Genomic DNA, 72,089 nt, shown 5'->3' on the forward strand with positions numbered 1-72,089 from the left:
TGTGCAGTAAAGTTTAGTGCTCAGATATCCCTGTTTATGGTCCTGTGGCTGATGTCCCTGTCAAATACCGGTGGATACCATGTGTTCTTTCCCCAAGCAACTAAGTTAAAAAAAAAAAAAAAAAGGCTATATTCAGGACCTACCCCCAGAAAAAAAAGTTTATCACTATCAAAATCTTTTAGCAATTTAGCATTTAGCAATGTGAGGTGATGCCTAAGGTTGTGCAAAGTGACTCTCAGGTTGTATAAAGAAAACCTGTACAGGAAAAGACCCTAGTTATTGGAAAACTAACTGAGCCAGTAGATCTGTATTTTACACCCAGCTATGGATGAAGATGCCATGTGACTTCTTGCAAGTCACTCTCCTTTTTCAAATCTCAGTTTCTTCAACCATAAAATAAACAGGTTGGAAATAAGGATGCCAAAGTCCCTTCTAGGACTGGAAAGATATGTTAAATTATTTTCCTGATCTTTTTCTGCTCCCAAAAATGACTTCTTTCTTCCCCTACATATTAACATTCTCTTGCAATAATTCTCCCTTCTCTCTTCTAGGAAGATTCCCTTCCTCCCAACACATGGATATTATTGAACTATAAAATTGGTTAATACTATAGACCAGGGGCCAGCAAACTAGAGCCTACAGGCCAAAAACAGCAGCCATCTGTTTTTGTAAATAAACTTTTACTGGAACATAGCTACACGCATTAATTTATGTATTGAATATGGCTACTTTCATGCTACAATGACAGAGTTGAATAGCTGTGGCAGAAACTGTATGGTCCACAAAGCCTAAAATATTTGCTATCTGACTCATTACAGAAAATGATTGTGGATCCCTGGTATAGACCAGAGTTTGAGCATGGGGGGAAAGAATACTCTAACCCAATATGTTCCTTAGGGATGATGTCAGACCATTCATCAGTACTGGATGGGGGTAGCTGTCTTACCCTTTTTCTGGAATTACCATTAAAACTCATTATTTTCCATCTCTTCCATAAAGATGAATGATTGCCAAAGAGTTTTTTTGATGTCAACAGTCTCCCCTTGACCTTGTCCAACACCCCTTTCCTACAAAATGTAAGGTTACTTTGGCATTTTCAAAGAATTGCAGCTCAACTATATTTAGGCACAGTGACCACACCTTCCTTTTCTTAAACCTGAGGATTAACAGAAAGACAACTAGAAGTATATTAAGTGGCTTTCCCAGTTAAAGATACGTACAAGTCTGTGAATGAGCTATGATTTAGAAGCTGCCCATATTTGCCCAGGAAGGCAGTTTGGATGACACATTATTGCTTTGTGAGAGCAATACTGGGCCAGAGGCCCTGTCTGAGCGATGCATCTCCCTCGATCCTTGCCCGGTGACTGACACCCCCCCCCCCCCAGCTACACACCAGAGTGGTGTAGGCCATGGGGCAGTGTTCTCCCTCAGTGCTGCAGCCAACTGGGACAGGTATCAGTCTTCACTTCCGTGTCTCTCCCACATCACTGAGCACGTGACCTGTTCCTCTTCTCACTGTACCCTCTGGGATGCCAGAACATAAAGCAGACTGCTCTGCAAATCCTTTTAGGCAGCCATATCAGGTCTATAAATGCCTGGAGGCCATAGGCTTTACACTTCAAACAGGAGCGTCAAAGCAAGGGTTCTTTTTTAGAGGGTTCAGGGTCATGGATCACTAAAAGGCGCTAAATTACAGTTATTATGACTATTCAACATTAAGCAAGATTTCTTATGGGGTAACTATGCCTTAGGTATTCTTTGAAGCTTTATTAACTCAGGTTTCTAAGATAAATACCTATTTGTGAAGACCATGGGGGAGACCCTAAAGGCTTTAAAGAGTTCAGGCTCTTAGGGTGATTTACCCTTAGTTTACTCTGAATCTGGCTTTATGAATACACTAGTTAATGCTCATATACTTCCAGGGAGTGCAGGTCTTGACTAACTCTAGGCAGGTAGAGACCTATCTCTGGGAAATAAACAATGACTTCAACCATCTTCCTAGCTTGACTGTGAACACCGAGAGGGCAGGGACTACACCAGTCTTTGCTGTGAACTTTTCCTCAGTGCTTAGCACCATTTCTGAAACATAGTAGTTTGTTAATGAATATGCTCATCCCTCACATAGTTATTGACTTTAAATTGTACCTGAAAACCTGATTGCAAAGTGAAAAGTCTTTAAATGAAAAAGTGTTTGCATTAAGATTAATGGAAAAAATTATGCTGCACCCCATCCTAACCCCTAATTAATTTCTAATTAACCTCTAATTAACTTCTTACAGGTAGAAAAATATTTCAACTGAACAATGAAAATAGGGTTTTGTAAGTAATAAACAACTGGAAAGTAAATGAAAAATAATAAAAGCTCGTAACTCTTGAAACAGGCAGAAGTGCTGAGAGTGGGTAGGGGGGGCAAAAAAGGTGTATCGGAATCATTCTAAGGTTTATTTTTCTTTCGGCTCAGTTTGATCCACTAATTTTTTCAACCTTTTGGGAAATTATAGCTATTCTACACTCAAACTGGTGTTAAAAATATTATAGCACAGAAAACCACTTACAGGTCAAAATAAAGGCTAATTTATGAGAGGAATCTGATACATGTGGAAATACTTCATGCACCCAACAACTTGAATATTTATAAACAATTTCTGTTACTGGGTATATGAACTCAAAGCAAAGCATTTGCATTCATTCCAATATGTCACACAATTGACATATGTTCCATTTGATTTCCTCTGACTAGGAAACTGTTTTTTCAAGTAAATTGTGAAATGTGTCTTTTTCTGAAATGGTAATGTTGATATATTATTACTTTAATGTCTTTATTTAGTGTTTTCTGGAGTGAAAACAAAAAAGAATCAACTCACAAGTAGAATAACTTTCTAAGAACTCTTAGGAAGACAGCCATTAACTGACAATCACTATGTGAAATAAGTCTGTACTTGATGATTGATCGATGGAGTTAAGCCTGACTCTGAGCAAAGTATGGGCTCTAAATTGATGTGGGTGGTGATGAACATACATTGCTCTGTAAAAACTTACTAATTTTGCTTTTGTTGGAACAGAGCCTGAAACCAGTTGATCTGCTGCTTGAAAAGGGAAATGAGGGCACGGTAGGGAGAAGGGTTGGCTCCAAAGACCCCCACAGCCTAGTCTTTCCCCCCTCAGGGCCCATCTGTCTACCCAGATGCCTTTTCCTTACTTCCTCGCACCCTGTGATTCATAGCATTCTTAGTTTTGAAAGTCTCAAAAATGGTTTGAAAAGGTAACTTGAATTTCAAACCTCAGTCTAGAGATATGAAAAAAAAGTCTTACTAATGTTGGTAAAAAATGCACTCAACTCTTCAATTAGAATTTAAAGGTGGATAGATACTCTTGTAGGACTTTTAGTCTCTCTCTACTTTTACTTGACATAATAATTACTACTTTAAGTATTCTTCCCCCAGAGTAAATGTAACTCCCTGTGGGACAAATTTTATTATTTTTCATTGCATTATCTCCTATGCTTCACATATACAAGGCACTCGTGTCTCTTGAAAACATGAATGCAGTAGAAGACACTCGGAGAGACTGGAAGAAAGGCTATTTTAAAGATCTCCTACATATTCATTCATAAAGCCATTCACTTATGTGCACGCTGATCTCCCAAAGAAGAATCCCAAGTATGTGGTCAGTATCCTAGACTATCTGGTTGAGGCACATGCTAAAATTAATGTTAAGTTTCCAATTTAATCCTAGCCCATTGTCTAAAGTATCATGATGCTAAGATGCATTTCATAGCTGTGGTTGTCTATATTCTATCTAATGCAATGATTCTGCAATCTCTGCATTCATTTCTGTATATGTGTACTTTTGAAATCCTCGTGTAGATATATTTGATTTTAGGATCCCTTACTGTTGCTTTGGGTGGTTACAGCTCTTCCTGGGGTTCTGGGACATTTGTCATTTGGGATTAGTCTTTAACATAGATGCAATCAATCGATCTTTAGTTTTCAATTTTCTGTGGCACTGAGATTGACTCAATCATATCACTTGCTTTAATTCTTACCAACTTAGTTTTCATCCTGTAATATGGGACTGGATATACAATGTAATAACATGAAAATTTTAGGAATCTGAAATTGGCAATATGCCAACCCCAAGATATGCCTTCTTAAGTGTTACTTGAGTATTTGGAAGTTGTAGGACACATCCAACATTCATGTCTCTTTTATTTTTAATAAGAAAAAGTTATTTTTTTACACAAATAGTAATGGGTTATATGAACAGACACACCATGGAGAATCTGAATTTATAACAGTAGTCTTCAATAAACAGAAAGATATGCTGATAATAAGTAAATTAAACAAACTTTGGTATTTGGAAAGAAGATAGAATTCCAGAGATTGTTTTCCTCATCAAAGGAGAACTAATAAGAACTGATGACTGAGACAGGTGGTAGAATTAAATAGGCCAACCATCCAATCATACAAACTGACACAAATCACTTGAATGTACTTTTCAGGCTGAAAACATGGGCTCTGAAACCCATCAAAATAAATTTTACAGATGGTTTGACAAAATGTCATCATGTAGGATGCAAATCATTCTCTGCACTCTTTCAATACATACTTTTTAATTCCATTTTTTTAAACCTAGAGCTTTCTTTTAGCTCATAACTCTACTAACCAGAGTTATAAAAATAAATCTATCTTATGCATTGCATGATAGTACCTGAGAAACACACATGTACACACACCCACCCACTGTTTCCCCCTCATTAGAAAGCACGTATATTCATGAAGTTGCATTTGAACTTTGATATTGTGATGTTTTAATGACAGGCTTTAGGGATGCTCTCTCCCGGGGTGTGGAGGTAAATGACAGCAAATTGGTTATGCCTCTAACGTTGCTGATCTGACATAGGCCATCATCCCTCCCTGTAATTAGGATCTGATAACATTCCTGACTGTCTCATGCTACCAGGGAGCAGGTTAAGTGCTGACCCTAGAAAGATCAAATATCCCACCAAATCGCATAGCAGTTACAACCCAAATGTACCTGGGCTGCATTAGGCACAGCCTGGTCAACTGTCCCACCCAGACAAAGTGGGCAGGCTAATTCCCTAGACTAGAGATGGAGATGGATTCTCATGGGACTATGTGAATTTTCAACATATGAGTACATCAACCTGGGAAAAGGGTATCAATATACCCTTTCACAGGGACTCAAGAGACACTTAGTGACTTGTCCTATCAGCCAGGAATGGAACTGGGACTCCAACCTATGCCTCAACCCATGGTATTTTGCTTTTCCATGACATTACACATGCCTAACCTCACTGGTGTACTGGTAGATATTTAACAACTGGGTATCCAAGGGAAAATGAAAAAGTTCTGATTTGTAGTAAATTCTCCCATGATAGCTGATTTCAAGCTACCAATGTGATGTCATTGTACTTAGAATTGGGAAGTGGTGCACAGAAGCACACCATTGTATAGGATTTCTACCATACAGAAATAGACACAAATAACTTCAAGCACATAGATAATAGTAAAATAATTAGAATGTGATGAATTTGAGTATTACCTTTGTTTTGGATACTTTATTCCATTGCAAGTTTGTATAATTTAATTTTTAATAATAGCTATGTTTAACCACTGGCTTGCAAAATTTCTGAAAATTTAATAATCGGCTCTCATGAGCCAGTACACGTTGGCTCTAGCAAAGATGATATTTGCATGAAGACCAGAGATAATGAATATCAGCATTTTAATGTTTTCATGTTAAGTCTACAACCATTTATTACTTTTTATCTATTTCTGTGCCTACAATAGGAATACTTAGATGACAAAAAAAAAAAAGAGGAGAATGTGAGCTTCTTTTTGAAACTCTATGAAGGGGACAATTTGGAAAACTGAGCCAGACTTTGAAGCCAGGACTAGAGAGAGGAACTAGGCAGGAACTTGGAGCTACCCCCAAATTAGGAAGGAGGTTTAGAGCCTGAAGCAACAAGCAAGAAGGCCTTGTGCTCCTGGACAGATTCCCAGAAGAATTTTTCTCATTGCCGATCACCGATGTGTTTTTCCTAGACAACTCACAGATAGATCTGCTGTTTTTATTTTAGTGCTATAAATTGCTACAGGCCTATTAAAACTTCACTTCCCCTTTTCCCACTTCCCTAGATGACTCAGAATTTTTAATTTCTATGATGTAAGACCATTTGAGCTTCATTTCTGGATGGCACCCAACTCTTCTCTCCAGCATATAACTCTTTCCTGATGTAAATTCTGGATCCTCCACTGCCAGTAAGAACATCTCCACCAGGGCAACACTAAACCTCAATTTGGCCACAACAAACTCATCATACTCTCCCCAAACAAGCTGAGCCCGGCTGACTTTCTGGCTTCTGTTAGTGGCCCCAGTGTTCCCTTAGTCATCACACTTACAACTTCTGAGTCATATTTGACTTTTCTCTCTCACCTCAGTGGCCGAGTCTGGCCATTCTGTCATTAAAAGTCTTCCCAATATGTCCCTTCCTTTCTAAGGAAATTTTCCTTTCTTTTATTTAATATTTTCCAGCTTTATTGAGATATAACTGACATATAACATTGTGTAAGTGTAAGGTGTGCAACATGTTGATTCGATACATTTATATATTACAAAATGATTAGCTAACACCATAGCATTCCCTAACACCTCCCTCACGTCACATAACTGGTTTCGTGGTGAGAACATTTAAGGTCCACTCTCTTAGCAAATTTCAAGTCTACAATAGAGTATTGTTCACTATAGTCACCATGTTGTATGTTAGATTCCCCAGAACTTATAACTGGAAGTCTGTTTCCTTTGACCAACATCTTTTCATTTCCCCCATCACTCAGCCCCTAGCAACCACCGACCTACTCTGTTTCTATGAATTTGGCTTTTTTAAGATTCTACAAATAAGTGACATCATACAGTGTTTGTCTTTCTCTGTCTGACTCAGCTTGCTTAGCATAATGCCCTCTTTCTATGTAACTCTTCTTTTTTATGCAACTGCATCACATTAACCCTACTAACAAGGCTTTCCATGCCTTATAATTGGACACTGCAAAAATCTCCCCTCTGGCCTCTTTGCTCTGATTCCTTCAATCTGTTCATTCTTGTCTGGTTTATCTTCCTGAAGTATCTACCTAAAATCTGTCATTGCCTCCTGAGGTCTTCTCTAGGCTTCACAGTCTTACATTCCAGCTGTCCTTTCCATGACTCCAATCTCTACCCTACATGAGTCAACGTCATTGTTTCATGAGTATGCCTTTCCCTTTCCTAACTCCCATTTTTCACCCATTTTAGATTTCTGCCTGGCATTACCTTTTCACTAATTATATCACTTCTTTTTGTCCTGACCTCAGCTTTCCATCTAGATTCCACCCTTCCTTTCTGCGTATCTCCATGGAATCATTTGTCCTTCTTTGTGGCACCCAGCACCTTCTACTTTTATGAATCATTTGGGTAACTGCTTTATCCTTTCTAGTAGAAAAGACCATGTGCTACATTTATTTTGCATTTTTGCAGTGCTCTGAATAGAGAGGTATTTGATGACTTATTGAGATGGGCAGCCAAGTGCATTTTAGAGTTTCTTCCAGACTAACATTGTTAGGGCTGTGAGGGGAAAAAAAATGCCATGGAACGTCAATTATCAAGGTGGGATAAATCCACAATAACAATAATGCAACAATATTAATCGTTATAATTTATAAGTGTCTGCTCTGTTGTCAGACACTTGCTACGGGAGTGTCTGACATATATAGGCCTATATTAGGCTGGCGCAAAAGTAATTGTGGTTTTTACAATTATTTTTAACCTTTTAAACCGCAATTACTTTTACACCAATCTAATATATATTATATATAACATATATACAATATATATTATATATAATATGTATATTGTATATATTATATATATGGAGCCAAAAATGTATACACATTTTAAGAAAGGGAAAAACTGTATTAAAATTGTAATACTCAATATATACTGATAACAAAAGATGAATACAAGTCACGTTTGACTTCTGCAATTACAAGAGGTGCTCAAAGTGGTTCCCATCAACATCCAGACACTTCTGCTTGGTGCAACTACTGCTTGAGCAACATTGACCACAATGTCCACTTGTACACATTTTTTTGCACCCCTGGTATATATCCTGTCCTAACCACTCAGCAAGGGATGCATTATATGCGAGTAAACCTCACCACAAAGAAGCTAAGTTCTTAGAATTTTAACTCAGGGCTCCCTTTAACTGAAGCTCACATTTTTCTAGTATGTATTTGGAAGGAGGACACTGCTACACGGAAATACCTGGGAATGGGAGGATGACCCCATCGCCCTTTGTCAATCCTGTCAATTCTTCTGTACAAACATTTAAAATTTGCTTAAAGTTTACACCCACATATCACTTGATTTCAAGCATGGTCTGCTCCTGATCTCCCACTCTACGAGGCCTGAAACCCTAAGGTTTGTTGGTTGGGTGTGTCTAAGGTTGGTTTTTCCAGCTTGACTTTTCACATCCTCTCTCATATGCAAAAGGTATTGGTATAACCTCAGAGAAAGGTTTTTTTTTTACTCAGAAATGTGATAAAAGATTAATGCTAAAGGCCAAGAGGTATGTAAATATCAAGTATAATAAAATCAAGTCAACCTACATGTGAAAAATTCTACTAGAGAGAAGAGCATGTATAAATATCTATAAATCAAATTCCAAAGTGACACCAAGGAATGTCCTTCAGGGGATTTTTTTTACTAGATATTAGACCATTGGATAAGCAGCTTCTGGGCTACAAGAGGGAGCTGTGGCTCAAATGAAGCATTTGCCAATGTTAGCTACTGAGCAGTGTGATTGAACTTTTACTCAAGGAGTTTTGAGCTCAGATAGAAGTTGAGAACACTAACTTTTCTATTTATTTATGAGCTGTCTACGTAATAAACAGTATGATATAGAAGAGAAGGGGCTTTGGGACTCGGCAGAATTTGATTCCTCACACTACCCATTGCTGGCTGGGTATTCTGGGGCAAGTTCTGTAGCCTCCCTGAACCTGAGTTTCTTCACGAACAAAATGAAGTTAGCACTGCCTACCTCAAGGCACTGTTGCCAAAATAATGAAATATACAACCACTGTCCATGGACGTGTAACTTAGTGGCTTAAAGAAAACAATCACTACTGTTATTCACAAGTCTAAGGTTAGTTGAGTGTTACTATTGAAGTGGACTGATGATGACCAGCTCACTTGTCCATCTGCTATCAGCTGGCAGTTGGGGCAGGCTAGGCTAGGATGGCCTCACTCACATGTCTGCTGGCGGGCCAGCTGTTGGCTGACATGAGAGTTGACCTGGCCACATACTTCTTGCTATCTAGCATGCTAGCTTGCCTTATTTACATGTAGACTGAATAGGGTTCCTAGAGAGCTAGCCAGAGCAAGTTATGATGCCAGCCCAGATTCAAGGGTGAGGGAAATAGACTCCATCTTTTGATGGGAGGAGCTGCAAAGTCATATCATAAAGGGACATGAATATAGGAAGGAGTGGACATGGTGGACAGTTTTACAATTGATCACATGACCGCTTTGAGAAATTGTATTTTATAAAATTGACCACATGCATTCCTTTTGAGTTAATAATAGCATTCCTAGATATATACCTAAAAGATCCATTCAAATGAATCAAAATACATATACTGTAATGTGCATAGCAGCGTTGCTCATAACAGCCTCACACGGCACACTGCCCAAATGCCCATTAGCTTGCCTATTTAGAATAGATAAACACATTGTGTTATTTGCACACCATGGAATAGTATGTGCAATGCAAATCAACAAACTACAACTACGTGCAACAACATGGATGACTCTCATAAGCCGAAAGAAAAAAGCCAGACACAGCGAAGTACCTACTTTCTAGTTCCTTTTACATAAACTTTGTAAACAGTCAAAATCAATCTATTCTATTAGAAATCAGGGTAGTGGTTACCTTTGGGATAGAAGGGATTGGGAATGGTCACAAAGTGGGAAGGGGGTCCTCAAGGGCGCTGGTCGTGTTCTGTTTCTTGATCTGGGTGCTGTCTACACAGGTGTGTTCAGTTTGTGAAAATTCATTGAGCTGTGCTCTCATGAGTTAAGCACTCTTTTGTATGTATGTTTTACATCAATTAAAACGTTTATAAAAGATAGCATATTTGAAAGTACCTATTCATAGCAGGCTCTCAAACATTTATCTTTCTGTTTCACATTCCTAAAAGAAACTATATGTGTGTAACAGTTTCCACTGTTATATGTTTAGCACGAAACAATCATTTATGTGAATGTAAACAGGGCACCCCCAAATAATGAAAACAATGGGCATATTAAAATTTTGTGCTTTTAAAATACTCATCCTGCTTGAGATATGATGTTGGGATTCAAAGGGTTGAATCTGGTATAATGGCTGGGTTGTGCACTGTTTGCACAGAATATCTCAGCTATCTTCAATCTTTTTTATACCTATTCAGATCAGCGAATTCAGGGTTATATCCAATTTTCAGGTCAATAGCCTTATTTCCATTCCTTTTTTTCCCCACTCAAAAAAAAACAAAAGAAAAACAAACCCATATTGGAATGTAAGAAATCAAGCATATCTCTACTGCAGAGATAACTGTGCATTCTGTCTAATTTATAGCAGAGGGAAAAATCATTCCAAACTCTGGAGATACAATGGTGAACTAGACAGATTATATCCTTATTCTAAAATAACTTTAGATCACTCATAGTGATAAAAACATGTGCAATATATCTAATTAATTAATCAGGATAACCTGTGTATTATGATAGTAAATTAATAAGCACTAAATCAGAGCACGACACTAATATAGAATGTTAATCTGGATAGTGATTTGTTGTGGCAAAAATTGTCCCCCAAATTCAGAGGCATAAAACAATGAAGGTTTGTTTCTTACTTTTGCTACAGGTTCATCGAGAGTTGGCTGGGAATTTTGCTCCACTTTATCCTCAAACTGGGACCAATGTCGATCTGGAACATTGAATATCATCATGGTATAGGGATAGAAAACATGACAAAGCACACACTTGCTCTTAAAGTTTCCACTGAAAGTGACACATGTGATTGCTGTTCATATTTCACTGACCAAAGCTAGTCATGTGGCCACAGAAAACCTTAGCTGGGTAGTAAAGTTCAAAACTATCATGAACTCAGGAGAGAGAAGCAGACTGACTGTTGGGGAATAACCTTAATGATTACCACATATCATTTTGCAGGTCTTAAAATAGCCTCCTCTCATTCTTGGTCATCGCGTATATCTTGACCCACACCTTTCCTGCCCAAAATAGATCTCGATAATCACAGGAGGAATGACCGGTAACTGGAACATGAATTAGCATGAATCTCCCCTTATATTATTCATAAGATGATAGAGTGGGAAGAGGCCTCTTGTAGCATTCTAGTTCAACTCCCTAATGTTAACGTTGAAGAAATTGTAACTCAGAGGTGACCTGCTTCAACTCAAAGAGCTATTTATGGTAGAACCAGAACTCAAACCAAGTTTAATGTTTTTTTTTTTTTTTTTTTTTTTTTTTTTTTTTTAATTCAAGTGTCAGCTTTGTATGCAAAGGAAAGAAACTGCATATTGCAATAGTATTTTAAGAATTTATAATTTTGGCCAATATTCAGTCTTTGTTCACTCAATAAATATTTATTCAGCACTTATATAGGTAATGAACTAGATACTCTAGGAAATAAACGATGAATCTACACTCAAAGAGACAGAGTCTAGTAGAATCAAGTAAGTAATGAGATAAGTATAGTGCGAGTTACCAAGGAAATAGCAAAGATCATTTTTGCCCTCGACAAGATTAACTGTCAATGATCAAAAATTGATCAAAAATTGATATGCAGCAGTCATCTGATCCCTGACAAGGGAGCCAAAAATACACAATGAGAAAAGAACAGCCTCTTCAACAAATGGTACTGGGAAAACTGGATAACCACATGCAAAAGAATGAAGTTGGAACTTTATCTTACACCATATAGAACAATCAACTCAAAATGGATTAAAGGCTGAAACAAAAGTCCTGAAAGATAAAACTCCTACAAGAAAACATAGGGGAAAAGCTTCCTGACATTGGTCTTGGCAATGATTTCATGGATATGACACCAAAAGCATGGGCAACAAAAATAAACAAGTGGGACTACATCGAACTAAAAAGCTTCTGCACAGGAAAGGAAACATAGAGGCTACCTACAGAATAGAAGAAAATATTTGCAAATCATGTATCTGATAAGGGGTTAATCTTCAAAAAATATAAGGAATTCCTACTTTCTCCAAACAGACATACCAACAGCCAATAGGCATATTTTAAAAATGCTCAACATCACTAATCATCAGGGAAATGTAAATCAAAAGCACAATGAACTATCACCTCACACCTGTCAGGATGGCTATTATTATATAAAAAAGACAAGTGCTGGTGAGAATGTGGAGAAATTAGAACTCTTGAGTACTGTTGGTGGGAATGCAAAATAATGCAGCTGCTATGGAAAACAGTATGGAGGTTTCTCAAAAAATTAAAACTAGAACTCCCTTATGATCCAGCAATCTCACTTCCGGGTATTTATCCAAAAGAATTGAAATAAGAATCTCAAAGAGATATTAGCATTCATATGTTCATTGCAGCATTATTCACAGCAGCCAAAATGTAGAAACAAACTAAATGTCCATCACAGATTAATGGATTAAGAAAATGTGGTATATACATACAATGGAATATTATTCAGCCTTAAAAAAGAAGGAAATTCTGCAATATACAACAACATGGATGAACTCTGAGGGCATTCAGCTAAGTGAAATCAGCCAGTCACAGAAAAACAAATACTACATGATTCTACTTAAAAAAAGGTATTTAAAAAGGTCAAATGCATTGAATCAAATCAGTGAAATGGTGGTTGTCAGGGCCTGGGGGAGGGGGAAATGAGGAGTTACTAATCAATGGGCATAAAGTTTCAGTTAAGCAAGATGAATAAACTCTGGAGATCTGCTGTACAGCACTGTACCTATTGTCAGCAATAGTTGGGGGTGGACAAAGAGGATAAAGGAGGTAAAAAATATGGTGATGGAAGGAGAATAGACTTTGTTTTGGGTGGTAAGCACACAATGGAGTATACAGATGATGTATTATAAAGTTGTACAGCTGAAATTTACATCATGTTATTAACCAATATTACCCCAATACATTTACAAATTTGCAGCAGGGTAGATGTCGTGCTGTGTTCTTACCATAATAAAATAAAAATTTAAAAAAGAATTAATATGCAATTTAATTTAGAAATACTAACTTATATCAACTGATTCCTTCCTGAGCACGACACACTCTTTTGAGGGCTTCCTAGTTCCATTTATTCAGACTGATTTAGAAATAATTGGCATTTTTATTTATTGATCCTCTGTCCATTTATTCAGGTCTTCCTTTATGCTATTCTATGACATTTTGTAAATTTATTCAAAAGGACTTTCACATGAATTGATAAATTTATTCCTAGGCATCTTCTAGTATTTTCTTGTTATTGATCAAAACATTTATATACACTTTCTTTTTTATTTTCTTTTATTAAATTTATTGGGGTGACAATTGTTAGTAAAATTACATAGATTTCAGGTGTACAATTCTGTATTACATCATCTATGACTATTCGGCAGTAAGAAAAGATGATATAGGAACATTTATATACACTTTCTAATTGGATATCGTGGATATATAGCAAATATGTTGATTTTGGTACGGTGATCTTGTACCAGCAATCTTGCTGAATTCTCTTACTAGTTCTAATAACGGCTTGTTGATTATTCTGGTTTTTCAAGATGATCGTATTATCTACAAATTAGGATCAGTTATCTCTTCCTTTCTAATCCTCATATCTCCTTTCTTCCTGTTTTCTGGTAATGTTTCATTGGCTAGGACTCCAATTAAATGTTTAGTGATAATGAGAACAGGGTACCTAGTATTTTTCTTGATCTTAGTGGGTAATTCTTAAGGTTTTACCATTAAATATTATATAATATATAGGCTTTTAAAATGATATTATTTTTTATGTTAATGAAGGTCCTCTTTCATATTTTCTAAGAATTTTATCTTCAATGGATGTTGAATTTCATCAAGTGTTTTTGTTTCTAGTGATAGTCAAATGACTTTTATCTTGTAAGTTATTTATGTGATACATTACATCAGTGTATTTTTTGATGTTTTATCAATCTTGCATTCCTGAGTGTAACCAAACCACTAAATTTGATGTATTAATTTTAAAAATCACTGCTGGATTTTATTTACTAATATTTTATTTGGAATTCTTTTTTTTGGTTTTAAATCTATGTGCATCTGTAATTCATTTTCCTTGTACTGGTTTTGATATTAAGTTCACACTTACTTTTTAAAATGAGTTTGACAGTTTTCTCTTTTTACTGGTAACCAAAACAGTGTATGTACATATACACTAATGTTTGGAAAATTTTTATGGGCCATTCCATTCACCAGAACTCAATCACTGTCCACATGTAAGTAAATGCAAGGGAGTCTGGGAAACAGAGTCCAGCTGTGTGCTCAGTTTGACAACACAGATATTGATCAGCACTAGTCTGCTACAGTAATTTATATTGTTCTGGAAAATTTCCATTGCATCTACATTTTTATATTTATTGGCATAAACTTTTTCATTGGATTCTATATGATTTTTATAAATTTCTATTATATCTTTGGTTATGAGGTTGTAATAGTGTTTATTAGCATAGTCCCTCTTTATCCATTTATTAGTCTTACTAGAGGCTTGCTTATTTAGTAAATTTCTTTTATAAAGCTAGGTTTTTGTTTTGTTGAATCTTTTTGTTATTTATTTTCTATTTTCTGAATTTCTGTCCTTTGTTATGTTTTTCCTTTTATTTTCTTGAATTTACTCTATTCCTCGATGTCTCACAAAGTTCTTTTTTCTTTTCATAAATCCCACCACTCTCTTTTCCCCATTTACTACCAGTGGTGTTAAAAGCTCCCAAGCTTCCATAGCAGGGCTTTATCCCTGGCTAACACAAGGCATATACTAGCAGGTAATGTGTGGTAGCCACAATCGTTAGAGGCCTGTTGATCCTAGACCAACTTACTGCACACCAATCCAAGGAATTTATCAGTATAAATAGCTTAAACAGTAAACTTAAACTAGAAATTAAAAGTAACCCAAAGCACACAATCTTAATTCCTCACACAGCTCCTTTTACTATATTCAATAGAAACATTACCCAAGGCACTCAGTTCCAAGCTATTATTTCTTCTTATATCTCAATAGCACACCTGTATCTTAATTATATTGCAGTTCCTTTGTCTCCAACTAAGTTGTGCATTCAGTGTGTCCACATCCACAGACATTGAGAAGAAGCGTTTAAAATTGTTTTGCCAAAAGTACGAGATACAAAAACAACACATTCAAGAACAACTCTAGTTGTACAGAAATAGACAACAAATGTGCTAAATCATTACCTAGAGAAGAAGGTAGGGCAGTTGAAAGATGTAGCACAAATGTAGCATTAGTCTCGAAGGGACTCATGCAGGAGAGAAACTGGAATACAAGGATGTGTATGTTGGCGAAGAGTACATAGGAATGAATTCCTGGTTTGAAGCGATAGTAGAGACCGTGGTCTCGCTCACATTTGCATTTATCCGTAGCGGTCTTGGCTTGTACGAGGTTCCCTGAGTGTTATTTGTGGTTGATAAAAACAATCAGAACTCAGGAAAGGGAAGCATCCACGTGGTCAACTCTGAAATCGCTTGTAAGGTTAATATATGTGGTCAGAACTTTGGCATTATAGCATTGGACGTTGTTATACACGTTAGATTGGAAGAAAATCTAGGAGTGGTAGAGTCCAGTCCCTTATTTCACAAGTCAGGAAACTGAGGCTTATAAATATAAAGTGTGGTTCTCATGGTACCTGGAATATACTGATTAAAATGAATGATTGTAGGGCAATTCAGGCCTTTTGGACCATTTTGTGGTTATAATAACTTTGTATACATCCAGGTTTGATGTATTTTGGGGAAGCTTGCTCTAGGTCAGGGGTTGGCAAATGATGGTCTATGGGCCTAATCCAGGTGGACACTTGTTCTTATAAATAAAGTTTTATTGGAACACAGCCATGCCCATCCATGTTGTCTATGGCTGCTTTCACCTACAATGACAGTTTAATAGGGGCAGAGACTGTATGGCCCACAAAGACTAAAATGGTCCTTTACAGACAAGGTGTGCTGACCCTCCTTTAGGTAGTTGAATTATCTAAGATATCTTTTATTCCACAGCCGATCTAGGGGGCTTGTATTTTTTGCTTTTCTAGAGCTAAAATTCACTTGACAATCGATTATAATTTAAAGAGTGACACCATGTGTTAATTTTGAGACAGAAAGGCACTGATGTGAAACTTGAGACCCTGAAGTAACTCTTAGCAAGAAAACATTCTTTCATGGATTGGGGCTTGTGGGTTTTCCTCTGGGTGAGAGAGATGGATGTTGGGAAATGGGCTGAACCAGTAAAAGTCATTATGAAAGTAATTTCCAGCGATCCTGTAACATTTAGAATTATTTCCCCAAGAGCTGCCTTGCCTCCGTGCATCTTTAGCCGCTGCTCATTCAGCCAGATCGCCCTTTTGGAAGGCAATGAAATTTGCCCTTCTTAACTCAGCAGCTGGGGAAGTAGAGCTGGCTCTGGGTGAGGGCTCCCTGGAAGCTTACCATGTAACCCAGTGGCAGGAATGCTGCTTGGAGGAAAGAGGACAGAAAGCTCAAGACCATAGTCAGTTTAAAATGCCGCCTCATTAGTAGCAATTAGCACTCAGTCATGCCTGGGAGGTTGTCCCCATAAAGTAGGTCAAATCAATTACTGTCTGCCTCTTAAACAAAGAAGGAGGCCATTGTAGATTGCTATGGCTAGTTCTGGGCTTTTGTGTCTGAGGCCAGGAACAGATTTGATTACATTTTAAAACCTTCTCCCCAGAGGAGGGCATCCCTCTTTTCTCGTGCTCTGTGTGCACAAAGAAATACAGCTCCTGTCAAAAAAGGCCCCTTAGTGTCTTTGAGGTTTTGGTTGCTGGAGAATTGGGGCAAACTTCAAGGATGCTGGAAACTTTGTGACTTTGTGAATGAATGCAGGGACCTGGAGGGGTTGCTTATGGTGAGAGAGATTGAAAGAGAATGAAGTTCACACGTGACATGGATGCTAATTCCTCTCACTGCCATATATAAACCAGCTCTAAAGAAAATCAAAGAATTGATCGTGTCCCAGCTAATGGCTAAGCTGGTGACAGGGTTTTTGTCTTTTTAGGAGGTGATGGAGAAGGGTCAGCCAAGGTGCTTTATGAACTTCTGGGAAAAAAGACATGTAAGCACTGGACGGGGACCTGGTGTGGATTCTTAACAGCTGGTGAATGTGCCCAGAGGCACTTTCTGTCCTCCTGCACTGCTGGAGCCCAGAGAATAGCAAAGCAGATTCCCAGGGAAAGAGCTGCAGATTTCAGTTTTTTATGTAGCATTTTGTGTCAATAACAGTTTGGATAATTTTCACTTGGTGTTCATGATACGGTGCTCTCAATTAATATTGCTTTGCATTTATGTGGTTCATTTTATCTGATGCTAAACACACTTTACAAAGGCTAGGAGTTGCTTTTCTGGAGTGCGGCTATGTCCTGGATAATATAAAGCTTCTCTTCACCTTTCCTCTGTCATCAACGGAGAAAATTCCCAAGGCCCCTCCCCAAAAGTGCCCCTCAGAGGCGTCATCAGCTATAATCAGAGGGGTAGGTATCAGAGACACCGTAAGGTGTGACTGGGATTCTGTATCTGCTTCTTCAGTCTCATCACCCCAAACTGCCTCCAAAACAACATACCGTCCCAGAACAAACTCGGTGTTCTTGTCATACTAACTGAGCTTCATGACAAGTCCCTTCTTCTGGGCCTGATCACTGTCCCTAAGTCTCTTCAAAAGTGAAATCCATTGGCAAAAAGCTTAGCGTGGCATTTCTCACAATATCTGAAACTACCCGCATGGCAACCACTGAGGGTGCTTATTAATATGCAGATGAGCAGGCTCCTCCAAATCCTAATAAATTGGAGTCTGAGGTTGGGTATTCACATAATTCCTATATCCTCGAAACTCTGAGAAGTGCTTGTTTGATTTCCTAACGGCATGAAGTTTCACTTCTGGTTAGTAATGCTGGGGATATGAGACTTGGTATATATTATGCGGGTGCCCCTAATTCATGGTTTTCCAAATTCCCACTGTTACGTCTGAACTTTTCCCTCATTCAACCTTTTCTTTGTTTGGCCAGTGTTACCAGGATGGAGGAGTTGCCAACCTAGGACAGGTCTTAGGGCAGCTAAGAGACCAGAGGAGTTCTTAAGGCTCTAGGTTTGCCATAAGTCATGGAAATTTCCAAGGGAAGGAGAACAGAAATTGAGACAGCCAAGGTATGGAGAAATGGGCTAGAGCTATGGTCAGGAATCCAGTCAGTGAAGTCAAGACACCAGCATCTAGAATGCAGTGGCATGAAAATGACCGAGATTTTCAACAAGGCTCCCTAAAGGAAGACTTCACACCATGGATGGATGGATGCACTTTATCAGTCACATTGTCACACAGCCCTGCATTCACCTTCACCACCATCCTGTCGACGCCCCTGACAACTTTAATAGCTGCATTGTTACGTGGTTATCCATGCAGCCTTCATCCACTCACCCATCATATATTCTGAGAGTCCCATTCTGTGCCTGGTACAGAGCTCCAAACAAAGGATTCAAAGATGAAGAGACAGGGTTCCTGCACTTGAAAGGCATGGAAAGAGAATAGATGGGTGTATGAGGAACCAAAAAAATGTGTGAGATGCTCCTTTCAGTACCTTCCCTTTCCTTCCATTATAGCCATCCCCCAGGGTATATATCCAATTTGAATCTCACCATCAATCAGAACAGCCCATATTCATGAACTTGAATCTACACCTTGCCTCCTTAGACCCTTACATCTTTATCAGCCATATCTCTAACTCTCTCCCATTCATTCCCCAACTTCCTGCTGGTATTTGTTCTTTATTTTTCATGACTGATTTGGACTTTGCTTGTCCTTATACTCATCTTCACTCTGAGTGCACCCTTTCAATACTTCCTATTTGAGCTTTAGAATGTCTTTTCTCCTTGAACTTATGTGGACTTTTTCAGGCCAACTCAAGCCTGTGGGTTCCATTTTCATTTGCTTTCTCTACTCATGTGCAATGATCATTAGCGTGGAAAAAGTCATGAAAATGTATTGGCTGGGACTGCTCCAAATCCATCTTCTGTGGCCTCTGCTTGGCCCTTGCAGTGGCTCAACTGTTGACTTGTATTTCTTGATTTTGCAGACAATTCCACCTTTCAGTGCCTCAGTATCACTGCTGTCTCCCTCACTCTGAGCAGACGAGCTTCTCTCTTATGTTCTGTAGAATATCCAGAAGACTCAGCGAAACTTTCTAATTCCCTCTCTTGTCGATCATTATATCCTTCTCGCTGCTCCAAAATTATATTTCTAGTTCACTCACCTCCATTGTCTCAAGAACTTATCTCTTCCCTCAAGGCTAACTCTTGCATCTGGGTTTAATGAAAGAAAATTTCATAACCAAATAATTTTTTGAAGTCCAGTATATTATAGTTCTCCTTTTGGGGATTTACATGGTACATTAGCATATTAAAAGCTTTGAGAAGTTGTGCAGTAATAAAAAATGTTTAACTTTGTTTAACTAATGTTTCTCATTAACTGTAGAACCATTTCTTTGAGTAATACCTATTAATACTCTGGTTAACTAATTTTGGAAAATGTTACTTGAACATTTAGATGTTTGAGAACTTGATTTAATGATCTTTTCATCCTATCTCCCAGTATAAACCGCTTTCCCTATGGCCTGGTGTCTTTTTACAATTAATGGATCTTCAATACATGTTTGCTAAATGAGAAAATTAATGAGTTTATCCATTTAATAATGATTATTTATTGGGTAATTACTATGTTTTAGGCACTGGAGATACAATGATGAATAGGACACAAAATCTCTTGCCCCCATAGAGCTTTCTTTCTAGTGGAGGAGGCCAACTAGAAAGAGGTAAATGAATACAGAATATAATGCCAGGTGATGATAGAATGCTTTGAAGAAAGTAAAACAAGGAAATAGTGCTAAGAGGGATTTAGATACTATTTTAGAAGGAACGGGGTCAAAAAAGACCTCTGTCAGTGATGGTGGCATTTGAGCCAAGGCTTGAAGAGAGTGGAGGAGTGAGATACTTGAATATTTATAGAAGTGGGAATTCATGCAGGGGGCAAAGCAAATGTATGGTGGTTTTAAAATATGCCCAATTCTTTGATATCCTCTTTTCAAGAGATGAAATTTTACTTCCCATTCCCATGAGTATGGGCTGATCTAGTGACTTATATTTTACAAAGAGTATATGGCAGAAGTGATGGTATATGCTTTCTGAGACCAGGTCATAAATGGCGTGCCAGCTTCCTCCTCAGCTTTCTTCTTGGATCATTTGCTCTGGAGAAAGCCAGCTGCCATGTTGTCAAGACACTCAAGCAGCCCAATGGTAATATTTCTTCCATTCTCATCTAGCTTGATTTATATATAATCCTGAGCAAACTGAGGTTATTCCGTCCTAAACTCCACTTGGTGGACACAGTCTCTTGTGTTGAACCTACTTCAGTCTGTGAAATAAAATTTCCCCAAATCCAAAATCCTTTGAAAGCAAAGGAGATAAATTTGTGTGGTTTTGGCAGAATCTGAATTGAAGGGCAAGCAAATAGCAGCAAGGGATTATAAATCCCTGCTTGCTTCAACTAGAAACCAATCTGTCCCCAGCGAGAGAGCATTTAATAAAGGGTTTCATTGTCCTGGAGGAAATGGAAAATTATACTCTGTGAGGGACTGGTCTGCCAGCAGCAGTCTGGAACCAGCAGCATGGGCACTTTTTAATAGTTTTTAAAATCAATAACTTTAGTCTTTTTAATTAAATTGCTATAATTGGGAACAACACTTAATTACAGCTTCTATTTCTTCATAAAGGTTCTCTATGAAGAACACGTATAATCAGATTTGGATTCTTCCCAATATATATATATATATATATATATATATATATATATATATATATATATATATATATATTTCACTATGTTGGTGGATTGAATTCTGTGTTTTTGGTGGCCTGGAAATAAAAAAAAAAGAGAGAATAAATGGGAAAAAATAACAAAATGGAAGTCTACCTAAACAGCATCTGTGACATCATAAATCCCAACTAGGGCTCTAAGGAAAGGATGAAAAAAAATATCAAGATTTCAAATAGCAGACACAGCACATCCTGTTCCTATTCTAAGCAAGAGCAGGCAAGAATTGGCCAATGTCCAATCTTGAGGAGGCACCTAGAGATTTTTAATATATTGGTGAGAGTGGTGGTGTTTTCAGGGATAAAATGCTAGCAGGATGCTTCTAAATATATCCTTAATGCAATGGAAGTCATCTCTTCGGTTACCCTATTTTATTTAGATTCCTTCCTCTGTTTATTTTTTATTTGTGCTGCTTTCTTTTTATTTTTCTCATCCTCCTTCTGTCTTGGGGGCTCTTCTACATTAATACGGGCGGTGATGCTCAGTGGTACTGCTAGGCTGCCAGGCCGATGCTGCTTCTCTCCCCTGGAGCCCCGCTTACACCAGACCCCTGCTCTGATTCATGATCTAGAAAATTTCCTCTGCTCAGGTATGACAGAATTTACCCTGCACAAATGCTGGCCACAGCTTACAGACCCCCACCTTCCCTACTACTTGCCAATCATTTTCTGAAACTACAGACCTGAAGATAAAGTAATATAAAACTTTCAAACTTAAAAAAAAACTTCTTTGTCTTATACACGAGCAACTTCAATTGAACAGTCCCCTTGCCATGCTATAGGTGATGAAATAGCACACAAGGTGGGACGCTATCCCTTTGTTTGATTGCTACGCAAAGTGATGTGACTCTGTGATGTGTCGTGTGAGAAGCACAGGAAGCCGACATACTTCAACGTGCTCAGTAAGTCATTTTAGACACACTCTGGCAGTTCGGTATAAAATCAAATAAATCAAACAGTGTCGTAGATGAGCCGAGGAACATGGATTGAATATATATGCATATATAAAGCTGCAACATCATCAACTGGAAACAGCACATAGAACATGGCAGCTAACCCTTGCCACAGCCTCAGCACTCTTCATTCCGGAAGATGTGCTTAATCTCACAAAAGACAATTGTCTTGCCTTATTTTAGGTCCATTTTCCCAGCCCTAAAGCCCATAAGTAGGCTCACAGGAAAGGTACCAAGATGAACAGCCTACTAAATGAGTCCTAGAAAGAATACTCTAGAAATGAAACAGAAATGAAGACTCTAGCTTGGAAAAGAGCAACCTTATAACAATAAGGGAGGGCTTATTTTTCCCCCCCTGTGAGTATAAAAAGGAATGCTGTTTGCAAGGCGGTAAAGGATTGGTTCATGCAATGGAAACCTCTTCTGAGCGTGTCTAGACTTGGCAGCTTGGGGAGGCCCCCGTTTGCCAGCAAAACTCACTTATCGGTAAACAGTCAGAAGAGGCCTGTCCTGGCCTGACACTTTCTTTTGTCCTCAACCTTCTGCAGCTCCCATAGTTTTGCCATGTTGAGGTTGAGTTGGCATCAAACACTTACTTTTGCATGTCCTTTGAAAGAATCATTATTTATAACAGTAAAGAGTATTTTTTGTGATGAGACTTGGATTTTCTTTACCGGCACTTCTCTATCAGTTTTTTCTAGGAGATTCCAATGAGTCTTTACTTGGTGACTCCCCCAAAGAGAGTGACCTGGGTAACGGGTCACCATCATTAGCTAATTGCTCTTGAAGTTTGTCAAAATCTGGACTAGACAGACTTTTAATGGAGTGATATAGTGGAATCTCTCTGACGAAATATTGGCAAATATCAATTACCATTGACCCAATAGAAAGGAAAGGACTCACCTTCCCAAAGCACAGATTAAAGGGAGGGAATCCAGTTGCTATGGAAGATTTCCTTTTTTAAATAAGGGAAGAGAGCATACATTCAGGAACAAGATCATATATGCAAAAGTCAGAGAAAGAAGGAAATACGAAAAGTATTGGCCCTTCCAAAAAATTGTACATGATGAAATTCAGAACATGCCATCTGACACGAATCTATTTTAGACACTTCCTGTGATTCTGTGGTAGGTAACTGGCTTCATAGACAATCTTGCCATTGCTAAAATGTATGTGCTTCTCCCCTTCCTCCATACCCCCATCAAACACACCCCTTAGAGCAGTGGTCAGGGTGACCAACTTGTCTTAGTTTGCCTTGAACTTTCCTGGCTTTAGCAGTGAAAGTCTCTCATCCCAGGAACCCCCTCAGTTTGGGCAAACTGGAAGGGTTGGTCCCCCTGCTTGGCTGATCAATAGAGTCATCTGGGGAGCTCCGAAATATCCTGATGCTCAGGATACACTCCAGACCAACTACATCAGAAACTCTGGCAGTGGGACCCAGGTGATTCCAATGTGCAGCCAAGGGTGAGGACCAGACACTGAGAACTCATGCTAACTTTCTGTGCTGAAGCTAGAGCCTCCGAAGGTAAAATGACACAGACATATTTATCTTTCATAGCCTATTTGTGATAAATGGTGCCTACAGTTAAACTAGACTAAATTTATCAGAAGTATTTCCTTAGTCCCCAAGATTGAAGACCATTTTTTATAACAAAGTCATCCCATGAAGGAACATTGTAAAAATGGATAGCTACCTAACACTGAGCAAAATTTGTACAGAACTTTGGAATGCCACTGTCCCTTCCTGGTCTCATTTTCTTCTAGCTCACTAAGATGGGAGACTAGAAGTAGCCATTTGGAGCTTCTCATTTCAAGTGTTGGTCGCTATTCATGGGGATCTCAGCAGCCTGCTGCCTTTCCCCATCTTTGGGACTGTCACCAGTGAAAAATGTCACTCACCAACCTTGGGCCATCTTAGTTTTTTAGGGATTGTTCACCTATTCTTATTCTGTAAAATATCCAAGAGGACATAATGATATAATTTTCATTAGTAGCGAGGAGGAGGGCAGGTGTGCAAATGTCCTCAGCAGCTCTACACCCCTTTCCTTTTTGAGGTTTTAATAATGACCAGATATGTCTTTTAGGGATAAAAGTAATCTGAAAAACTCATCCTGAAGGGCTAAGAATCTCATGGGTTGACATCCCAAGGCCATTTTCACATAGAGGGTAGTGCTTTCCATTCATTTATACAACAAACGGTTGAGCCATTTTATGCCAGGTACTGTGCTGTTGACCGTGAATATACTGGTGAAGAAGTCATTGCATGGTCCCTGACTTCGTGGAAGTGACATCCTGATGGACCTCTCCTTATCAAAAGGGATGAATGATCAATCTCAGAATTTCAGGCATTTAGAGAGAAATTTTTGAGTCATCTTGGATTTCCTTCCATCATGTTATGTAGAATACCAAGTAATCTGCTGACAGTAAACTCGGCCCTACAGCTCTCTTTAACACAATCTGAGTGAAATTTATAAAACTATATTTGTTTGTATGCACACACACCACTGTGGTTTTATTTTATTTGTAGGCTAAATACTTACTGAAAACTTATTACAAACCAGATGCTCCTTGAACAGACATGATACAATTACTTTAAAGACAAAGAACATTTTATCTTAAAAATTACTACCAATACCTTCACCTGTCATTCTCTTGTTTGTTTGTTTTTTGTCACTCTGTTATTTAGTTGAGCCTACAAAAAAAGAATCATAGAGGCCTCTGCTTAGATTTGTTTTCACAAGAGCTTTAAGGCATTGCAACTCTGGCAATCGGCACACTCCAGGCAGTTTGACTCAAGAGATGGTTAATACGCTTTAGAAGAAAACAAATCTTAGAGGGTTACAGGAGGGAAGAAATGAGAGGCAACAAAGGAAACCTAAATGGAGTGGCATGGCACATCAAGGGTATCCTGTGCCCCATTGTTCTGGTGTTGGTTTATCGTTTAGGAGGATTATTGTTCAGCATTTCAAGACTCTACTTACGAAATTGCATAAATTGTAGTTTTCCTTCTATGTTCTATTGTTCGTTTTTCTTAATCTTTGAGAAGATGAAGTTTTACTAAATACAATTTTTTGTATTGTTGGTTTTAACACACAGCATGAAAACTATCTAAAATTATAGCTCTTAAGATAGCTTACATTGTGGTATTAAGGAGAAAATTCTTAATAAAACAAATCATTTGGTAGAAGTAAAAAAATCTTTGGGCTGTTTCAGAACCTTGCAATTTCATCTATCTATCTATCGATCGATCGACTGATCGATCTATGTATCTATCTACCTACCTACCTATCTGTCTATCTATCATCTATCAACCCAGTTAAATTTTTTTAGCATATATGCCTGTATGCTGAATATAACCAGGAATTACATAGGAATATGAAGTTTACAAAGGTGAATAACTTTCATCTGTATTCTTCATTTTTATACCGTCTAACAATTTTTTAGTCTATCTAATAATATTTTTCATCTAATAATTAACAGCTCTATTTTGGGGATAGGGACTTGGAGGCACTTCCTGATGTGTAGGTACACACAATTGTAGTGACACAACTCAAATGCTCTTTTCTGAAGTAAAACATGCACTGGTCCCTGGGACAGCTCTTTTGCACCCGTCTGGATAGCGCTGATCAATGAAACCATACTTACTAATTAACTAATTGGTGCAAGGCCCTCACCGAGTGTATTGCAAGGGACGGACGAATAATAATCCTCCTCCCAATTTCTAAAATAACCTAAGATCCAGGTGGAGACAAATGGATAGTGGAGGGAGCAGGCACGAATCCAACCACAGTTAGTCAGGGAAGTCTGAATGACACATAGACATGTACACAGGATCTTTGAAGCCGAGCAGGAGATTGATAGGTACAGAGGAGCTGGCAGAGCATTCTAATTTGAGCACACAGTTGCCATGGAAAGCTTGAGAACCAGAGATTCCCCTGGGCCCTGTGGCTGATGCCCTAATGACTGGCACCATGCCTCACTGTAATGACAGACACCTGTCCCTCCTCTCCGACAGGGATCAACAAACTTCTGTAAAAGGCCAGAGGGTCAATATTTCTGGCTTTGTGGGCCACGCAGTTCCCATTACAATTCTGCTATTTTAGTGAAAGCAGCAATAGACAATATGTAATGGAAGGGCATGGCTACATTCCTATAAAAATTTATTTACATAAAAAGGTGGCAAACCAGATTTGGCCTGTGGACCCTTCTCTATTCTGCATATCCAGTGTTTAATTGCCCCCGTTTTTCTTTGTACTCAAAGGTAGTAAAGCAGACATTTTCTAAAAGGAAACATAACTAAGAAATGAAAATAAACTAGCTCATATACATCAGCTTAAAAGATAAATGTTAGAGAACAAATCATGGGCCAAACAGAAGCCATAGATGAGCTTGTCTCTAGTTCACGTGTCCCTTTTTGGGGGCTCTAACTCCATTTTAACAAACTCATTTCCAGCTTCCTTAAAAGGATGAAATGACCTGTTACATTTTAGGTTCAGTGAATGGATAGAAGTTATCTAATTTCCTCATGTTCTACCTGACCTACATATCTGTCTTTTGGGGATGACCAGGCCAGGGTGGGATGGCTCCTCGAGTCACCAAATTGCATCTTTGCAGCACATACTATTGTAAATATGCAGTGAATCCGTATTCATTAATTCCTAGCAAGAGTAAAAGAGACATTTCCTCAGAAGTCACGATCCATATTATGTACAGTGACGAAGCCCATTCGTTTATGTAGAGCATACATAAGATGTTATTAATGACTATGTAGGTAGATTACATTAAAGAGAGCATAATATTTTCAAATGTAGCATTCTATTTCCCACACAACAGTTTGAATCCATCAATCTGTATGGAATACAAGGCAGAATAATACTTTATGATTCCTAAGCCCTCTAAGTAGACAATAGCTCTCTCACGCACAGGAGATAGAAGCCACACCAGTAACATTAACGGAGAGAATTTAATATAAATAATATTCCTAAGCATTGGACAACGAAAAAGGCAAAAAGAAATCATGTATCATGGAGGCAGCAACTGTAGAAAGTACTGTCACTTCTATGACTTGGCCAAAAAAAAAAAAAAAAAAAAGAGAGAAGAAAAAAGAAGGGGAGGAGGAGGAGAAGAGGTTGACACTATTAAAATTTAGAAGCTTGAAGCAGGAGGCCCACAGAAGTGGGATTCAGGCCTAGGGGAGGAGGCAATCTTTGACTGGTGTTGGTGTCTCTGAGCTTGCAGAACAGGTGCCAGGGCTGGGACCTCGACTTTTAGAAAAAGGACTCTGTCATGAGTGATGAGATCTCCAAGGGTACACAATGAGGCTGGTTCTGAGAATGTCAGCAAAATTTCAAAGCGGAATCAACTTTTGCTACTGGAATGCACTGTTACTGCTAGGATGATGATGATGATGATGATGATGATGATGATGATGATGAAATAAAAGCAAACAGGAAGGAGCAAATCCCTTCTTCCTCTTTCCTCTTTCAGGCTTGGAAGGTTTCTCTAGCGCCTCCTATTGGCAGAGCCTAGAGAAGAGCAGCTGGCGAGTTGAAATGCAGTTTGCAGAGTCCCAGCTTCAGTACCACAGAGCTGAGGTTACAGAAGGATGACTTCAAAACTGAGAGTCAAGGGCTTAACAATTGGCGTACCCTTTAAGGGTGTGCTTCTAAAAAGCTTCATGTAAATAAAATTTTATTAAATGGAATAAAAATTTTCACCAACTGTTAGAATAATTTCAATAGCTGCTTTATCTACGTTCCTGGGGGAAAAAAGCTGCAGATAATTGATTACTGGACATTTTAAGTTTTCCACGTCTCTCATTTCTTCAGACCAGGGGTTGGTAAAACTTTTCTGTATAGAGCCAGAGAGTAAATATTTTCAGCTCTGTGGGCCATATGATCTCTGTCACACTACTCAACTATGCAATTGTTGCAACCACTCAACTCTGCCTTTGTTGTGTGAAGGCAGCCATGACAAGATATATGGAAATGGCTGTGTTCCAATAAAACTTTATTAACAAAAACAAGTGGCGGGTAAGATTTGGCCCACTCTAATACAGTGATTTTCAAGCCTGGATGCACATTTAGATTAATCCTGGAAAGCTTTAAAAATACTGATATTCAATTCCAACTTCCAGAAATTGTTATTCAGTTGGTTCAAAATGGGGCCTGGGCATTAGTATGCTTTGCAGATTCCCTAAGTGATTCAAATGTGCAACCAGAGTCAAGAACCACTGCTTTAAACTCCCTGTAATCCCTTAATCAAGTGATCAATCATCAATAACTCTTAAATGCCCTGAGGATATTCACTATTTGAAAGAACATAGAGGTGAATTTTTTCATGAAAATTTTTTGAAAACCAGAAATGTCATTTCCTTATCTTCCATAAGTTCAGATTTTCATATATCAATTTTTTAAAAGCAGGAAGCAAATGTACACATACAGATAAGGCCCTTATGCATTTCTGGGTTTGGAGTAACATGATTTATGACAAGACACTGGTGTCTTATTCATCTTTGTGTGCCCAGCATCTAGTATCTGTCTGGCATGCAGTGATGGTCAAAAAATATTTGTTGAGAGGATAAATAAACAAGTGAATAAAGAAAGGAAAGAAGGAATTACCATAGAGAGCTTAACCATCATTCAATTGAGATTTTGCCAAGGCTTAACTGACTACTACTATAAGGCCACTGTTGATAATCTGTCATGGATATAATACTTTATTTCTATACATAGATTAATTTCTTTCAGGATACCGGTAAAGGCAAGTTACATGACACCTTAAATCAGGGCAAGACTTAATGGCCATTTCATTTCCTCAGGCCACACTTGTAAAATTCTCACAATTTTTATTTACAGTCTCACATGTAGAGTCCTTAAAAATACAACAGTGTTTTGGATGATGCCATCGTTTCCATGGCAATTGTGTTTATGATATTCCTAATGTCATGAGAAGGGGAAAGGGGAGATATAAATACTTAAGATGGTAATATTGTTTTATTGGACTGCTCCAGGCATCAAGACCAATGGCTTGGGTATGACAGGGAACAGCAGCTGGGACTGCAGTGGGGATTACACCTGGATCTCATTATTTGAGACAACATGGATGCATCTTGAGATTATTATGCTTAGAAAAATAAGTCAGACAGTGCTGAGGACTTTTACTTTACGTCCTATGTGGATAACTTGGTTTTCTAATTCAAACCCTTTTGCTTCCCCCCACCCCCAATTTCAAAAGTCTTTGTAGGACTTGGACCTTGCCTTTTCTGTAGACCAGAGAGCTATCTTTGAGTCGCCTTGTAAATGAGGCTGTTTACTTGCTTCTTGACATTTATTCTGTCTCCCTACAACTTGAGTTCAGGCTTTTTGTGGAGTCTTTGCTGGACCTGCCCATTCAGATGCACTCTGTGCTGGACTGTCAAGCACTGCATGCGTGGGTGGGTGGCCGCCATGATTTTACCCATTATGACCACACAAAGGCTATCACACTCTGCCTCCCAGCCCTTGTTTACCTTTCCAGCTCCTTTCCAGCATTCCAGAAAACAGATCTCATTCATTCTAAGCACCTGCCATTCTCAGCCTATTTCATTATGTTGCAGTTTCTTGGGCTGTCTTGGATTGTGTATAAAGATATGCAAACAACAAATAATTTACATAAGCATATATATTTTATATAGAAAAATACTATCGCTCAAAAAATGCAGGTATGACTGTTGGTGGGAATGCAGACTGGTACAGCCACTATGGAAGGCAGTGTGGAGGTTCCTCAAAATCTATGAATAGAATTACCATATGACCCAGCAATCCCTCTCCTGGGTATCTACCCAAAAAATCTGAAAACTTTTATACATAAAGACACATGTGCTCCAATGTTCATTGCAGCTATGTTTACGGTGGCCAAGACACGGAAACAACCAAAATGTCCTTCGATAGATGAATGGATAAAGAAGTTGTGGTATATATACACAATGGAATACTATTCGGCGGTAAGAAAAGATGATATAGGAACATTTGTGACAACATGGATGGATCTTGAGAGTATAATGCTAAGCGAAATAAGTCAGACAGAAAAAGCAGAGAACCATGTGATTTCACTGATATGTGGTATATAAACCAAAAACAACAAAAGAACAAGACAAATAAATGAGAAACAGAAACTCATAGACAAAGACAACAGGTTAGTGGTTACCAGAGGGTAAGGGTGGGTGGGAGATGAGGGTAAGGGGATCAAATATATGGTTATGGAAGGAGAACTGACTCTGGGTGGTGAACACACAATGTGATATATATAGATGATGTAATACAGAATTGTACATCTGAAATCTATGTAATTTTACTAACAGTTGTCACCCCAATAAACTTTAAAAAAACTGCAGGTATGTGTAAATGATGTCAGAATTTTTCTTATATCTCTTCAAATCACATGGTTGGAAAAGGAAGCAAGTTTTCCTGAAGTTCTTTAGATAGAAGATAATTCACTTGAAAGAAACATACAAGGCTCAGTTCCAAACCAAAGCAATCAGAAATCTCATAAAGAAATCAATTTTATTGACATCTTTCTTTTCCTTACTCTCTATGCCTGTAGCAAAGACGAGGCTATCTGTTCACCAAACTGTTTTCTTTTCCTCTTCCTAAGCAGAGAGGGAGACTCATTTCCCTGGTTTCTTCATAGTTGAGACCACGTAACTGGGTTCTGTCCACTGGGATGTTGGTGGAAGCTATCTAAGCTATTCCCAAACCAAGTCCTTAAAAGCATCCACCCAATTGTTCCATCTTCTCTCCTGTTGCTGCACCCTTGGAGGCCACATGCTCCAGATAATGCAGTGGCAAGATGGTGGAGTCTCCACCACCATGTAACCCTGAATGAGATGAGAAGAGCCTCTCTGACTATCTATGTTGGATTTTTAATGAGGGAGAAACACACCCAGGTTAAGCCATTGAGTGTATTGGTTTCCAGAGAATAGCCTTGCCACTCAACTAATATACCTCCTTTCTATTTTCTCTTATATTTTGCTTCAAGACATAATTGAGAAAATAATACAAAGTTTGATGTAGAATCACTTGTTGAAGACAAATGACCAAAATTTTTTACCAGAGCAGGATGATAATAATCTATGAAATACTCCTATTACCACAGGAATTTATTATATTTATAATATCTCCACAAGAAATGAATAATTGACCTATTTTATGCCACACATACATGTCACAAATTCTTTTTTTAAAATTTTTTACTATTAGTTTCAGGTATACAAAATAATATAATGATTTACACCCCTCACAAAATGATAACCCCAACAAGTGTACTACCCATCTGACACCATAGACAGCAATTACAACACAAATGATTATATCCCCTGTGCTGTACTTTATATCCTGTGAATATGTGTGTGTGTGTGTGTGTGTGTGTGTGTACGTGTATTCAAAAACGTAGACACATTTTAAGAAAGGAAAACACTGTATTAAAATTATAATACTCAATATATACCGATAACAAAAGATGAATACAAGTCATATGTATACATTTTTTGGCACCCCCAGTATGTATATAATATACACACACCATATATATATGTATTACATATATATGTAATACACACACACCATATATATATGTAATTCTAGTTGACATTTGATACTATTTTATATTAGTTTCAGGTGTACAGCGCAGTGGCCAGGCATCCATACAACTTATGAAGTGATCTCCCTGTCAAGTCCAGCACCCGTCCGACACTATATGCAGTTTTACAGCATTATTGGCTATTCTCCCATACTGCACTTCACATCCCTGTCACTACCAATTGTAACTACCAATTTGTGTTTCCTAATCCTGCAAATTCTTGCAAACACAAATTAACACAGAACAAAGATCTAATGGCTCCATGTTTCTATACATCCATAGTGTCATGAGGCCCTGGGATGGAAGTTACTACAATATTAATCACACCCTTCTCCTTGAAACTTTTTTCACTTGGTTTCTAAGACACCACATACTTCTGATTTTCTTCCAATCTCAACAGCCATTCATTCTAACTCTCTTTCACTGTTTTTTTTTTTTTTTTTTTCATCTTTGTGAACTGTGAAGGTCTGGCTGCCCCAGGCCTCAATCTTTGGATCTGTTCTTTTTTCCTACATAAAATCCTTACTTGATCTTCTAAATTATTTTCATGGCTATAAATATTATACATACCTCAAGAACTCCCTACTGACTTCTTGACATTCTTGACATCTTCATTTGGATACCTAATAGGCACATGAAACTTAGCATAAACAAAACTGAATTCATGATTTCTCCGGGAAACCTATTCCTCCTACAGTTTTTCTTGTTTCAATCATAAGCATTTCATGTTTCCCGTTGCTCAGGCTAAAATTCTGGGAGTCATCTTTAGCTTCTCTGTCATCTCACACATTCCCAGACTGACTGTATGTAGAAGAACCTCCTTGACCATCTATGGTAAAACGAGTTGTACTCTGTCAATGAACACAGAATCCAAAGACTTATCTCCCCACTGCTTTCACTATATTCTCTGTTCAGATTAGTGCCTTCTAACTGCAGTGTCACAATCTATTCTCCACACAGAAGCTAGAGTAATCTTGTTAAGATATCCTAGGTACTTCAGATAGAAGTCAAGTCATGTCAGTTCCCTGTTAAAATCCTTCCATTGCCTTCCTATCACACTCAGAATAACAGCTCAAGTCCTTATAATGGCATACAAAGCCCTGCAGGAATGATCCTTCATTGTTTCTGTAACGTTCTCTCCTACAGCTCCCCCACACCCCAGGATTCAAGTCCAGACAGATTGGCCTCCTTTCTGTTCCTTGAACAAACCAGGCATCCTCCCAACTCAAGGCCTTGAGAGGGAAGCCTTGCTGTTCATTCTGCCTGGAATGTTCTTTCCCCCAGATATCCACATGCCTTTTCCTTTATCTCCTCTGGGAGTTTAGTGAAATGTTACCTTTACATTGAAGTCTTTCCTGACCAGCCCCTTTAAAAATGTAGCCCCAAACCCAGCCCTCCCTATCTTCCTTCCATTCTTTAAATTTCTCCATATCACTATAAACCATCTAACACATTTATACTTAGTTGTTTACCATCTTTCTTCCACTAAAATATGAACTCTATGAGTATGAATATTTCTGTCTGTTTCATTCACTATTTTATCACCAGCATCCAGAACAGTGCCTGGCACAAATTAAGTGATAAATAAATAATTACTAAGTGAATGAATGAGTGAAGGAAGGAAGCAATGAAGGAATGGATTTTCCTCCAGGATTTAAGTGGCATTGGCCTTAAACCATTTCAGACAGAAGCTTAAAATGTTATCTCAGGGTTGCCACTCATTCAGTGGATTCCAATTAAATCCTGTTACTGACTGATAGGATATATGCTGATGTTTAAGAGCCTTCACTGTGTGAGAGATATTTCTATCTGACCCATTGAGGTTTAAAGAGATTTCTATTCCTTGCTCAGTGAATATGGATGAACTGATCATAGTGCTTCATGTGATTATATTATCCAGGGTCTAGTCCGAAAAATAGAAACCATCCTAGGTACTTCAGCTAAAGAATCTTAATGCAGGAAGCTGATCACACAGTCATTGGAGGTTAGAAAGATCAAAAAGGGAACATGGAGGTCATCTACTGATTATAACTGCAGGAAGGAGCTGCTACTCCTGAGGCTGTGAAAATAAAATAGAGATAGAGATTATCAGAATTAAGAAGATTGGAATATCATATGACCCAGTAATTCCACTTTTAGGTATATACCCAAGAGAAATGAAAACAGAGCTACACAAAACTTGTACACAATGTTCATAGAATTATTCATAACAGCCAAAAAAGTAGAAACAGCCTAAATGCCTATCATCTGATGAATGACAGAACAGAATGTGGTCTATTCACAAATGGAATACTGTTCAGCCATAAGGAATAAACGACACGCTACAACATGAATGAACTTAAAAAAATTATGCTAAGTGAAAGAAGCCAGTCATAAAAGGCCATAAGTTCAATGATTTCATTTATATTAAAAGTCCAAAATAGGTAAATCCATAGAGACAGTAAGTAGATTAATGGTTGCTTAGGGCTGGGGGAGGGGTGGAAAGTGACTCCTAATGGATACTGGGCTTCTTTTGGGGATGGTAAAATTTTCTAAAATTAGATTGTGTTGATGGTTGCATAACTCTGAATATTCTAAAACCACTGAACTATACACTTTAAATGGGCGAACTTAATGGTATATGAATCATGTCTCAATAAAGCTGTGAGGGTAAGGGGGATCGAATATATGGTGATGGAAGGAGAACTGACTCTGGGTGATGAACACACACAATAGGATTTATAGATGATGTAATACAGAATTGTACACCTGAAATCTATGTAATTTTACTAACAATTGTCACCCCAATAAATTTAATAAAATAAAATTAAAAAAAAAAAGAAGCTTTGCTTCTTCACAGCAAAGGAAACTATCAATAAAATGAAAAGGCAACCTACCAAATGTGGAAAGATATTTTCAAATCATACATATGGTTTGGGGTTAATATTTAAAATACATAAAGAACACATACATCTCAACAACAAAAAAGCCCAAACGACTGGATTTAAAAAGGGGCAGAGGATCTGAATAGACATTTTCCCAAAGAAGGCATACAAATGGCAAACAGGTACATGAAAAGATGTTCAACTTCACTAATTATTAGGGACATGAAAATCAAAACCACAATGAGATATTACCTCAGGCCTCTTAGAACGGTGATTATCAAGAAGACAAGAAATGATAAGTGCTAGTGAGGATGTAGAGGAAAGAGAACCCTTGTGCATGGCTGGTGGGAATATAAATTGGTTCAGCCACTATGGAGGTTCCTCAAAAAATTAAGAATAGAACTACCATATGATCCAGCCATTCCACTTCTGGGTATGTATCCTAAGAAGATGAAAACCCAAATTTGAAAGGATATATGCATCCCTATGTTAATTGCAGCATTATTTACAATAGCCAAGAAATGGAAACACCTTAAGTGTCTACCGATGGATGATTGGATAAAGAAGTTGTGGTACATATATATTATAGAATATTACAGCCATAAAAAAGTGAAATCCCGCTATTCGCAACAACATGGATGGGCCTAGAGGGAATTATGCTAAGTCAGTTAAGTTAGACAGAGAAAGACAAATACCACATGATGTCACTTATGTGGTATATAAAAACAAAAACAAAACAAATGAATAAACAAAACAGAAACAAACTTATAGAGGCAGACAACAGATTGGTAGTTACAGAGGGGAAACGGGGATGAGGGAGGGCAAAATGGGCAAAGAGGGTCTATTGTATGGTGACAGATAAAAACTAGACCTTTGGTGGTGAGAACAACATATATACACAGATGTCAATTTATGCTGTCGCACACCTGAAACATATAATGTTACACACCAATGTTACCTCAATAAAAAAAACAAATTAAAAAAACCCAGAAGCTTGAAAGAGAGGCTCTGTGGATCTAGGGCTCAAACCACTGACGAAGGGTCCAATCTGAATGTTTCTGGTACCTCTGAGGTTACACGATAAAGCTGGTTTTGGGATGGAAAAAAAAGTTGGAGGCTGGAACGAACTGCACTGATGGGGTAAAGGTCTATTGCTATTGGGATGACACAGAAACAGCAAGGAGAAAGGTATTCTCTTTTTTCCTTCTCCAGCTTTATAACCTCTGTCTAGGTCCCCTGACTATCTGAACTTCATAGGAAGCCAGTTGGCAAAGAGAAATGTAGTTTGCTGAGATCTAGTCCCAAAGCAGAGTATAGAAGGGTGGATTTGAATTATCAATAGTCTAATAACTGACAGAATCCAGACCTGTGGTACACTCTTTTACACATATTTTAAACTCCATTCAACCAAAGTAACACATTTATTATTCTGCCTAACCATATACAATATTCTTTGCATAAACAAGATGTTCTCATCTTCTTTTCAAAAAGGGGAAAGACAAAGTCCCAACTATCATAGTAGTCATCTTTGGTTGGCACTCACTATTTGTATTTCTGGAGAATTTTACCTCTCCTTATGTTTAGTCACAATCACAGTTGAGTATTCTGTAAGCTAAAGGCCAAATTATGCCAGTCTTTGCAATTTTTAAGTGAGTCTAAAATTACCTCAAAGAAAAAAAGACTACACTTTGAAGTTAATTACCACCAACCATACATACTTATGATAAATAATAAAGGAAAAGAAAGAGAAAAAAGGAATTTTAAACACACACACACACACACACACACACACACACACAGAGAGACATACATGCATATACACACTTATACACACACACCAGGAGGCAAGGAAGAAAATATAACTAAAGACTTTCTATAACTGAAGACCCATAACTGTTCACAATGCCATCACTGATATTTATAACTTCTTTCTTCCAATAGCCATTCCATACTCCTTTTTCCCAGAGCCAGCCAGTTGCTATTCTTTTACCTGGTTGGGTGGTTCCGCCTGCTTTTATTCTTGGACATAGAAAGTTCGAGAATGATTCCCAGAGAATCCCTTGGATTACAGATGCAATCTACTGTGACCCTATTGAGTAGCAGCAACTCCATTTCCCCTTGGTAAGCTGGGTCAATCATCTCAACCAGGACAGGTCTTTACCCTTCTTTGCTTTTGAAGGGCATCAGGAGTCCAAAACGGCCAACGCCAGTCTCAACTTCCAGTTCAATGAAATCACAGTTTTGTCCCCTGCTTGGAACTAAGTCCTCCAAACCAACGAAACCCAAGGAATGGGTTTAAAATCAAACATTCTGTGAGTAGGATACTAGGTGTAATGGTGAGAGGAGCCACTCCCACTTCTAACCCTTGATTCCTGGGCCTGTGATTTCTGCCGATAGGAGCTAGACATAGATATTGGTTGCTGATGCAAAGCATGTTCTACTTCCTGTGAAATAGTTCTCAGTCCTTTTTGTCTTCTTTATCTCCCAACTGTTCATTGCTACATATTTAGTAGGGCTTTCCTTCCATTAGACCAGCTGCTTCTAGGTGATGGGGTGTGTGGGAAGATTAGTGAATTCCATGGGCATGCACTCATTGCCACACGTTGTAGTTGTTGTTGCTGCTGTTGCTGTTATTATTATTATTATTGGCTGTGAACTGAGCTTTTGGTCAGAAGCAATGATTTGTGAGACATCATGATGGTGAATAAAGCATTCTGTGTGTGAACAGATGGTGGTGCTGGCAGAAGTATTATCAGCAGGGAAGGCAAATCAATGTCCAGAAAACATGTCTGCTCAGATGAAGAGAGAACACTACTCCTTGGGTGACAGAAGGGATCCAGTATAATTAACCTCCCACCAGGTGCTGGTTGGTCCCTGAGAGAACGTTGCCATATTGGAAACTTAGTGTTGGTTTCTGCTGTTGGTAGTTTAGGTGTTCAGCACTGGCAGTCGCTGGGTCAGCTTATAGGAAGAAGGAACTTCTTCTCCTCTCCTCCTGCCTACGAACCTTCCTCTAGTGCCCCTTATTGGCAAACGCAAATTGGAAGATAACTGGGAAAGGAGAAGTGTAGCAGCTTAACTCAGTCCCAGCCACAGCTTCAAGAAGCCGAATAAAGACTGGTGGATTTTATTGTAAGAGACAATAGCTTAATAACCATTTGCACTTGGGAAATGTAACTCTCCTATTCCTGGGCTGAAGAAACTGCATGATGAAGCTGAGCGTTCTCTATTTGAACTGAGATTCATGAAGGCATAACAGAAGAAGCATGGGCTTGTTTGTCACATTTCCATCCCACAACAGAACAGTTATGTGGGCGACTGGGCAAATCACCTGATTCCTATGAATCTCTTTTCCCATCCATGAATTGGGAATAAAAACTATCTCATAGACCCATTGTGAAAGTTACAGGAAATACATGAGGTAGTATCTGTCAAAGCACCTGTTGCTCAATAAACATTGTTTCCTGTCCCCCGAATACTTCTAGTTTGAATCTATGCTCACCTATCTTGAGTATGGAATTACTTATTACTTTTTTACCTTAAAAAGTGACAGTTATTCAAAGAAACTCATGACTCTTTAGCAGTTGTTCTCCACGGGAGTGATTTTGTTCCCCAGGATTCACTTGGAAATGTCTAGAGACATTTTAGTTTGTCACGACTGGGGCGGCGTGCTCCTGGCATCTAGTGGGTAGAGGCCAGGGATGCTGCGCAGCATTCTACAATGTCTAGCACCCCAGAATAACAATGACAAATATCAGGCTCCAGATATGAGAAAGTACCCTATAGCCAGGGCCACTATAATTAGTTACACGCTAAAGCCACTTTCTCAGATGGCATGCCCACAAAGAAGTAACTACAAAAGTGGATGAACAGTTAACCGACTCTGCCACAACACCTTGGTTTAGCTCCAAGCCTTGCTCCCAAAAGGGTTCATAATGGCGCTTTTAGATTATATTGCAATAGAACAGCACAAGAACACTTACAGAAGATAAACAGCTGCCAAACTGGCCAGAGAACAGCCATCTTCCTCTCTAAATTTATAGCAGTCTGATCTTTGGCCTCATGGTGCAGGGGATAAGCCAGCCACATATTCTCTTCTCCAGGTTACACAATAGTGACATGTAGGAGAGCTTCAGCAGCAGCTAGAAGAGCGAAAATTATGGAGTGTTTGCTATGTACTGTGCTATACAGGCACTATGTTAAACACTTTCCATCCGTTACCTCACTTTGCTTTTCTTCAAGGGTTCAACTTTTTGTCTCTTCTTTCACATTCAGCCATCATGTAAAATCAGATTGATGTGTCAATCCTTTAAATGGTACTGCAGGGCCATTCTCAGGGCACAGACATTAATTATCCAACATGGTAAGCGCTATGTAGGTATTACGCTTTGTGTATTTTCCTTCCTTGGAGAACAAACTATCTGAAGAGAGAAATAAATAATTGACTTTCAGACAATCAATTTGATGCATGTATTGTCTACATACGACTGAGGGAAAAACAACAATCACATCTCACAGTTTTCAATTTAGAAAATTGTTTTACAGTTGTCTTTTGGCTTCTGGATTACAATAACCCCAAAGAAAATAACATCACAAATCTTGCAGAGGAAAGATCAAAGGCACTGCAATTTTATATAAGACGGGAGAATTTTCCATAAACTTTGATCACTAAATATTTGACTTCGTTAATCAGTAACAAAAAACTATTTCTGAAAATGTGACTCTAGAGATTCTACCTTGAGAAAAACAAAATTGAGAATCAAACTAGAACAGTAGCAAGTCACACATACATGTGCTTGGGTTTGCTGCTAACGGTTGTCCATGTTGAAGAAATGCTTATCCTGAGCTGGGAAAACCCTGGCTTTGGAGTCAGATGGATCTTTTGTAATTTTAGGTGAGCTACATAATTTTTAAGAGACTCAATAAAATGGGGATAACAAGACTGACTTTGCAGAGTCTTAAGGAGGATTACAGAAAGAACAAAGGCAGTGTGCTAGTAGATAGTTGATGCCCTATAAATAATATTTACGTTCTCCTTCTGCAGTGTTAAAATGGCTTTTTTAAGAAATCATGGTCCACATCGTCAGTCCTAAGACATAGCTACATCATGAACCCCTTGATATAAGGCACTCTTGCTCAAAACACATAACTTCACTCCAATTGTTAGAAACATCAGACAAACCCCAAATGAGGGGACATTCTGAAAATAGCTGATCAGTACTTTTCAAGTTTCAAGGTCATGAAAGACAGGGAAAAACTAAAGAACTGTTACAGACAAGGGAAACAAAGAATTACATACAAAGTTGGATCTTAGATAAGATTCTGGAATAGAAAAAGTACATTAGGGGAATAACAGGTGAAACTTGAATAAGTTCTTCAGTTTAGTTAATAATACTCTGTTAATATCCTGTTCTTGATAATTGTGCTAGAGTAAGATATAAACATTAGGAAAAGTGGGCAAGGGATACAAGGAGATTCTGTATTATTTTTGTAACTTTTATGTAAGTCTAAAATTAGTTTAGAGTAAAAGAAGGCAGATCCAATAATTTGTTGGAGCTAAATAACTACATTTATGATTTGTGTTAATTGAAGTATTACTTTAATTCCCCCCCAATAGTGAGAAGTTTCCCCCCAAAATATTTTTCTTCTCTAGGAACTAAATACACACTCTCTTTTATACTCACATAAACACGTATGCAAACACACATCTATCTTCAGGACAATTTGGAAATATATATCAAATGCTTTAAAATATGCTTACATTTTGACTCTGCTATTCTAGAAATTTATCCTAAGGAAATCATAGTAGTCTTTTATAATAGGTGCTCAATAAGTATTAAATAATTTAATGGGTTGAAATGTATAAAGATGTCTTTCACAGGATCATTTATCATCATAGGAAGAAGAAACAGCTTCAATCTATGTCAAGAAAGAATTGATTAAATAATGGTAGCTTTCACACAATGGAATAGCTTTTAACTGTTAAAAATGTTGATGTAGAGATTTATTGACATGGAAAGATGCTCAGAAGATATTGTTAACTGAAAACAATTCAGGTTACAAAACAATCTCATTTTTGCTAAGAAAAATATACTTTAAATATATAAAAGAATATGCATCCAAATGTTTTCTGCGACTATCTCTGAATGATGGAATTTTGCATGTATAACTATGGTCAGATAGAAGTTCAGGCCAGACAACAAATTACAATAGATATGAAAGTCCAAAATGAGACAGCCAAATCATCCTAAGTGATTTTAAAGGAAATGAGTCCAAGATCTTTTTCCAGGACTCCTGGACCCCTCAACCATATCAAAGCTATAAAAAGGCATGAGAGAGAGAACTTTGTAAAGGAGATTGTTGAAGACATTTCTCTGGAGAGGACAGCTACAGAATCGTGGGTTCTCGCTCCCTTTACAGGTGGGGTTAGAAGGGGCTACATTCTAGGTCCATCCAAGTTGGGGGGCCATGAAGGAAAGCACTGATAGAGTTTGAAATGTGTCTCCTGCTGTTGGGAGACCTGGGCACTGGTGTCTGACTCTTGGCCTGAGACGGCTTCAGAGGCCTGAAGTCAGACTCCTGTTCAAGAAAAGAAAAGGAGGGTTCAGGAAGGGCTGAGGAACTCCTTTGTTTCCAGAGCGAAGAGAGGGCTTCCATGTTTGGATGGCTTGAATTTCCAGTTTTGGGATTTAACACATGCAAGTAAGAGTGTTTCCTGTGGACCATGAGAGAGGGAGAGGGAGAGGGAGAAGGAGAGGGAGAGGGAGAGGGAGAGGGAGGGGGGAGGGGGGACGGAGAGAGAGAGAGAGAGAGAGAAAGAGAGAGAGAGAGAGAGAGAGAGAGAGAGAGAGAGAGAGAGAGAGAGAGAGAAGATGGACCATGAAATGCCCAAGGTGTAAGGGAGAAATAAGATAATAACATGTACCTTCTATTCAAGGGAATTCAGTAGAGAGTAGACAACCAGGGAAATAATGAAGGGGACCTCACATGTCTCAGGAGATAGCTTTAAACAACTTTGATGCTCACAGAGCATATGGTGTTTTATTAAGGTGCTGTAAGATCCACGATGAGCATCCTTCCCCTTTCTTCTCTCCTCATACCCAGCTAGTTCTAAAGAAGTCATGGGTTTTAGTATAGCCCATGGGTATTATAATGCGCATTTATGTAAAGAGCAACAATAGGTCAAAGGTCAACTTGAAAATCAGAAGAATTTCCCAAAGAATCAAACCAGAATTGGGGTCCCAGTCAGAAGCTCGGGTGTTCCAGTGTTGGTCCTTTTCTTGTCAATGATCTCAGATTACATTAGTACTAAGGATAGCGTGAAATAGGATCACCCCTCAGGTAAGAATGGGCATAACATCTATCAGGAAGCAGTTCAGATTCAGTAGAATTGTCTGACATGCACTGAAATGGAGGCTAAAAGCCCCTTGCACCTTTATTTCATGACAATAGAGTAAACAAGGATTAATTACAGAAGAGGTTCGCATTCTACTGGAAAGATCTAGGAAGATATGTACAAATAATTCATATATGTGAACTACTATAGTTTTTCACCAAATACTGTGCTCATTGGAAAAGATAAAAGTATTGGAATTTAATCACTAAAGAAATGACATGTTTATTTTGGGAAACGTGGCAATTTTTTTGCTGAGGCTACCCTTGTTTTTCTGCTCTCTGAATTCCCTTTTGGCTCATTGCACGACATTTTGACTATGTTTTCATGATGATTATGCTCTGATCAGCTTGATATTCCTTCAACAGCTGTACTAATTTCCATCCATAAAACTCACTCCCACTGCTCTTCCAAGCAGAGCATGCCCATGACTGTGGTGGAGCACAGAGACCTCCTGGGAAGGCTCAATATGTACCTCCTAGATCACGGGCTAACACATTTGAATCGGTCTTTTATCTTCGTTGAGGAAGAAATTGACAACTACATTTCTTTTGAGGGGAGGTAGGCATGCTCTTGCTTTACACACTGGGAAATGCAGTTCCACTAACTTCTTTCAATGAAAAGATGTACAATCCTTGTAGTATTTCCCCCCACACACCCAGTTCAAGCACTGGAAGAACATGGTCAGAAAGCAGGATACTCCGCTCAGGGGACTGCTGGGTTAATGGACACTAGCTTCCTTCTGTAGTAGGTAGTGCTTGGTGCCCACTGCCCACTGAATCCTTGTGCCTGGCAAGCTGGTTTCAGTCACACACGCACACACACAAGCATGAACATAGGCACACGTGCACGCTTGCACACATGCGTGCACACACATGCAACTCCTCCCACCATGAGATTCTGGACTTATCAAGTGTCCACTGCATTTGTTTTTATACCTATTTATGACACTTTTCTTTGTCATAACAATTATGCAATTGAATCAGGAGGAAAATTGTTGTTCTGAGAAACTGAGTTGGTGCTTTGGAAAAATGCTTGTAAAGGCAAGTTTCTCAAACATTGCTGTCAAAAAGTGTGAGGGGCACAAGTATAAAAAATTGGGGAGGTTTGTAAAAATTAAAAGGATTCGGTACCTTGAATGAATTAGCAAGCAGTTTCAAATTCTCATTCCACTGGAGACTAAGCTGAACTGGAAAATCTAGTTAAAGTACTAAAGAACGCCACCTGAAATCTAACTGACAGACTTCTGCTGAAAGAAAGAGTCATGGCCCTCTATGTAAAAGAATTGGTAAGAGCATATATATGGATGGATTGTCATTTAAAACAGTTTATTAAAAATAAGTATTATTGTTATGATTCCTTACTTTAACTGACTTTTTCAATTTAACAATCAACTTTCAGTCCTGAATGAACTCAAGAGGAGAAATTCTACACTCTGACTGAGAGCAGGGGGTGGCAAACCTCAGCCCATGGGCCAAATCCAGCCCACCCCCTGTTTTCAGACAGCCCATGAGCTAAGAATACTTTTCCATTCCTAAGTGGTTGAAAGATACTAAAGGAAAAATATTTTGAGATATACGAAAATTATATAAAATTCTAATTTCTGTGTCTATTAACAAAGTTTTAATGGAACACAGCCATGCCCATTCTTTTTTTTCAGGTTTTTTTATTAGTTTCAGGTGTACAAAACAATATAATAGTAACACATTTATCATTTATACTCCTTGCAAAGTGATAACTTCTCTCCCCCAATTTACTACCCCTCTGACATGGCACACATATCCACCGTTACATTTCCACTGTCTCTGTTCCTAATGCTGTACTCCACTTCTTGTACACACACACACACACACACATATATGTGTGTGTGTGTGTGTGTGTGTGTGTGTGTGTGTGTGTGTGTGTGTATAGGTGCATATATGTATAAAATTGTAGCTGACATTCATTATTGTTCAGCTTCAGCTTCAGGTGTACAGTGCAGTGGTCAGGCATCTATATCATCCCTGAGGTGGTCTCCCTAATGAGACAAGTGCCCATCGGACACACTACAAAATCTTTACAACATTATTGATTACATTCCCAAAACTGACTTTCGTATCCCCGTCATGCCCATTCTTTTAAGTATCGTCTATGGTTGCTTTCAAGCAGAGTTAAGTAGTTGGGCCAGAGATGTGTGGGCCGCAGAGCCAAAAATCTTTACTCTGTAGTGCTGTACAGAAAAGTTTTGCTGACCTCTGTGCTACAGCATTACTGAGAATTTTCCTTCTTACGTCCCTTCTCTTTTCTCGTGGTGTGGTGGGAGGCATTTAAGGCTGCCTTCATCCGTGGGAGGCATTTAAGGCGGCCTTCACCCGCCCCTCAAGGCTTCTAGATGAATGTTGAGTTTCTCTGGTCTAGAATTCATACTAGGACAAAATGTACTTCTCGGCAATCAGACGTTTTTCTATGTCAGAACTGAGTGAAAGGAACGAAGAGTGACCTTTAATGCACATTATTTATTTACTCACAGAAAGGCTTTATTTTAGTACAGACAACTCTGAGTTCATCTTTCCCCTTCTGCTCCCTTTTTGGCCAGGTTGTCTGAAAGCACAGAGCTATTCCTTTGCTTTGTTTCTATTCTGAAGGAATGATGTAGGTGAATGACCTGGAGAAAATTCATTGTTTTCTTCTGCTTGTGCATCTTGGTTTGATTTTCCTTTCGGAGTTGACAGATAATCCTCCTTTCTGATTTACTAAAAGATACTGGCATTCAGAGTTAGGTATTGGACAGCCAAATATATGATTTAAAAAGGGAGAAAACATAAAAGAAAAACCACATCGATCTCTATCTGTTTTGGCAGGAAGCAATCAGAGAAAATAGGAAGGATCTAGAATTGAAAGCTTTCTCGTTTTGTTTTGTTTCCGAGGCAAAGCAGTACCTTATCGACTATTACCGTGTTGAGGGGACTTCATTATTGTTCTGGTGGGTTCTGGTGGAAGACGACTAGGTAATACAGGCTAATCAGCTTCTGGTTAACAGCTGACTGAGGAACCAAGGAACCAATGCAAGCTGTCTTCGATTGCATTCCCTAGAAATCCAGCCTGAGACATGGATTTTGTGCAAGTAATTAAGAGAGTACTTAGAGGAAAACTCTGTAACGGAGTGGAGAAAGCAGGATAGGGAAGGGGAGAGATTAAGCAAGAGTGTGGTTTTAGGTGACGTGTAGCCTTGGGGAGCTTTGGAGCATGAACAGCACCCCAGAGGGGCCCCACCCCAGACAAGAAACCAGGGCTTTGGCTCCCTCACACCAGACTGTCCTGAGGCCCCTTGGGTCTGGGAGTGAAACTCCCGGGCACTTGTAGCAAGGCCACTCCAATTGCCAAGGGCAGTCCTCCAGAGGTGAGAAGGTTGCAGGGGAGTGAATGAGCAGTAGCATTCACAGCAGCTGCTCAAGGGACACATGGTACCCATACCAAAGGCTATGGGATTAGATTTCAAATTTGGTTGTGAGGCCACCATCCTGCAGCACTTACAACGAGTAAACAACTCTTAAACCTCTCAGCCTGATATAGAGGTTAAGGGTGTTGGTGCAAACCTTCTCACCTACAGGAGAGAGCCAGCGAGGCGCTTCTCCTACTTTGTTGTACAACAGACCAGAACCTTCTTCATAGGAAGATTGAAGACGTCATTATTTTATGGGACTGACCATTCTGATTGGAGACTGTGTGCTGAGATTTAAAGTGACCACAAACTTTGTATTACCTAAGAATACCGTGTTTCCCCGAAAATAAGACCTAGCCAGACCATCAGCTCTAATGTGTCTTTTGGAGCAAAAATGAATGTAAGACCCAGTATTATATCATATTATATTTTATATTATATTATATTGTATTATATTATATTATACTATATTATAAGACCTGGCCTTATATTATGGTAAAATAAGACCGGGTCTTATATTAATTTTTGCTCCAAAAGATGCATTAGAGCTGATTGTCCAGCTAGGTCTTATTTTTGGGGAAATAGGGTAAATACAAAAGTCATTGCATTTCCCAGTTTTAATCCTGGGGCGAGGGAAAAGCTAGCCCCACCTGGGGAAATTTAAAGAGGGCCATGGGAGACAAAAATGTCCTTGCTGTGTGAGAGCACTCCACTAGTCTCCCTAAACAGTGTATCACTCTATGTAGGAAACATCTGAATTGTCTACTTAAAATTTTGGCCATTGTTTCCAGAATTGATCAGAACTATCCAATCCAAGGAAAATAATTTTTCATGTTTACATTCTGAAGTTTGTGTCCTAGATTCCTCTTTTTGACTGGAAAATATCAAATTTAGAAACACGTATGTAGAGAGAGGCAGAAAGAACCACTGTGAGACCCACCCTGCCTGTGTTGCTGACAGTTTACCAGTTCCCAGTTTTGATCTTCTGTGGGCTCCAAGAGATACACCAGTGTCCTTCTAATAAACGTAGGTTTGGTTGGCTCGAATGGACTTCTGTAACTTAACAACCACCATCTTTTAACTAAGACTTATTACATGCGAGGGTCTAAGAAACACTGATCTAGTTCCATGTGGGCTAGATGAAGGAAATGAGAAGAGTTTAGGGACTTAGTTTGAAGCTCTGTTTTCCAGCCAATCATACTATTTTTACTTAGCTTATCTTTACCTGTGGTGGCTTTGGGGATGGGTGGTTAATGAAAATCATGGGGGGCCTCAGGGTATACTATTCAAGCCACCCTTAGGGGTTGCCATTTAAGACAGTACCAGTATCCTTCTTTTCACAGTTGAAGAAAAAGAGACCCAGAAGTTCAAGTAGCTTGCCAAAGATCACACAGTGGCCAAGTGGCAAACTTTGATGCCTAGCCTGTCTGCCTCCAATGACCTTGCTTCTCCACTCCTTCTTCCCAGAACGATGGAAAAGATCCAGCTTTGGGAAGAAGTCACTTTGAATGTGTTTGCTATATGCATCATGGAACGAAGCTTTTGTTTGGAAAAATGTGAAATGCTTTGGGGAAGGTTATTTGTTTCTGTTCATGTAATGCAATTAGCCTGGTGAATGTGAGATGAGAATAAAATGTTTTTCTCTGCTCAGTCTATCCATTTTTAAAAGCACACAGAGAACCAAATCTACCGATGCTGACATTAATGTGTGTGGGGAAGCTCACGAGCAATGAAAACATTAATTTATCTCAGTCTAGTTATTACTTTGGCTCCTTCCTTCCCTCTCAGTGTAAATTGCTAAGAATGTGAGACTATGTCCTGACTGGAGGTTTGTTATCATTTTGCTTAATTAAATAACATTCTCCGAGGCATGAAGTTGTAATTATTTCCTCCTTTTCTTATGCCCATTAGTTCAAATCCTCACATTTATTTATAAAACATGGTAGGTTTTTCTCTCTTGTACTGCTGCTGCCAGCATGGCAGATATTCCTTGTTCTTTGATTTTCACTGTATTGGAACAGATTTTCATTAAATTTTATGGCAATTATTTGTACAACATTCACAGGACTCTCTACAGATGGCAAGATTCTCATCTTGGGCAATTTCTCTGAAAGAGATTTTGATCATGTAATTTTAAAATTCTATAAAATGCCAAGGGAATAAATTATTATAAAGGTTTTTGTTTTTTTAAAACCAAGCAGCTGGTTTCATTATCATTCCCCCCCCCCTTGAGTATATGTTGATGTAAATAGTAAGCTTTTGCATTTAAGAAAATAATCATTTTAAAATCTTTTTTTTTTGGGGGGGGAAGGGGAACAGGACTTTATTGGGGGAACAGTGTTTGTACTTCCAGGACATTTTTCCAAGTCAAGTTGTTGTCCTTTCAATCTTAGTTGTGGAGGGTGCAGCTCAGCTCCAGGTCCAGTTGCCGTTGCTAGTTGCAGGGGGTGCAGCCCACCATCCCTTGTGGGAGTCAAACCGGCAACCTTGTGGTTGAGAGGATGTGCTCCAACCAACTGAGCCATCTGGGAGCTCAGCGGCAGCTCAGCTCAAGGTGACGTGTTCAATCTTAGTTGAAGGGGGCGGAGCCCACCATCCCTTGTGGGACTCGACTGGCAACCTTGTGGTTGAGAGCCCACTGGCCCATGTGGGAATCAAACCGGCAGCCTTTGGAGTTAGGAGCACGGAGCTCCAACCACCTGAGCCACGGGGCGGGCCCAAGAAAATAATCATTTTACATACAAGGTTCATCACAGAAACTAAAGATAATAGTATCACCATCACTATAAGTCCATGAGGGGAGCAGGGGCTCTGAATTTACCCTGTATAGATATTTTATTCTAGTTGAGATCAATTTCTTTGGACAAATTCAATATCCAAATCTTGGGCAATGAAATTCCTTCTATTAAGTTCCTTATAAAACATCAAAATTACTTTTCAAGGTAGAAAGTACAAAAATAATACCTAATAATAATAGTAAATATTTATGTCTGACCCTGTGCCAAGTGTTTTATAAGTGATAAAAAATACAGTGAATGTTTAAATAAAATTTATTACAGTGAAAGACACATTGCCATTAATCCCCCTCAAAATACTTCCCTTCACTTGGAACACATTTATCCCATTGTTCTTGCCACTTTCTGAAGCAGTTCTGGAAGTCCTCTTTCGTGAGTGTCTTTATCGTCCATCATGACAATGCTCTATGTCACACATCGCTTCTGGTATGGCAATTTCTGTCAAATAAAAACATTATAGTGTGTCCTCATCCACGTTATTCACTGGATCTGGCACCCTGTGACTTCTGGCTCTTCCCCAAAGTCAAAATGACTATGAAAGGTAAATGTTTTGAATTGATTCAGGACATCGAGGCAGCCACGACAGTGCAACTAAAGATACTCATGAAAGAGGACTTCCAGAACTGCTTCAGAAAGTGGCAGGAATAATGGGATAAATGTGTTTGAAGTGAGGCGGTATTTTGAGGGGGAGAAATGGCAACATGTCTTTTACTGTAATATATTTTTAAATTTAAACATTCACTGTATTGTTTGATCACAGCTCGTACATGCACTATTCAATTTTTTATTTATATTTTTAAACCATTTGAGATATGGTTGACATGTTAAAAGCATACATATTTAATGTATACAACTCCATGAGTTTGGGGATAAGTATATGCTTAGAAAACTATCATCACTGTCAAGGCCATAAACGTATCCATCACTTTCCAAAGTTTCCTTCCACTCCCATTATTATTATTATTATTATTATTATTACTTTGACATGTACTATTCTATTTAATCTTTATAAAAATTCCTATAATTTATGTGATATTCTTATTATTATCTCAATTTTACAGTTGAGGTAACTGAAGCTTACAGATTGCTCCAAGTCCCATATCTTTTAATTGGCAGAATTGGGACTTAAACATTTACCTGTCTAATTTCAGGTCTTAATTTCTTTCTTATGCTATCACTCATCCCAGCATAAGAAGGGGGATTCTACTAGGGAGTCAATTAAGCTTGGAACCTTTTCTATGGTGTTATCCATTTAGATAGTGAGCTAAAAGGGGAAAGCCAAAGAACCAGTTTGAGTCCCTTTATTTGGGAGACGGTTCAGAAGTGCTAGTAATTTCATAATAGATAAGCTCTCAAGGTTAAAGTTTTCTAATCCAGGGATAGGTCATATATGGTAACACTATGCATAACGCTACCTCTGGGCCTTAGCTCTAGTTGCTCCCTCTGCCAGAATATTCTTAACTAAAATATCAACATGGAAAATTCCTCTACCTCCTTGAAGTCTTTGCTCAAATGTCAGTCTCTGAATGGACCTAACTTGACTACCCCATTTAAAATGAGAAGTCCCAAGCCCAAGAACTTCTTATCCCCCTTTGCTTCATTTATGTATTCATGTATTTAATTATGTATTTATTTATATTAAATATATTGGCATAATATTGGTTAATAACATTATACAATTTTCAGGTATACAAGATTATCATCCAACATCTGTTAAAAGGTGACAAATGCTTTATTTTTTACTAGCACTTATCACTTTTTAACATGCTACCTAATTGACTTAACTATCATCTATTGTTTATACGTGCCTTTCCCCACTAGAATATAAACATTCCAAGGAAAGGGATCTTTACCTATTTGTTCACTGATGGACCCAAGTTCCTAGAACTGCGCCTGGCACACAGTAGACATTCAATAAATTTACTTTGACAAATAAATCAGGAGGACACATTCCCAGGAATTATAAACAAGCAATTGGAAAACCAGGGAGGTCAAGCTCAAAGCTTTCATGAATGTGACTGATCTGTCTCTCTCTCTCTCTCTCTCTCCCCCTCGTTCCCTCCCTCCCTCGTCTCTTCTGCTCTCTCTCTCTCTCCCTTACCATCTCCCTCTCCCTCTCCCTCTCTCACCTATAGAATCACACATATACACACACCCCTTCCCTTGCAAGGCAAAGTCATTGGAATATTTTAGAGGTAGCAATTCATTGTGGAAAAATCACATTTACATTTCTCTGGCAAAATGACCTTGAAAGTAATTTTCTCTGCTCTATGATGCAATTATAAGATGCCCAGTTGCTCTAGTAATCCATGTTGACTTGTACACCAAAGGCTCAAAGTAGGGAGGGGTGGGCAACAAAGAACTAGAGAAGGTGTTCTTATCAAGAAAGACTACTCACTGCGAATTGATTGACTCTTCCAAAGCAAAGTGTAATTTATTTCACTCTCTATAGCCTAGAATGGCTTTCTCAGCCAATACCATTGATTATACCTTAATGTACAAGGTAGAACATCTAATAAAGACATCTGGGAGGTAACTGGGTTATAAGAAGGTGTTAACAATTTGCGAGTAAAGTAAACCCACGAGCTTTGGGGCACAATGTGAAAGACAGATGAGAGGAAAATTAGAAGGGAAACAGGGATCATTATTTCAAACCAGATTTTGAGATTAACAATAACAGAAAGCAGGTAGACTAGTACAAATAGAGTGCCACCTACAGTGGGTACCTGCAAGAGTATCCACAAAATCTTAGCGGTAACCTGCAATAGGTCTTCAAAAGTCAAACCTTTAGACAAGGGTGGACAAACCACTGGCTTGTCATTTGTTTTTGTATGGTCTATAAGAATGGTTTTTATATTTTTAAGTGGTTAAAAAAACAAAAGATTAATATTTTGTAACGCATGCAAATTATATGAAATTCAGATTTCAATGTCCATAAGTAAAGTTTTATTGATATATAGCCACACTCATTTGTTTACATATTGCCTATGGCTACTTTTGTGCTATAGTAATAGAGAGGAGTATTTGTGACAGAGACTGTATGGACAGTCTACAATATTTACTATCTGGCCCATACAGAAAAGGTTTGCCTACTCCTGACTTAGAACTTCAGGTACTTTGCTGTATTTTTGTATTAGAGATGCAATAGGGTTTCTTTCCTACAGATACTTTTTCTTCATAAAATAAATCTTATAACAATATATCGTATTATACTAATACACCTTACACTTTTTTTCTACTTTTGCTGTTGCACAGCCTTGTTAAATGTCTCTTGTCTTGCAAACAGCTCATCATCTGAGAACCACATTTCTGGCAGTAAGGAATAAGCATGATTCATTAATTGAAGTAAGATCCCAATCTTATTGAGTTTTTCTTCAAATTGCTTTCAATTTAATAAAACTGAACTGCACCTAACAGAGAATTAAATGTCTGTATTTGACTCAAATGTCAAACCTGCCCTTCTCTTCCAGACTTTTATTAGAATGTGCTAGAATTTTTTTCTTAAGCCAGCAAGAGATATCTATGCTATAATGCCTCTTCCAAACGACTGTGAACCTTTTGGATCATTGCTGTGTGTGCAGGAGAATGTGGAAATTGTGGGCCCCATTCTGAAGGTGCAGCAATCAAAAGAGTTTAGTCTTATCTGTAGCTGTAAGTACATCTGAATGTTCCCATGTCTACCAGCTTGTGAGAACAAATATGGTTTTCTTAATATTGACTACAAATATGGATCTATTAAAATAAATACTGGATTTCCCTTAGTGCTCTGCTTCCATCTGCTTATATGGCAATGTCAGTGCCTTGCAAATTCCCCTCTCCAGGAATTCTGGGGGTCCTCAGGACTGCCTTGCAGGTGCCTGTTTTTCAGACCCAGTCCTGACTTGCTGTGGCGGCCACCCCAGTGGGGTCTCTGAATGTGCAGGTCCTAAATCTCCTAGGACAGCTGTGCAGTGGTATCATCACACCAATTATGGCTGCTGCTGCCATGCCAGTGTTGCTGAGCTGGAGATTCGCTGTTGCTGTGGAACTGTCTATGACCCAGCTGGCCCTGACAGCCCTGCAGAGGTGTGTCATATCTGCTCCCATGAGACAGAGATATAGCTGCTGCTTCCAAAACCTCATTTCTGTGGATCACTGAATGGCAGCATCCAAATAGGCCCCTTCAAGGTGAAAAGGAGACTCAGTTTGGGGCTGTCCCACAGCCAGGCTGCTTGGGAACTAAAGTGCCACGAGGTTTAGGGAACCCACAGTTCCCACTCACACTCATGGATCTTCTGCCTTTCTGGGTTCATCATACCGCAAGGGTGATGAGTTCCCAGAAAAGCTAAAAGTACTATCTCCTCCCACCCTCAGGCCTCGCTGGTTTTTCTAGAGTTCATCTTCATCATCATCAATCCACTCCCAGGGGATGGGTCAGCCCTCCCTATCATCCAGTCTTCTTTGGAGCCTCACCAGTGTGGTCAACGCATTTATATAAATCTGAACTCAAGCTGTAGTCAGGGTTAACTATATCTCACCCCCACTTCCCAGCCCCCAAGAAACTATGGCGATAGAAACAAATAAATGTGTGTGTGTCTGATCTATCAGACTTTGAAATCTGACCCAGCCAAGAACGCTACAGAAAATCAAAAGGTTTTTGTGTGAATGGAAGGTTTGATTATGGTCTGCTATGAGAAAAATTATGCAAAACATTTTACATATGTCATATATTTTGAGAAAATTATACGGATAATAGATGCTCTTATGATGATTTTAACAGATGCTTTGGAAAGGGTGAAAAAGCCTGTATTTAATAAGGTATATTTTAAATTTTTATTCATTCATTTATAAATATTTGTTGTGCATCTACTACGTTCTGGGCACTGAGGATAATGTAGAGATAGAAGAGGTCCTGCCCTGATGGATCTCATATTCTAGTGGGGGAGTAATAAGCAAGCAAAGAAATACATATATAATTTTCAAGTTGTGACAATTTTCATAAAGCAAATTAAAGTAGGGTAAGGGGATAGAGAGTGACAGCTGGGGAATGCTACCATAGAGACAGGATGAAGAGAGAAGGTCTCTATGAGGATGTAACTTTGGAGCCAAGACTTGAAAGAAGTGAGAGAATGAGGCTTGCACTAGTCTTGGAGAAGACATGCAGAAGGAAAGCATGTGCAAAGGCACCAGGGATAGGTTAGGATAGAGGATGGATGGCGCTTCTAGGCTAGTACAGATAGACATTCCTTTGGGTCAACCTTCAACCTGAATCATACTTTCCTCCCTCTTTCATTTTCAGAAAGTTTAAGCATGCTGCCTGAAAGGAATCCAAGAGACCATCCCCCTCAACAATAACAAAAAAATCACCATTTATGATGAGGTATGTTATAGAGATTTTTACATAAGCCATTGACAATATTTAAAATGATCCTGGGAGGAGGGCATGTTTATCCTCATCTTAGATTAATCATGTGACCTGCCCAAGAACACACAAACTAGTAAGTAGTTGAACTCAAGTCTTTCAAGCCCCAAAGCCTACGCTATTTCCCTCATTTACAAAGTTTTCAGTCTTCTCCAACCTCAGGCTTCTTCATTTAACTATCCTGTACTGGATGGATTCTGTGGCTCAAATGAAGACCCACTTGGCAGGAATAAGGAGAATGGAAAAGGAAGGCTGCTCGGCAGGGAACTGGGTAAGTCCAAGGTGATTGTACTGCTTCCACCAATTCTGGGGGGCTTGTGCCCAGGCCCTGAGAATGACTACACAGTGGGAAGCCTTGCAGAAAGAAGCAGGGGAAACTCATCTGCCTCACTGGCTTGTTGGTGTCTAGGGATTTAGGGTCTATAGACTGGGAGTCTCATGGCCTACAAAGAGGATTTCCCTGGAGCAGACAAATTATGACAGAGGAGAGCTCATGCACTTTCTGATCCTACAGGCTTCCCGCCTCTACAGCCCATGTTCTCTGTGTCTTCTGTTCTTTCACTCTGAGTGTTTAAGGTGGTCAGTGGCTGACAGTGTTCCATCTACTGCAATGAGTTCACCAGGACCAGTGAACTCAGTGCCCTGAGTTCGGACCAGAAGCTCCTCCCTGCAGACAGAGGGGTGGTTCTCCCACACAAAGTACTCTAGACACAGCTGGAGGAGAGGCCTTTCCCCTAGATTCTCTGTAGTGAGATTCTATGGTTGTTCACGTCCTGACTCCTCAGGAATTGTGGTTGGATGGAATCCAATACTCTCTTTTGTAACAGCAGCTTAGAAGGGTGGGGAGCACTTTCCCTCCTGCTTTCCTGAGGATAGGAATCTGTTTTGTGTTTGTGAAACGCCAACCATGCTCTTGACATCAAGCCCTCTGCCTCCAAGTGGGAGTCCTAATTAGTTATGTACTCATCATTCAATGAGTGTAATTGTTCACAAATCCAATCGTTTATTCATTACTCCTTTCATTCTTTTGCCCTTTGGGCCATCCCACTCAATTATCTAATACAGAGAATGAAATGTAACAGTTCTCAGCATCTGTACATGGCTCTTCAGCATTATCAGAGAAAAAAATCACACACTTGTGGATAGAGAACTGCTATGACAAAATACTCCCAAATTTTATCAGACTAACATAGTAAAAATGTATGTCTCACTTACATAGGAGAGCATCATCGTGTGTATTGTCACTCAGATGGTTCTCCTGGGAGCCTACTCTCCACCTGCTGACTCAGGAACCCAGGCTCCTGCCGTGTTGTGGCTCCATCTTCCTCTAAATCCCTGGAGTCTTCTCCATTCAACTATCTAATGGAGAAATAAACGGAAAGATCACATATATGAGGATTGTGGAGAGTCGTGGAGGGGGCTTATATCCCTTCATCTCACATTATTTTGGTCCAGACTCAATCATTTGGCTGCATCATAGGTTGGAAAATGCAGCCTAGCTGGCTACCCTAGCAGAAAGGAAGGGAAGTGAACAACTGGCAATCCACTGTAAATTCATGGTCTCTAAAATCAACTAGGATGCTGCCTGCCTAACATCCTATGTTGCCCTAGCCAGCTGTTTCTCTTACAACAATTATTTCAATTCTTAGTGTTTCCCAAATTTCTGACTCTACTATATTTCCCATTACTCTTTTGGAAAATAAAATATTTCAGACATATGAAAAAGTATAAAGAAAAGTTCACCTGTATATCCACCACCCACTCAGGAAATAAAATATTGCAAAGACAGTTGAAGCTTTCTGTATATTTATCCCTGATTCTTTCTTAAGAGGTGATTGTGTCCCTTATTTAACAAAGATAATAACATCCCACTGTTTTGTAACTCCCTCAATGTTCTGCCATCAATAATACAAACATCCCAGCTTTCATCACCATTTCCTCCTGTTTTCTGTTGCCATAAGGAACAAGGTGTCCCCTCTCCTTAGCCTACTCCTTTCACTTGCTCTCTCTCTCTTCCCCATTATTAGAGACCTCACTCATTTCTTATCCCATCTCTCTGCGTATCCCAGTCTCTTCCATCTCATCAACATTTAATTATCTTCAAGTCTCTTCCAACTTACTTACAAATACAAAAGAAAACCCCCAAAGCTCTATTTAACTTCTTGTCTATTTCCAGTCTCACTCTCCTCTTCATGAAAATTCTTTGTAAAATGGCTGTTCCCTCATTCTCTAATCCACTGTAATCTGGATGCCATCCCACTGCTCCAGGGAACCAATTCTACCCCAGCCCATTATGACCATTGACTCAAGACAATGGACAACTCTCAGTCCTCATCCTCTTTAATCTCTCAGCAAATGTGACCCGCATGGATCTCCCTCTCCTTGAAACACTGTCTTTCCATGGCTTCCCTGGATCTATGCTCTGCTTTTTGTTTTATGACTGTCCAGATCTTAGTGCATTTGTCCTTTACATTCCCTTAAATGACAATATTTCTTAAATGTTATTTTCCCAGATCATCTTCTTTTCCTTTTGTATATTTTTCTTAAGTGATCTCATCCACTGATCCTTGTCAGCCCCAAGCCTAAATCTCTCCCACAAAAACCAACCAACCAAACAAAATGGACAGCACTGTCAACAACAAAAATCTTTCTCTCAACACTTGCTATGCCATCCACTGAGTCTGCTATCCTTTCTTAGCCAAAATCCTTGATAATTATCTACAAATGCCCCTCTACTTCCTCACCTCCCAGTTTTTCCTCAGCCCATTCTAACATACTGGCTTCTGCTTTCATGACTCTACCACAATGGCTCCTGACAAAAAGGTCATTGGTAACCTTCGTATCATTAAGCCCAGTGGACATTTTTTACTGTCGTTCTCCTGACCTCTTAGTAGCCTAAAGCTTATAGAGCAAGTGCTTAGCAAATAGCTGTGGGTAATCTGACAGCATACTTTCCCTCCCACCTCTCTGACTACTCCATCTACGCTACTCTGTGGGATCATCTTAAAATATCTGTCTTTGAATATTGGATTTTTAAAGACTATATCCTAGGATTCCCTTTCTCTTTTTTCCCCTCAAAGTCTTTCTGCCCTTGACTTCAGTTACTATTTATATCCCGGTGATCCACAAGTTTATTAAATGTCCAGTCAGATCTCCCTTCTGACCTTCAAACCTGCATGTCCAAATTCCCCCTCAACCTTGCCACTTGGATATTTTAAAGGATTCTCAAAGTAAATATTTCCAAAAACTGATAGCTTGCATTTCTCTCTCTAAATCTATATCTAGTTCCCCAGTGTTTCTTGTTTCCATGAATGGTATCGTCATCCATTCAGATACACAAACCACCACTCCCTCACAAATTATTGTTGATAATTTCCCCTCCAACTCCCTCTTCCTCTAATTCATCCTGCTGCTTTGTCAGTCTTGCCTCTCAAATATCTTCCAAGTCTGTCCATTTCTCTCCATATCTACCAACACTCCTTTACATATATCTTGTACCAGTTTTCCTTCCCTCTCTGTGATCCCAATGTACTGACTTTAGAGGCCTTTAAACTAGGCCCACTATCCCTGTCCCTTTTTCTGGATCATTCTCTTTTTCTAATCTATCTCTCCCTATGACTTTGAAAACCCCTCTCATAATTCTGACCTCAGTTTCAGCATCCTTTTTATAGGGAATTGTTCCTTGATTCCTCAGACTGAATCAAGTTTCTTTCTTATGTACTTTTATGGTTTACTGTATCTTTCTTCCACAGTACTTAAGATAATATATTTGTATTTGTGTGATTATTTGACCAATGTTGAACCTTCTCCATTAGATTACATAGCCTAATCTGTATTGCTAATCTCCATATTCCCGACATGTACAGCAACGCACATATCAGGTGTTCAGTAAATGTTTAAGTGGTTTCAAGTGCCAACTGTAGGCAGACAATTGCCCAAACTATCTCCAATCCAAGCTGTTCTCCTGAACTTCAGATCCATATAATCAAGTCTACTGGGAATCTCTGATTAGGTATCTCACTGGCACCTCAAACTTAACGAATCCCAAACTATGCTCATTATCTCCTCCACCAGTATCCAAAACAAATTCTCCTCCTGAGTTTCTGTCTCAGAGAATGATTCCCCCCAACCTTTCACTTGTCCAAATTAGATACCAGGTATCAGCTCTGGACTTTTTTTCTCCCTCATCTTTCACTCCTGATAAAGCAACAAGTCCTATTCTTTCTGCCTCTCAATTATGTTTCCAATCTGTCCGTTTCTGCCCAGCCTCATAGTCCCTATTCTAGTTTAGGATATTTTCAACTCCAGGCTGGATCATTATAAATGCCATTTTACTGGCCTCCTTCCTTCTAGCTTTGTCCTCCTCCTACCTAGCATTAACCTTTATAAACAGTAATTTGTCTAAAATGAAAATCTGATCATGTATCTGCTGCAAAGCCCTAGATAGTTCCTCATCACTTAATAAGGCTTGTAAAACTCTAAAGGGCCCAGTTCTTGCTTGGCACTCCATCTTCACCTTTCATCTCTCTCCCTCTATAGTGCATTCTCCATCTATCCTAGATCACTTCCCGTTTATTGAATGGGCCCTGCTCTCTTATCCCTTTAGATTTTCTGAATTAGTAAATTACTACCGCATAACAAATCATTCCAAAACTTCGTGTCTTATAACAACAGTCATTTATTGTTTCCCATGGGCCTATAAGTCAATTGAGTAATTCTCCTGATTTGGGCCAGATTAGTCTGATCTCCATTAGACTAGCTCATCTTTCTTTGCTCATTTAGTAGGCCAGTTGGGGGACTGGCTGGTCTTGAATGATCTAGCATAACCTCATCAGTCTCTCCTGCACATGGTCTCTCATCCTGCAGTAGGCAAGCCCTGGTTTATTCTCATGATGGTGGCAGAATTAAAAAGAAAGAAAGAGAACAGAAGCATGCAAAGCCTCCTGATGCCTAGGCAGGAAACTGACATATGATCATTTCTGTTGTGTTCTATTAGCCAAAGCATGTCACAAGGTCATCTCAGATTCAGCGAGTTGGAAATAGACTCTACCACTTGATGGGAGGAGCTGCAAAGCCACATTGCAAAAGAATGGGTACATATGTGAGTGGAGAATCTGGGCCATTTTTGCAATCAGTTTACCACATTTCTTTTGCGAAGAATACCTGTACCCCAGCCCTTCTTTTTAATAACTCATCTTTATCTCGCTGGTCTCAATTTAGATGTCACTTCTGGGAAGCTTTTCTAGATTCTTCTAGATCTCTCTCCTCTGGACCTCATCATTGTAGCACATATATTAAATCCCTGACTATTTATGTGATTCTCCAATTAGAATATAAATCCTTGAGGATAGAGACTGTCTTATTTGGTCACTTCCTAGCACAATGACTGGCAACAGCAGGGGCTGTTATAGGTAAATTTAAATGTAAAATGCACAATAAAAATCAATCAAGCAAGGTCTCAATAAGTAAATTTAAATGGAAAATGCACAATAAAATCAATCCACATCAACATATGCTTCCCCTGCCACTTAAACCTATAATTAAAGATAAAACAGCAGCAAATATTTCCACCAACTCAGCTTTCTCCTTTACTTCTTCTTTTTCTTCTTCAGTAGAAGCAAGGGATCAGGATTTGAACTTTTCTGTATGATGTTACTCATGCAGAGTGGTCACAAAAATACAATATAAACACAAGAATAATCGTCACAAATCTACCTTGTTTTCTTTGTAGGGTGGAAGTATTTATTTCAAGGCCCTTTTTACTGCACTTTTCTAGATTCTTCTAGATCTCTCTCCTCTGGATCTCATCATTGTAGCACATATATCAAATCCCTGACTATTTATGTGATTTTCCAATTAGAATATAAATCTTTGAGGATAGAGACTGTCTTATTTGGTCACTTCCTACTCGTCACCCATCTGATAAGAAGCATTGCACTGCTTTATCTATAAATTATTTTTTCTCAGGGCTCAGTAATTTTCATCACTAGTCTTGTATCTTCTGCAAATCCTTGATGTCTCACTACAGAGCTAAATCTGCCATCCATGGTGCAGTCTCTAGAGCAGTGAGGCACAAGTTGACGCCAACTTCTTTCACTTGGCTGACTTCCCTTTTGCCATCTTATCACATTCATTACCAAGCTGTTGTTGACTTTTCTTAATCACCATTCTCGCTTCTGAATTTACTTTCCTCATGCTGTAGCTGCTTCCTCAACCACACCTCACCTCATCCCATACACAGATTCTCATATATTGCTGGAGTTTTTCTTGGGACATAGGAACTGACAATTTTCTAGTCATGTTTCTTTTGCTTTCCTACCCACATATTTTTTTCTCTTGAAAATTATTATTATTTTAAGTATTTATCAAACAGGAAATGCTAATCCCCCATCCCTATATAATCATTTTAATAGCAAGTTGTGATGAAGTGGACAGTTATCACATGTTTAAGCCCATCGAGATTAATATCACACTCTCCCAATATGCACGCACTCCTGTGGTTCCCATCATTGCCACTGTAACACATTTTCCTGACCTTTCACAAACTGCCCTGAGGTTAACTCCTATTTTCCTCAAAAGAGAGGATTAGTAATGAGGACAACTCATGCAAAAAGTCTTCCTCAGAAACTCTATAAAGAATATTCCAGTTAGTCAACTGGGGCTCTGATTCTGCAAGATAACCCTTAGGTTCTCAAAGGGACAGGATGAACTCTAAGTGAGCCACTATTCCCAGCTAGTAGAAGGTTCAGTATTCATAAGTCAGGCCAAAGTAGTCCCATGTTTGACTAGTTTACAAGACCAAGACTTGTAGTATTTGGTAAAGCTTCCTTGGTAGTCTTGAGAACTGTGAGGAAGAATGTCGAGAGGATGATCCTATGGCTGCATGATTATGTGGATGGCCAATCTCTCCTACATATAGGAAGTTGATTAATAGGACTGATTAATAGGAAGTTGATTAATGGGGCCAGGTAGTCATAATTTTAGGATTTGTAGGCCGAACTTCTCAAGTCTGCCACTGTAGCCCAAGAAAAGCCCTAGACAATATATGAAAGAATGAGCATTGCTATTTTCCAATAAAACTTCATTTACAAAACAGGCAAGGGCTGGATTTGCCCCATGGCCACAGTTCACTGACCCCCTACCTTAGAGTCTGAGCTATCAGGGGCATGACTACCTTATGAAAGTTTTAGTGACCTGTACAGTGTAAGAGTTCAAAACCTTCAATCTGCAACTGGACTGTTGTCTTTCATTGCTGGACCCATCGCACTGTGTTAGTGTTCACAGCGGCTGACACAGCCATGTTCACATACCTCAGTCACCATAGAGAGGTTTTCTTTTACTCTAATTAGTATCACATATTCTTAGAAAGAAAAGAAACATTGAGTCCTTTTACTACGAAAATCAGTGCAGATTAAGAATTAATCCACACACAGATGAGTTTATAAAAACATAAGAAAACATTAGCAGTTAATTAGAAATGAATGCTAAAATGCTAAATGAAGTTCTTAGATTGAAGCAACTGCATTACACTTGAATTGTTAATATGGCAATTAGCTCAGCCACCTACAAAGTACTCGTTAATAAATAGTTCATAAAGACTTCTGTTAAATGAGAGCACAGCAGGTATATGAAATATAAGTTTACATTGTCTTGACAAATGTACTCAATATGCTTTCTTTTTGGAATCTCTAGTCATGGCAGCTCCTTGAAAGAATTCATGCCACAGCTAAATTTCCAATACATTTTCCTGTCTGAAAGTACACTCACACATACTCAATGCTATACAATAGTGGTTCTCCAACTGTGGTCTGTGGGTAAGCAGCACCAGCAGCTCCAGGGAAATTGTTAGAGACGGCAGTTCTCGGGCCTCAGCCCAGACTTACTGAGTCAGACACTGTGGGGAGGGGCCCAGAAATCTGTGTTTGAATAAGTCCTTCCAGTGATTCTGATGCAGCTCCAGGGTGAGAACTACTGCTTTTCAACTCTGAGGGTGTAATGCAAGTGATGTCCGGGCCCGAGACATGTGCCTGGGGTGGTGGGTCCTCCCTATGTCTGCACACCGGAATCACTTGGGGGACTTCAGAAATACTGATGCCTGTGCCCCACAAGGGATGATGATGTGATTGGTCTGGAGTATGGCCTGGGCTTTAGGAAGTTTAAAAAATTCCCAGGTGATTCTAATTTGCAGACATATTTAGTGAACATTGGGCTGGAAACAGCCCCACTGCAAGAAGGAGCCAGTCATTCTTCTGCCAACCCAAACATGGCATCTTTGATGGTGTGGAGAATGACTGGCGCCTTCTTAGTTCCCTTCCAGGTTAGATTTAGCTCCATTTTGATTGAAAAGTGGTTTTGCTATATTCGTCTTTGGGGAAATCCTCGGGTCATACCGGTAATAGCATCAGCTATGATCTTTGTGATACTGAGAGTGTATATAATTGTATGAATACATGCATTCTTGTTTTGCATACATTAAAATATAGTTTCTTTTATATTTAAAACACACACACACACACACACACACACACACATCTGTTATGCTGAACGTCCATGGTGACATGCACACCATGCCCTGGGCATTAGTAGATGAAATCTTATTAATGGGGAAATGGTCTAATTCTACACTTTGGAAGATAATGGGTACGAAATGAAACTGAAAATAAAGAATAAAACTAGAAACAAAAATTCCAACAACTTAAAGATTTAAAACTATACCAAAATAACTACTAAAATCAGCAAGTATGGAACATCTAAAATTAATAGTGTTGATTTGATATATGGGCTACGACCAATATTGTTTCCAGATTATAAGCCATTTACTAGATAAGCAAAAATGAAGTAAATTTAGCATTCAACTTAAGAAGCAAACAATAAGAAATATAAGCTAAAGAAAAGTAGAAAAATTCATTAATAAATGAATTGTTATTCATTAATAAATGAAAGATGTTAATAAATGAAAATGCAGAAAAAAGACATGTTTTCCCTAAAAATGAGGAAAAAATAGATAAATTGTTAATTAGTCTAAGAAAAAAGATGAAATGCAGCAAACAAAATTAGCAATAAAAGCATCATATATACAGAGGAAATAAAAAAGGATTATACAAATACTCTACATACTTCTAAGCTAATAATTTTTAAATCTTGGGTAAAATTGAGAAATTTCTAGAACTACATAGTTTTTTTTTTTTTAAAGATCCAGAAAAAAGTAAAATACTTAAATAGATCAATAACTATAGGAGAAATTGGGAAAAAAAGTTTCACAGGTTCATTTTTTCAGATGTTAAGTTTCAGATATCCCTATTCTATTGAGACTGTTCCAGGGAATAAAGAAAAGGGGGAACGTTTCATCTTTTTACAAAGCCAGAAGCTAGAGTAATGCTGACAAGCATACCTGACATTCAAAAAGATTTTCACAGACTAAAGAGAGAAAAGGGGTGGAGGACGGAGAGGCAGAAACTGGCGATTTCACAAGGACTTCACAAAATGCATCTAAGGAAAACTAAATTGTATTAGATGGAGCGTGAGGCCAGGAAAAGTCCTTAAGCCTCTGGAACTTCCCATTGTGCAAGGATGAATGGCCTGGGGGAATTAAGTATTTTCCTGATTCTAAATCTCCATTGACTGTAAAACCAATTTAATTATAGATATTTTAGGGATACAACAAACTATATTTAATGTACCTAAAACAAGAAGACATGCACGTATATACTTATATATCACTTTCTTTTCATTATCACAAGATTGCTTCTAAGCTGTCTTCACAATGCAGAGTCAAAAACTTCCTGGGCCTCTTTTTCAGCGGCTGCAGTGATGCACAACACACAAATGCAGAATTATTGGACTGGAGCTTTCCCATCAGCTTTAGGATGACATGTGTTTGGAGGACTATTCTTATTTGGTTAGACCCTGGCTTCATTCTTTTCTTTAATCAAATCACACATTTGCTAGAAGAGATTCAGCTTTCTCTGAAAGTCAGCCAGGAGCTTTAGACTCAGGTCTTTGGTACCTGTGCAATCGTCCCTTGTGGCACGTGTATGAGCCACACCAGTCACTCCTGACTTTTAGAAGTCTGTGGTCTCTTCTGAGATGTTTTATTTCTATTGCCTTTGAGTGTATGCCCAAGTGTTTCACAAGAAATCTTATATTTGCACAATAACTTCTTTTTCCAAGCAGCATACGAGTGGAATATCTTTTAAAAACACTTTAAAAGACAATTAAGGTACCTATCGCCCAAATCTTGGTTTGTAATAACATTCTCCAATACAAGGAATTGGGGCTCTTTGGACAAAGAGTTGATTCTAGGGCTGGGGTAGGAAACATACAAGATAAGCCTAGAGCATCTTGTAGTGCTAAAAATAAAGTGCTACAAAAAACAACAAACCTGCAATGATGGGGCACGAGAATCAATCGAAAGAGCTTCCAATGGATGAAGATGGAACAATTTGAGCAATCAAATAAAGTAGTATAGGATTATATCCAAAGTAGAAAATAAATACCCATGAGTCCATATTGATATAAATATATGATTGAATTACTAACTAACTAGAGGAGAAGCAGCACATGTCCCATGCAGGAGAATGTCAAACAATTTATGTAGATAGTCTGCTCTCAGGGAGGTGGAGCATTACTCCTCACTTCTTAAGTGTGGGCTGTGCACAGTGATTTCCCTCCAAAAAGTACAATATGAAAAGGGAGAAAAAAGAGTTACTTTATGGTGGAAACATTCGACAAACACTACCTCAGCTAGGTGATTAAAGTTAACCCCAATCATGTTAAGTCATTTTGATAGCATATATGATGTGATGACAATGGCACTTATCTCTGAGGTCTTCTTCCCAAGCACTCATAACCCTAATCTAGTCATGAGACTAACATCAGACAAATTCCAAAAGAGGGACATTCTACAAAATAGCTGACCAGTCTTCCTCAAAATCGTCAAGATGATCAAAAACAAGGAAATTCTGGGAAACTGTCACTGCCAAGAAGTGTCTAAGGAGACATGACAACTCAGTGTAATATGGTATTCTGGAAGGGGTTCTGGAAAAGAAAAAGGACATTAGGGTAAAACTAAGGAAGTCTGAATGTGGACTTTAGTTAGTAACAATGTATCAATGTTGGTTCATTGATTGTGACAAATGCACCATACCAATACAAGATGTTAACAATAAAGGAATCTGGGTCTGGGTTATATCAGAACTCTTGTATTATCTTCCGACTTTTCTGTAGATGTAAAACTATACATAAAATAAAAAGTTTATTTAAAAAAACAATTAAGGGCATAAATATAAATTAAAATTCAACTGTATAGCATTTTCAAAGCAAGTATCTCAATGGAGGTGGCAATCAGATTAATGGATTACTTTCATACATGTCTAAATTCAAATATTCAGGCAATAACAATTCAGTCAGCATTTTATCTTTCTTCTGACATAATTTTTCAAATGCATGTTGATTTCAGAAATCTTAAAGTCTGAAAAAAGCTCACTTAGGATTGAGGAGAATTGATTTATTTCAGCACTTAATTAAATTGAGTTGTAAATTATCCCAGAAAATAGTTTTTTATTGTTTTCAATGCTGTGAGCTCCTCAAGAGTAGGAATGGGTCTCATTCATGTCTGTCTTGTCAGCTCCCCATGACACAGATACTCAACTGTATTTGAAGTATGTGGGGTTGAAGTATGTGATTGATTAATAAGATTGCCCAGCTCTGTCAACCAGGGTGATTACAAAAATGGAGAGGGAGTAGTATAGAGAACACACCCACACATCCACTCATATACACAAGCAGGAATTCTGCTTTGGCCCACTACTTTCTTAGGGTCCTTTATTCACTAACTTGTTTTGGTCTGCTCTTTACAGGTGTGTTCTTTTAGATGAAACATCCAGATGTCAAACTAATTTTCTTATGAGTGGTCTTTTGAATTATTTTTTTATGCTCAACAAAATCATAATGTAGAACTATTTCACCAAAAGTATTTGCATGCTATGTTTAAATAAAATCACAATGAGCAAAACAAAAAAAATGTAAAACTTCCAACTTTCTTGAAGACTTGTTTGGAGAACAGTCACCAAATATCTGCCATGCGTGCTGGAGGAATTGTCATTTCTGAGGATCATGACTCTAAATAGCAAGATGAGTCAAAGGAGATTTTTAAATCTTGTGACAAAATTGGGTGTTGATAAATTATCAAAGAGGACTTTAACCTTTTCCTGCATGTCTTCTCCTTCAGTGATCCCATTTCCAGATATCCACTTCCATCCGCCCAGCTAACCATTGCAGAAGCTCATGGTCCATCTGGACATCTTCTCTATGCTTCAGCATCAAACTCACCACAATGTCCTGTACATTCCAAGCCCAAGGCATCTCTTGAACTGACCACTTCTAACGTTGGTGACTCCTTTTGTCTGAGCTACCACCCTTCTCTAATGGTTTTCCTTTTTTTGACCCTTGTCCCTTTTGATCCATTGCCACCCAGGAGCCAAAGGGATTGTTATTCAATGCAAATTTGATGGTGTCATTCTGAATGACTTCCTGTTCTTCTTGGCATAAAATTGAAAACCTTTATGCACCTCTCCTCTGCAGTGAACACCACAGTTCAGTGCACGGACCCCTGCCTTCAGGATCTGGGCATTCATCCCCTGCTGGCTGGTGAGGGCTCACAGCGGTCTCTCCCCAGGAATCAGCCTCAGCCAAGGGTAACTGTCTTCTAATGAGTGGTCAATGGTGGGATGTAGAAAGGTCTGGCCCCTTTGCTTCAACCAGAGACAACTCTGAAGGGTCATCCTAACTCTCCCATGTTGTGTGCTGAGTCCTCTGTTGTAATTATATTGAAGATCAAATCCTGCTCAGTCCTGCTCCCCCCACCTCCTTTAGAGATATTGTTTCCTAGTTCACAACCTAACAACCCTCTTGTACTCAGATGTCCATCTCAGAGGCTGTTTTCTGTGATCCCAGTTTAAGGCACCACCATCTCATCTCTGTTGCCTCATCTCTCCCTCCCCCCACCCCGTGGAATGCATGATCTTGCCCCATCTCTGTGCCAGCCTGGATTTCAGTCCTACATCTGTACCAATTGATGGAGCCAAGACTCATTTGATATGTTGATTCTTGTATAAAGGAGAAGGCATTCTAGATTAGAGATTTCTCAAACTTTCATATGCCTACAAATCAGACTGATTTAGCTAAAACACGTTTGGGTTTCTGAGATTCTGCATTTCTCATATCAGTTCCCAGGTGATGCTGATGCTACCGGTCTGTGGACCACACTCTAGTGTTAAGATTCTAGAAATTCTCTTAGATTCCTTGCTGCTGTGCTAGTTTGACAGGCAGCAGCACAGAATGCAGGATCAAAGATTCTGAAGCCACACAGAATTGGCCTCAGGTCCCCGCTCTGCCCTTCCAAGCTGTATAACCTTGACCAAGGTGTTCTGTCCAGGTCTGTTTCCTCATTTATAAAAGGGAGGAAATGGTGCCAACTCTTGGGTATTAGTGTGGTGGCTGAATGGTAGAATGCAGGCAGAGCACTTAACACAGTGCCTGGCACATAGCTCTCAAAAAGCATCAGTTTCATGTTATAACTGTAAATCAGCCTTCCATGCGGGAACCTGAAGAGTACTATTTATGGGTTAGTCACTTGGACCACAACAGAGTTGCAGAGAGGGAACCAGAACAGACTGTTCAGGCACAGAGAGAAGCGGAGCTCTATCAAACAGAAGAGCAAAAGCTAGGAAGGGAGATGGCACTGCTTTCTGGAATTTTCTATGTCATTTCATAGGTAGAGAGGCACATAGATCCCAGCTGCTGGCTGTTCTCTGGCCTGTGGACCAGATGACCTGGGAAGTGGGGAATGGAATTCTCACAGAAGCAGAAGGTAACTCATCACATTATTCCTCTTTTCTGCCCTTAAGACTCATGCTGGATTTAATCCTACCAAATGTATGCATGATCAAAACAAAAATAGTCCCCAGAGACAGCATTAAAAAGGACTCCACGGCCTTAACACGTTCCCTTTGATTCAGAGCAAAGGAGCCATATCAACAGGAAACACCGTTGTTTTCTCTCAGTAGGGATGGCTGAACGCAGCAGCTCTTGTATAAGCCAGCATGCCGACAAAGGGACAAAGGGACACATCTTGGAGCTGTGTGAGACAAACAGGCAAACAGCAAATGTCACAATTTCCATTCCAGCAAGAGCAAGAACAGATGGGCTGGAGAGGCAAGGCCACACTTGGGGCAGCAAAGTCAAAAGTGGTGGGAGGGAGGGTAGGAAGCTGTACCTGTAAGTTCCTTGTGGTCCCCAAATGAGCAAACCCTGTCGGGAGGGGCTAAGCTAAGGCAGGCCTGAGTCAAATCATTCTGTCTAACTAGTGAAATCAACCTGACATAGACAAGGACATGTTTTGGAAAAGAACTACAACAGCTTTCCAAACACAAAGAGGAAAGGGAACGTGAAATTTAATTTAGCTGGGTACAATTCAGTCCTGTTTGCTTTTTAACAAATTCAATTGATATTAATGTTTTAGTCATCTACTAAGAGCAGTATGTGCACTGTTCTAAATGAATGAAGTTTTCCTATACTTACAACTCATTCATTTATTCAATTGCATGTCTAGCCTCCTTTGCTGTTACATGTGGTCAAAGAATGGGGTTCTCACCAATGGAACATGAGCAGAAGAGATGTGCTCCAAGCCTGGCCTATAAAACCCTCTCTTTCTTTCTTTGACTGCAGAACAATGATTTGTAGGACCTTCTGGAAGACTGAGCCACAAGACATGAGACTGAATCTTTAAGTAGATTGAATGGAGTAGAGCTCAAATGCTCAACTGATTCCACGCTCCCCTTATATGTGTGAGAAATAAACATTTATTGTGCTAAGCCACTTAAATTTTAGTGCTGTGTGCCACAACAGCTAATCTACCCAGACTAACACATGTGTATAATGCAATGAGGGTACAGAGACAAATGACCTTAGTCCCAGGGAATCTGGGAAGGTGTTGTGGATGTGAAAACATTTAATGGAGTAAGAGGACTAGAGGTTTGTTAAACAGGCAAGGGGGTAGGGCAGGGAATTCTGGGAGGAAGGCAAGAACAAACACAAGAGTAACACATCACTAAACAGAATGGGTTATTTGGGAAATTATGTTTTAATACGGTTGGAGTGTTAGATGGCAGGTGAGACTTAGGAGGCAGCAGACAACTGAGGGGCAGGGGTGAGCAAACTATGGGTGTGGGGGTCAGATCCCACCTATTACCTGTTTTTGTATGGCCTGTGAACTAATAATGGTTTTTACGTTTTCAAATGGTTGTAAAAAATCAAAAGGAGAGTATTTTGCGACATGTGAAAATTATATGAAATTCAAATTTCAGTGCCGATAAATGAAGTTTTATTGGAATGCAGCCATGCTCATTCGTTGTATATTGTCTATGTCTGTTTTTGTACTATAATGGCAAATGGCAGAGATGAATAGTTGTGACAGAGACCATATGGCCCACAAAGCCTAAAATATTCACTATGCGTCTCTTTACAGAAAAAGTTTGCCAACCTCTACTTTAGAGTCTGTACTTTATCATGGGTGACAGACTACATTATTGTTCTCATTCTTCACTTCTCCTGAATCCATACTTTCTGTCATGTGACTGTGAATTTCATACCACAGCATGGAGTATATTTTTCTGCTTCATTAATGTTGGGCTTTGGCCATGTCACTTGCTTTGGTCAGTGGAACATGGGAGAAAGTGATAGTGTACCTGTTCCAAACTTTGGCATTAATAGAAATCACATGTTTTTGTTTTTCCTTCTTGTATTTCTCTTATTGTCACTAGAAAGACACATCCCTCAAAGCACAAGAATGAAAGGAATGTGAAGCAGAACCACTGCAACTGAACCTCAGACCCAAAGTCTGAAGCAGAGCCCTCCTAGGCAATTCTCAGACCTATTGGAGTGTTAATATATGTTTATTGCTGTATGCTAATGAACTTTGTAATTGTTTAACCGCAATAGCTGATTGATGCATCATGTATCTTCTGAGAGAAAATTACTAGGTGCAAGTCTAGACACATTTCCTTAAACGTTAAAGAATATTAGCAAGATAATGTTGCCGAGGCCTAATACTACAGGCATTTTATATTAGTCATACAGAAGCCTAGCATGAAAGCACAAGCGAATTATAGTGAATTTAGGAAGGAAACCTCTTGGCTTTCTCCTTTTCTTCTTTTGCACGTGGCTATCCAATTCTCCCAGCACCATTTATTGAAGAGGCTGTCTTTCCTCCATTGTATGTTTTTAGCTTCTTTGTCAAAAATTATCTGTCCATATTTATGTGGCTTTATTTCTGGGTTCTCAATTCTATTCCATTGGTCTATGTGTCTGTTTTTCTGCCAATACCATGCTGTTTTGATTATTGTAGCCCTGTAGTACAAGCCAAAGTCAGGAAATGTGACACCTCCATTATTGTTCTTTTTTCTTAAGATTGCTTTGGCTATTCGGGGACTTTTGTGGTTCCAAACAAATCTGATGATTTTTTGTTCTATTTCTTTAAAATATGCCATTGGGATTTTGATGGGGATTGCATTAAATCTGTATATTGCTTTGGGTAATATGGCCATTTTAACTATGTTGATTCTTCCAATCCATGAGCACGGAATGTCTTTCCATTTCTTTGTGTCTTCTTCAATTTCTTTCAAAAAAGTCTTATAGTTTTCAGCATATAGGTCTTTCACATCCTTGGTTAAGTTTATTCGGCTTTCTCCTTTTCTTGCGATCTGAATAAGGCCTTTGACATTCCTTCCCCAAAGTTAAGTGGCCCTATGTTTGCATCATAGAAATTTTCCTTTCCTTTCTTTTATCACAGCTGATATTTGTTTTGGCATAACTCTGCTATGTCCTCAATGGGTCTCTGATAGGGATATGCCCCTCCCCAAAATCTGACCTGTAGAACTTTGGAGCTTGAGAATCTTTAGTTCATCTATCTCAGGAAATTCTGGAATACGGATCATTCTATGAAATGTCTAAGAAAGAAGATAAGGTAAAACACCAAAAGTGTCCCTTCCATGTTTCTTGGTTAATGTCTATGTGGGTTGTCATGGTGACTGGAGAAAAGATGGAGAACAGAAAAGAGACTGGAGAAGATACTGTCATATTGGGATCTATAAAGCCTTTGTGAACATTTGCTTCTTGGAAATTAACTCAGGAAATTGCATCATTCACTAATTTGATTTTCTGTCTATCACAAGGTCAATTAAATCCCATCCAGATTCTATAAACTGGGATTATTTCTTTTTTGATTTATTCCAGAGTCCTAGGGGTTATGGCTAGGAGAAGCATCCTGAGCATGGTAACATTAAAATTTAAACGTCTGGAATTTTCTTATTTACTTCTTATATTGAAGTCTCCAGATTCTTCCTTCCAGTTGCTGCCTACCATCTCATCACTAAAATTAAGCAAACAAGACATGCAAATACAAAAAGCCCCAATAATGCCCCAAACAAATCAATCTCTTGGGGAGAGACACAGGCATCAACATCTTTTGAAACTCCTGGGTGGTTCCAACGTGCAGATAAGTTTCAGAACCAGTGTTCTAAATCTTGTTCTTGGTAAAGCAGCATTCTGCTTGTCACAGGGTCACAAAGAGGCAAACAATCACACCACTGTAAGAGTGGGGGACATTTAGTTCAGTTCAACACATGTATCAGTTAAGATATTTTCAGTTTCAAAGTAACAGCAATCCCAACTTAAACCAGTTCATATGATAAGACCATTTGCAGTGTTACGCAAATGAGAAGTTCAGTGGCAGGATCCTTTTTCTCTCTGTGCTGCCATCCATGGTGTCAAGGCTGGTGGTTCTAGTAGAGCATCCCAGAAGTATCTAGGGTTATATGCTTTCCCTTCAGCTTCAGCCCAAGAGTGAAAGCTTTTTTTCTCTCAACTATTAAACAATGTTCTGCCTTTGCTTTGATTGGATAAACTTAGGTGTGTGTCATCCCCCATCCATATATTAACCAATTGCTAGCTATCTTAGCTCTGGCTACTAGATAAAAAAAAACAACACAAAACAAAACAAAACAAAACAAAACCCATAGACTGGGTCGCTTAAACAACAGGCATTTATGTCTCATAGTTCTGGAGGCTGGAAAGTCCAAGATCAAGGTGCCAACAGATTTGATATCTAGTGAGAGTCCATTTCCTGGGTTGCAGATGGCTGCCTTCTTGCTGTGTGTTCACGTGGCCTTTCCTCAGTATGTACATATGAAGAGAGAGAAAGTTCTCATATCTCTTCCTCTTCTTATAAGGCACTAATCCCATCATGAGGTCATCACCCTACTTTAAACCTAATTACCTCTCAAAGGCCTCACCTCCATATACTATCACACTGGGGGTTAGGGCTTCAACATATGAATTTGAGCCAGGGACACAAACATTCAACTGATTACACTAAC

Source organism: Rhinolophus sinicus, chromosome 18, assembly GCF_057876585.1.
Source record: "Rhinolophus sinicus isolate RSI-liver-muscle chromosome 18, RSI-T2T, whole genome shotgun sequence".
Taxonomy (NCBI): domain Eukaryota; kingdom Metazoa; phylum Chordata; class Mammalia; order Chiroptera; family Rhinolophidae; genus Rhinolophus; species Rhinolophus sinicus.